The sequence below is a fragment of the Capsicum annuum genome, chromosome 11 (assembly GCF_002878395.1).
Source record: "Capsicum annuum cultivar UCD-10X-F1 chromosome 11, UCD10Xv1.1, whole genome shotgun sequence".
Taxonomy (NCBI): domain Eukaryota; kingdom Viridiplantae; phylum Streptophyta; class Magnoliopsida; order Solanales; family Solanaceae; genus Capsicum; species Capsicum annuum.
Window position 1 is genome coordinate 123,485,849 of NC_061121.1, and position 72,089 is coordinate 123,557,937.

Below are 72,089 nucleotides of genomic sequence, written 5' to 3' on the forward strand. Positions count from 1 at the left end.
TTTGAGATGTGTTTTCCCAAGTGTGAAATACTTTGAACCGTGTAGAATTTCCCTAATATCAACTTTATTTCATGTAGAGCATTGAATAAGCTTTTTTTTGATACCAAATTTTCCCAAATCTGATACTCGGGCAAAGAGTTACAGCTATTTTAGTGAGACAGTGTACTACTTGGCACTTTAGCGCGTCGCAGAGCCAGCCAAAATAAAAATCATCAAAATCTAGTGAGCCTTCACGATTATGGTGCATCGCACCAAGTCTTAATTTTAGAATTTTCAATTTTCAGTGCACCAACATGATTTCACCGCGTCGCGGTGCCTTTCAAGTTCGCAACCAAAGTGGCTACGCAATTGCCACCGCGTCGCGCCGTCATACAGTTTTCCAATTGTCCAATTTCTAATGAACTAGCGCATCAAGCCAGCATGTAAAATTGAGATTTTTCAATTTAATTCCAAGGGCTTTTTGGTCTTTTCTCATTTTTTTCAGCCCCTATATATACCCGATAAAAGGCTCTTAGCCTCATTTCCTATCTTCAACATCAAAACTAGGGTTTTACAAACTCAAAACCCTTATTTCATCTTCAATCAAAATCAATAAAGATCAATAGAAATCAAGAGGAATCAAGAATCTCTCCAAGAACTTTCAAGAAAAGAGTTTCCCCAAGGTATGTAGATGTTGATTCTTAGGTCCCTTCATCCAAGAAGCTTAAGTACCCTTTTCTAAATCTCAAAGATTTTATGTTTATGAGTTTTTCATGATTCATGTGAAATGAAATTGATGTTCCAGCTATTATTAAGTTGTGATTCATATTTGTTTACAAGGTTTTCAAGCTTTAACTCTAGTATGTGGAATTCATGTGATGTTCAAGATAAATCCTCTTCAAGTTCTTGTTAGATGATGTGTTCATGCCAATTAAGTATGGAAATGGTTGAATAAGAAAAGAATGTTTCCCATATGTTTGATAAAATGCTTATGTGAAGAATTAGGGCCATTATAGCATTTTGATTAGGAAACCCCAAATTGTGAGCAAGTCCATGCATGCCTAGTGTTTGATGAAATGCCTTAGTAAATGAAGTATGATATCATAGCATGAAATCCCCAATTAGGTGTAAACCCATGCATGCCTAGTGTTTGTTGAAAAGCCTTAGTGAACAAGTTGAGACACGATAGTATGAAATTCCCCAATTACGTGTTCTTTGATGCATGCTAAGCCTTTAATACATGCCAAGTGCTTGACGAGTTATTTGTGACAAGATAGTATAAGCTTTTCCCAAATTATGTGCTATCTAATACATGCCAAGACTAATATACATGCGAAGTATTTGATACAAGACTTTGTTGAATGGAGTATGATCCTATAGCATGTTCCCCCTACGCGTTTACATGTCTATAATTCCTAAATGCTTGAAATGATGCCTTAGTGATTGTGATAGTGAATACATGTTATGATTCCTAAATGCTTGAAGTGATGCGTTAGTGATTGCGATGATGAATACATATTATGATTCCTAAATGCTTGAAGAAATGCTTTAGTGATTATGATGATGAATAAATGATCGTGATTAAGACTAGTCAAGAATGGTTATGTTTTACTTTTACATTATCGAGTCCTGGGGATATTTGTACCGGACAATTTAGCTATTTTCTAGAGCCCGTGTTAGTTTTCATGATAATCTCAGTATAGCCATTATTCTCAAAACTCAGTGAGTTATAGAACTCTGTATTCTCAGACAGATATAGAACTTAAGAAAGCTCAGTAATCTTTGAAATCTCAGGATCGCTAGTAATCTAGCCTCAGTGTTGTACTCAGCTCAGATCTTGTAGTATCCAAGTGTTCAGTTCTAGCCTCGGTAGTGACAGACTAATCAATTCAAACTTTGTATCATCAGTCAGATATCATGATTTAGTAGTATTCCATCAGATAAGAAACCAAGTAAATTCAGCTTAACTCAGTCAGATCATTTGAGAAATATGATCAGTATTTGATTTAGTTCAGTTTGAGTTCAGTTGAGAATTCAGTTCAGAGTCTTTCAGTAGGGAGTAGGAGCTAGAACCGAGTGAGGAAAGGGATGGCGGCTCCCCATCAGAGAGAGGGTCCGAGTCGTTAGGAGCAATCCCTGAACTCCAGAACTGCGTAACAAGCACAGGATGCAGGAGTCACCGTCAGTAGAGGCTATCACCGCCAGAGAGAGATTTGACTATTATATTTTCTTAGGCTAACTTCCTGGGAGGGTCAACCACCAGAGAGGCTTAACTAGAGAGGTCTTTACCCGTGGCACAGTATTGACACCCTTCCAGCTGGGGTTACAGGTTAGACCCTACCGGCAGGAGGTCGGGGCATGTTGGTTAAGTAACTACTTTCCACAATTGCAGTTTCACTATCAATCTTTTGAAATCAGGACTGTGAGGTACAGTCATCTATCTCAGTGAGGAGTTCAGATAGTTTCATTGATTCATGACCATCCATCAGATAGGCTTAGTCTCATATACAGTTATTTGTTATCAGATCCAGAGATCTCCTAATAGATAGACTTGATCTCAGTCTCAGATCCTGTTGAGTATTCTTGTTATCAGAACCAGAGATCTCCCAATAGATAGGCTTGATCTCAATCTCAGATTTTGTTGAGTATTTTTGTTGTCAGATTCGTACATGATCATTTTTTAATTATTGATAATATATTCTAGAGTCATCTGTTAGAGAGAGGTTGATCTCCGATTTCGTCAGTCGAGAGTAGTGAGCACAAAATTTAGTCATTTATGTGAGTATATTTAATTAATCAATTATCAGTATCAGATAATTCATTGATTCAGTATCTCAGTATTAGTAGTGAGTTCAGATGACAGCAAAGTGGTATCCGAGTTCCAGTATCTAGGGTTGTGATGATTGTGATTATGTTTTGTGCATTCCTGTATGTGTTCTCATTCGGTACTCTCATGATTATTTAGTTATGTAATTGTTCATGTATGAGACCTTGTATTTAGCCTTACCTTATCTGCATACTCGGTACATTCTTGTACTGACGTATTTGCACTATGGTGTTTTATTTGACACCATAGGTCTAGAGGCATGTGATCTAGAGTTTCCTCAGCAGTTCAGTCCTAGTCAGCAGCAGTAGACATAGAAATGAGTCCTCTTTATTTGAGGGTGATCCTTGTATTATTATTGCATCAGACTTTGTTTATTTTCAATTAATAGAGTTAGTTGGTGACATGTCCCATCAACTCCACAGTTCAGATAGTTAGAGGATTTTCGGATGGATGTATTAGTATTCAGTTTTCAGTTTTGAGTATTTATAGATGTGTTGAACCTTATGGCTTATTTCTACCTGTTTTTTCACATTTATTTTTAGATATTATAAAGTATTCATGGTACAAATATCAGGAAAGGGTTAGCTTATGGTTCTTCGGGGTCATGATCATCGTGTAACAACTAGGGGGTAGTCTCGGGTCATTATAAATAGGGTATGGTGAAGGCCCCCTATATATGTCCCTTGTTGGGGCTACGTCTCTAGGCTATCCTTGATTTCTCGATCATCTATGGATAGTAATAGTATCCCTGGGCATGGGCTCGGGGTCCTCACCTCGTGTAGTAGTAGCACGCGTCCTAGCCATCTGTGGAAGAGTGAAACCAAAAGAATCTTTAGAAACAAACTCAGACCCTTAATACAAAATAAGTAAAAGAAGTTAAGAACTACTAAGAATGTCCTATAGCCTCCCAAAGATAAGAAATGTATGGCATCGTTCTAATCTGCAAGACTCTACTAGACACTTGCTCTTGTACCAACCATATTGGTAAATCTAGGCTCTGATACCAATTTATAATGACCCAATTTACGAGTCGTGATGGCACCTACTTGATCCCATCAGTAGGTAAGGCAGACTGTAGCCCAAAGGCAAAAATAATCAGCTAATTTGGTAAAGAAAGGCGTAAAAGTCAAAAATTTGCAAGTAAAGACTTCCAATAATAAGGTAATAATAATAGTCTAAATTATAGATAAAACATCAATAACCACCCCACGACCTAGTAATATCGGTAAAAGAGCCACTATAAAAAAAATAACATAGTACTGAAATAGTTAAATACCAATCCAACGAATAGTGAAAGACTAGACATAAATAATAAAAGGAAAAAGGGCAACTTCGAATTCAGGATCTCACCATATCTCAAGAGTCAATTCATCAGAATCTCAATGTCAACGGTGGTCACTAGTACTCGAATCTGCACCAAAAAGGTACAAAAGTGTAGTATGAGTACCAAAACCACAGGTACTCAGTAGGCATTATTGACCAATTACGCTAAACCATGATATAAGTACGATAATATGCAAGATAAATAAACTAAGTCAGGATGGAAGGACAAACCTTGAATAGCTCTCTAATATTGTAAATAAATAACCAAATAGATATAATATGGAAGAAAGCATAAACAATACTACAAGATTGGCCACCATAAGCCAGAAAATACGGAAAAGTAAAGCCATAAGCCCGGGGTGCAATCAAGAATGTAAATAACCAGAATTTCATTACCTAACCACATATCAAGTCATAACCAAGAATCCATCCATACTATAAACCTCAAATTAGAACTAACTCCATAGCCATCATAAACAATCCATTAATGTCGTGAAACACATACAATTAAAAAGTCAAACTTAAACCAAAACTCATATAGTCAGATGTCGAACTTGAACCAGAACTAGTGTCAACTCCCAAGTACCAAACTAGCATAAGAATCAAGGATCTCATTTCTACAAACTCTAAAATATGAAACTTTAAGTATATATAATATACCCATTAAGTCTACAAGGAACTAACAAGAGTCTTGGCCTAAGGTGGGCCGGAGGGGCACACTTCTAACTCTGAAATCCGTTCTAAGGTAAAATCTATCTCGGGCTATGTTAAGGTATCTAAATTCACTTATAGATTTTAAATAAGCCACAATTAGCCCTAAGGCCCACTTCTAACTCTGAAATCCGTTCTAAGGTAAAATCTATCTCGGGCTATGCTAAGGTATCTAAATTCACTTATAGATTTTAAATAAGCCACAATTAGCCCTAAGATATCAATTCCACCTAAACATAACTAATTAAATCAATTACAAGATAGCAATTCCACCTAAACATAACTAATTAAATCAATTACACCTAATTTATGGTTCAGTCCAAATAATACCCAGACCTAATTCCTATCCCATACCTAGCATAAAATCATTAATATACTATGAATTAGCTTAATTTATGAGGTAGTTAGACCTAGCCTACCTGAACACCGAAGAAAAAGAAATTTGCTAGATCATTGATTTTTTTTAGATGCTTCCGCAAGATGCCACGCTATCAAAATCACAATATACTCATCAAAATAATAATAATGATACCCATATTTCACTATTGTGCTTTAGGTCCAAAGTCAAGTAAAAAATCCCATGTAGGGACCATTTATAGAATCGTACTTTTAAAATCAACAACACGTCCCTATATGCTCAAGGAACGGTTACCCCAAAGAATGGGTGAATTTAGAGCTTAAATGGTAATACAATCAACCCACTAATTGAAACACCCTAACTTGGACCCTTAGAAAAATTTCCTAAGTTGAGGCTCTGGGCAAGGTACTATTCATGGCTACTAGTGGTACCCTAGGATACGGGTTGGGTACCTCTTCTCGTATGTTGGTTAGTAAGTTTTGGTTGGGTTTTTTCCAAGATACGAGTAGGAACCATATGATTAGTATAATAGGGTAAGAATGGTATCTTGCAAATCGTATGATGACCTAAGGTTAGTCTAGTAGAGTCGATTCTATCTAAGGTATGGTTTAGGGTACCATTTGTACCTTTGGATATGATTTTGGCATGGATGTCGTATGATGACCAGTGTAGAGTTCTATGGTGAGGTCTAGGGTATGATTTAGGGTACCACTCGTACCCTAGGGTACGGTTTAGATGGGTGAGTCATACCCTCCTGGAGTTGGTTTTTAGCTTTTAAGTTGAGGGATTTTTGGATATTTTCCACCCCAAAACCCTTATGTCCCTACGTTATATAGCTCACTGTATCCTCTCATATGACTCGTTTGGTAGATCAAAAATTCCAAATACCCTCTCAAACTCACTCTTAAAGATCAGAGGCTAGGGTTTCTACAAGTATTATTCAAAGGGCTCAAGAGTCAAGTTTCCTTCCATGAATCTTCTTGTATAAGGAATGTACTCCTCCCTCATTTTTAGTTCCAACTAAAGACATGTTTTAATGTGTTTTAAACATTGATTATGAATCATAAATGGTGGTTTTGAAATCCAATATTAAGGGTTTTGATGCATATTGTTAAGTATTATTTATTCTTGATTTAAACAATGATTTCACATGTTTTTGGTGATGGTTTGCATATGTGGATACTTTTTGATTGTATTTTAATACATGGGTCATGGGTAACCCTAGTCTTAGTGTTTTCACCTTGGTTTTGGTCTTGTAAAAGGTGTCCCCACAAGGCGTTTGTGAAAATGTCTAAAGGAAATTACTAGTCACATGTTAATGGTGTTTTGAACTAAGGTAATGGATTAATGAGCATGAATGGTTTGAAAATGGTTTTGTAAAGGCCTTGTTGGCCATGAAATGGTTTAAACAGAAACCTTGGTGGTTTAATTGACTAAAACTGGTTCGACTCCCAAAATCTTATGGTAAATGAGTGTCCTTGTTGGACGATGGGCTAGATCTCCAAAAACTATATAAATGGTTGATTGATAAAGGTAATAGGCATGTGTATACTTGCAATTAGTGTTGGTATGACGATACGAATGAAGTGCCTTTGGTAAGAAATTGACAAAATGGTTGGTTGTGTGTGAATAGTTTTAATCTGGGCTATAAAGAGGGATGTATAGCCAAGCCGTGGTGGTGGAGGTCTCGAAAGGACCAAAGTTGGAAACTCACGATTGCCGGTGTGAGGTTTGTTCATGGTGACCATGTACATAATGTCATACTTATATTCTTGGAGATGTACTAGTCCTCTTATATTCTCTCCAGCTCGTGCGGCAAACACGCGTCTGGGCCCTTTCAGCAAGAGGCGTTGGCCCCATATAGCCCATGAGTGAATTTTGAATGGCAAATCTACACATCCCAGGTTAATGATTTCAAATTTCATGTTAAACTCGACTCCCTTTCTTGACATGGATTATATATATATGTGTGTGTGTGTGTGTGTGTATGTGTGTGTATGGAAATATGAGCATCTGGTTATTTGATTGGTTTTAAAGATTGGCATTATTTTATCCTTATTCTGAGTACATGCTAGAGTTCACCCGCTAACCCATCTTCAGGTGGTTGTATCCCTACGTGATGCAGGAACCGCTATACTACTTCTCCTGCTCATTCAGGAACAGTCGGTGTTGGATTGAAATGGTGAGCTTCCATAGTTCAGAAGGCATCCATTTCATGTCATGAATTATTTTACATATTATTATTTTTTCTTAGACTTTGGTTTTGGCTATGGTCTGGGGCATGTCCCGACTAGGTATTCTTCATTTTGGTTTAGAGGCTTTTTATGGAAAGATGAGGACTTGGGTATGGAATGGTTACGATTTATATACTATATAGATTGGGTTATCATTTTTGGTTTGGTTGGTTGGTTATTGGATGGATTGACTTGGTTGGGTTGGGTTGGTCTCGGGTATAGACTTATCCCAAAGTCATTATATCTTCTAATTTGCCATCTTGTTATATATTTGAAATTTATCCAACTCAAGGTATATGTTGGTTGGTTGGATTGGGTATCAGGGGTGGTATCCTGTCCTTTTTGGACTTGAGATGCCCACTATGACAAGGCCCCAGTTTGAGTCGTGTTAAGTTAGTATCAGACCCGAGGTTGCAGTGTCATAGGGTGTCCACAAAGTCATGTCGAGTAGAGTCTTGTTTATGAGTGTGTTGTGCACCACACTTATAATCAGGAGGCTACGAGGCATTTAGGAATGTTTTACTTGTTGTTCTATGTTCGAGCTATGGAGTCTAAGGTCTTGAACTCTTCCCTAAATCTTGTTTGGTTCACTTTTCAGATCATGTCCTCTCAACGATCTAAAGTTCATGAAAACTCACCTGTCCCACTCGAGGACAACATGGATGGATCTCGTCCAACTCATGAGGCACAGACCCAGTCGACGGTCATAGTTTTGGATTTTCCTAGTGAAGTTCCACCGGTCTTCATTGACCCTACTCCAAAAGGTGGTACTCATGACCAGTTGCCTCAAGGAGAGCTTACCAATGCCGAGTTTTGACACTCTATTCATCTATTGACCCAAATAGTGACAACTCTATCACGCCAGTTCGGTCCTATTGGTATGGAGGAAAATAAGGCAAGGTCGAGAAATAGGCAAAGTAAGAGGTCTTAGTTTTCTGAATAACAGGGAGGCCAATAGCATCGTTATAAGTGGTCTAAGGGAAAGAGTTGGGTGGGTCCTAACTCATGTGCTATGGCTAGTGCTCCCTACCTAAATCCGTTGGGAGACGGACATTTTCATATTAGTAATGCCTTTAGGGCACAAGGTTCCCAATCTCGGGCCGATGGGGATCAATCCACATCATCCTATCCTCCTTGCTGGTTTTGTGGTCGGTCGTACCATGGTCGTTGCGAGAAAGCGAGGAAGCGAGGAATCATTGTTTAATTATGGTCAGTTAGGTCATATACAATGGGAGTGTCCTATAAGAATTGTCGCTTGGGCCAATAGGATACCGGTTGCCACTTCTCTAGCTCTTGCACCGAAGAGTGCTACTTCTAGCCTCGGCACTGGTCGGGATCGTCTCAATGCTCTTACTATCCCTAAGGAGTCCAAGACATCTTTTGATACTGACACTAGTATGTTGCAAACTCTTTTCCAATTATGTGTATTGGTTATTGTTCTGGGGTCCCCTCTCTTTTATGTGACTCTAGTTATGGTTGTGTATTTTGGTTTTGGTCCAGAGTGTGTTTCGAACTCTCTATCTATTTCTACCCTGGTAGGTAACTCTTTGATTGCCAAAAGGGTCTATAGGGGGTGTGTGGTAGCTGATGGTGGTAAGAAAACTCTGGTAGATTTGTTTAATTCGGATATAGTGGGTTTCTATGGTGTCCTGGGGATGGATTGGTCGTACTCGTGCTACGCATCATTAGATTGTCAGACTTGTAAGGTTGTCTTATCTTTAGGCTCCTTGGTGATTCAGTTATGGGATGGGAGGATGGTTCCCTAGCCCTTGAGGGAAAGAATATATCATATCTTAGAGCTCGTGATGAGCTTTATGATCGTGTTCTGACATCCTACGATTCTGTCGTAGTGTTCTTTCAAGCTCTAGATCAAGTGGGATCATGGGATTGCCTTGACTCCTAGTATTGGGCATACACCAACGTACGCCTCAAGAAAAACAGAAAAATAAAAGCCAACAACCTCAACAAACTCTATCAATTAATCTGTAAATGTATTCCCTGGCAACGGCGCCAAACTTTGATGTCACCCAAAACTATACCTCCTTTTAGTACAATGCAGTTGATGTCAAATACAGTAACCCAAAAGAGGTTAGGGTCGAACCTACAGGAAATAGGACAAATGTATCTCATGAATCTGTTAAAGTAGACGACAAAATATAAGAAAGTAAATGGGTGTTTTGCTGTGAAAACAGTAAAGTAGTAACAAGTCTTGATCGCTTTAGTCAAAATCAATTTGAGATGAATACTAGGACTGTGTTCTCCCTGGCTTCCTAACTCTGTATACTTAACGTGCTTAATCCAAATAACTCACCGCTCTACATGAAGAATCTGGCAGGATATGTATCATCAACCGTCTTGTGAACGCCTCTGGTGATTTCACTCTTCACCTTGTGAGTGTCACCTTACTAACCCTTGTTTTTAATCCCAGTTCAATTATCTCCTTTTGGGTGTCAAGTTGATTAGACAAGGGTTGGCAATCTCGAATCACTGTCGTAATCTTCTTTTTCTAATCTTGACCTCTCTTGTGAGGATGATCTTAAATACATGCAAGTTCTTAACTTTTGCAGTAGTTAAGAAAGCATACAAATCGAAGATCACAATCTATGCATAAACACTAATTTAGAAAAATCTCACACTTTCTCTACTTTGTTATTCTGCCAATATTCCCACAACCCTAATTAGGTGGTTTAGCCTCTCATGTTTACAAGAATATCCATAAAATCCAATAAAGAAATCATAAGATGAATCTCATAATAATTTAAGAACAAAACCTAAATTTTCAAATTAATAATAAATCAAATAATCAAAAACAAAGGACTCCAAGATCAAAAGTTGAATTTTGAAATAAATATATGTTTGTGAATGTAAAGAGTGCGTAAAGTAATACAATAACATCAAAAGGGTATTTATAGTTTACATCAGAACCATAAAAATCCTAATCAAAATGAATACGAAAACTAGGTCGGTGGCCCTTATGGATCCACTTACGGGACGTAAGTAGCAGAAAATTCTCAAAGTTGAAGCTTGCCACCTACGATGCTACTTACGATGACGTAAGTGGCACTTACGCCATGTAAGTATCCCCTTTGTGCTTCTCAGACAATTCTTCAAACTTCAGAGCCTCAAAACCTTCAAACTTAACCCTTCGTCAATATTAGAACAATCTTTACTTCTTAGGTTCTCTGAACTTACATATTATGATACTTACGAGGCTACTTATGGTGGCCATAAGTAGCACTTAAGCACATAAGTAGTCTCGTAAATGGGGACTTTTTACAAACTTCAACTTTTTTTCTTCATTTAAGCTCCAAAACCTAGTTTCCTGCAAAATAGACACACAGAACGCATCATATCTAACGAAATGGACCTAAGTACTTGCATATTTTCCAGTTTTAAACATCGAAAGTGACATTAAACTATGACACATCAGACAACATTATATATCAATAAGAACACCATCAACAGAACACCACCACCAAACTGTATTACACCAAGAACACAAACAACAACACCAAGCTATGTCACCCACTTGAAAAACACTAATGTTTTGCCTACACTAATACCACCACCACCAGCAAAACTAAGAAAATTAAGAACACTAACAACACCAATAACAACACTAACAAAACCAAGAAATCAAGAACACCAACACCAATAACAACACTAACAAAACCAAGAAATCAAGAACACCAACACCAATAATACCAAAAACATACCTAGAACACAAACAACACCGACAAAACAAACAAACAACACCAACAACACCAACTACACCAACAGAACTAAAATAAGAATGTCAAGAACACAAACAACACCTAGAACACAAATAACACCAACAAAACAAGCAACACCAAGAACATTAACAAAACCAACAACACCCACCAATGACACCAGCAAACACAAATAGCACCAACAAATACCAAGTGAAGTGATTCAATACAAGAAGACAAATAACACGATAAATTGTCACGACAGATATCTTCAGAAAAAGAGTCAATGTTCAAATTTTACTATTTTTACAACAATTCGAGAATAAGACAAGAACAACAACAAAAATAATTATACTTCACTTGAAAAGATATCACATTTTCATCAACCACCATATTAAGAGAACAAATACCATAAATTAAGATTTTCTCGGGTTCTTTCTTTTTTGAGCATCAAATCTCAAAAATATGAGCCCATACTTGAAAAAAATACAACTAAAGTTCTTTTTTTCTTCATTAACTAAAAAACCCTAATTTTTTGAAAACCAACAAATATAAAAGTCTTTATCTGCAAAGTAAGAGAAATTGACGGCTATAAGGATGAAGAAGTTGAATGTAGATTCTCAAACTATTGATAGTCGTCGGAGATGGCAACAGTGTCGATTTATTGTCTTGTTTGAGGCAATCTGTTGGGGGAGAGTGATATTTGAGAGGATAAAAAATTTGAGCTTTTGGAGAAGAGTATTATTTTTTGAAAACGGAATGACTGAAGAATGAAGGAAAATGATTGATTGGGTCCTTTGTTTTCATTACATATACTAGTAAATTTAGCTGCACTTCGTGCAGTAATAAAAATTTAATAATTGGGATAGAAAATTTTAAATAATTTCTTACATAACACATGGAAAAAGGTTATAAGTTAATGAAATCACCAATAATATTTTTAGTTATATTACTATGTGTTGGAATAATAAATAGAATTTGAGGATAAACTTTTATTTTCTATTATTTAATAGCTATGCTATTTTTCATATTTTAAGACATCACTAATCCAAGTATAGGACTGACAGTCGGATCAAATTAGGACTATATCAAAAGCACTACGGTGACATTTTGCAATCTGCAATAGCTACTCCAATTCCAGCTTTCTTCAAATTGTTTGTTATTCTTGGCCAAGACATGTTGATAAACCAGTACTACTTCTGTAGTTTTGTTAACCTTATATGTGGCTTACGTTGCATGCCACTTTTATCAGGTGCGGAGAAGCAACCCCAAATCAGCTATGGACATCCGAACCAGTGGAATTCCTTGGTGGTGGCACTGGTTAGACTACCAGATACTTATAGGAAATCATTCCATGAGCCAATCTGCTACAAAAGACATATCTAACACCATCAAGTGCAATATCAGAACACAAGTCAAGCCCATGGCGTCCAAGTCATAACTTTGGACACCACCATTGGGATTATGACAGTCATGAATCCGTTACAGATTAAGATTATAGACTCCTTGAAAGAGGGCATCCATCCAAACTACAGTAGAGATTAGAATTTTGTCACAAAAAGATCCTTCCAATCAAACTAAGATCATATGATTCCTTATGTAGCAATAGTAGAAATAGTCCTTACTAAGTTTGCGCTATTAAGGCTGCTCTGTATGCCCATCGGTATTAGATTCATTAGGATCCATACCTTTTTTTAAGAATTGGCGCAACAAAACATCGTCTCTTCCAACTATACCAACCACCTTACTTTCTCTTAATTATTCGCATTGATACCACTCTCACGTGAATTCATGTAAAATACTTTCTCCGCTCATAAATACTTCCCATGTTTCTTATTTGCACGCCCCTTAAGAAAAGCATTGAGATTCTACAGATTTTTTCGGTGTTTGCTCCTCAAGTGTCTTCACACTCTGTTGGAGTTGTTTCAAATATTTTATTGCATCTCCAAGAACTGAAGCCTTGTCCATCTACTCATCAAATAAAAAGTTTAATACTACTACTTCTATATATGAAGAAACATATTTGTAAAAAATGACTTTCATTGTACCAAACACATATAGGCATATTCATAAGCATGATAGAGAGTGTTGGTACTTCTTTTGAGTCCAGGAATTAGGGCAGATAAAGCAATGAATCTTTGACTGAGTTTTTTTTTCGCGTCTTTTCCTCTCACAGTGATGTCATCTTGAGCTTGTGTTAATTTCCCATTATTAGTGCTAACACTCTTATTAGCACCTTGGCATGAATTATTAGCCTTAAACATATAATTCTGATAGAAGGGGAGCCTTGGAGTAACTGGTAAAGTTGTTGCTATGTGACCAGGAGGTCACGGGGGTTCAAGCCTTGGAAACAACCTCTGGTAGAAATACAAGGTAAGGCTGCGTACAATACACCCTTGTGGTGGGGCCCTTCCCCGGACACCACGCATAACGGTAGCTTTAGTGCACCGAGCTGCACTTTTTTAAACATATAATTTTGATTGGCAAAAGAATCTTGATGACAAACCAAATTATTGTGATGATCAGCAGCAAAAGTTATACTGCTGCATGACAAAGTTGTTTCCTCTTTGGGCTTCATTGTCACAACTTGTTGGTTAGTGAAATTATTTGAGTTGATTAAATGGGAGTAATTGGGATAAGCCACAGATTGTGAGCTCGACATTTGGTCATTTTCATGATAAGAACTATTGTTGTTCCAGCTGTGACTTGTTTTAGGATTCTTTAGAGGCCTTTCTTCAACAGTTTGGGACAATTCCATAGGCCTTTTATGGCCCACTATTGGATGATCACGATAGATGAATGAATCATGCAAAGTATTCTCACTAAATGAAGAAGCTATAGATATTGCACTTAGCTCATCAAATGAGAACCAATAGGCCATTGTTGATTAAAACCATAATATTCTAGTTCCTGCAACCAAAACATATATATTAATCCTGGAAAGAAAAAACTTGCAAAAAATGGTCCATACCGGCAATGACTACTTTCCACTATATTTCAGGTCGCTAGAAGTTTTAGCGACAATTCTATAGAGTAAAAAGGTATTCATTCCTAGCAAATGTCCAATTGCATGTAATAATAGGCTTTATAGACTAACAATTACTGGCAATTAACCCATTGTCACTTAAACCCTTTTTTGTTCCAGTGAGAATATAATTGTACCTTACAAGTTCCAAATATCTTGAAAATTCCCAAAAACAAACTGGAAAAATCCTGAAAAAAGAACCAAATTAAATTGTGGAAATGGCTATACATAAAAGTAGAATATAATGTAATTATCGAGCAAGCCAATAGAAGCTTCAGCCCACCTTAACTCCTCGTTTGTTGTCGTTGTAACCAGGTCTGCTTCTTGGTCCCTACACTTGATTACGACTGCTTTTAAGCTTGGGAAACGATTGCCTATGATCTCTCTCAGTGTTAAGATGCTGCAGTTAAGAGGAACTTGGGCCTATCTTATGTCTTTCGCAAATACTAATTCAGAGATCTCCGCATAAATAATTTATGTTTAAATAGAGATATAACCAAACACTATAGTTTATTGATTTCGACAAACACCAATATATTATATATTGAGTATGAAAACAACTGGAAGAAGCTAATTACCTCTATTTGCCGCGACGATAGCTACCAGCTAACCTGACGACTTTAGCAGCCGCTTGAGCAGCTGCAACAGCTGTCTCAGCGGCTGCAGTAGTGGTCGCTGCAACAACAATGGTATGGTTATGATCCTTAGCCATAGTAGACGATAAACCAATGTTGCTCTCTCCATTACTAATAAGATCCGGAGAACTAACTCCCTGCTAGAAAATATTCAAAGTGACAACTTCCGGAGGCTTAGGTTGTCATTTACTCTCTAATGTTTCCTTCTAAAAAGCATTTAGAACAATTCAACCAACTCATCACGCCATTAATCATCGCTTAAGATGAATATTTTTAGACAATCCCCAACTCAAGAAATTCACTAATTTGGAAATAACTATTAAATCACTACAAAATAATTACTATGAAAAAAAAGTGTTTGTCCAGTTACAAATATTCTCACCAACATCAAACTAAGTTAAGTTGATGGGTGATCCAAACACTACTACACCTTTCAGTTAATAGCACTCATAAATCTTCCTATCCTACTGGGATCAGCTCGTACCTTTTTCATTATGATTCAATTCATCTTTTAATCATACTAATTCAAATGCCAACGACACTCAAAAGAACCTCTAGAAAAAAGTTATATTCTTATAATAAAACCAGATTTGAGAAAAACAGAAATGCCACATACCTTTGGAATTTCTGCAACATACTGCCGCGATTCACCTGCTTAACTGATAGCTGACAATAATGTAATTAACCAATAAAAAGATAAACAAGTTAAAATTCCACATTTAATAGTAGTTTAAAAGGCAAATCGGCGTAGGAATTCGTATGCCTTGAGAAAATCGAGAGAGTCAGCAGCCATTGGCCTTTGCTAGGCAAGCCGAGTCGAACTTTGGTTCTATCGGAAGGTTTCTTATCCACATTACTGCTCACAACAGTCAAAGGAGACGCCTCCGAGCAACATGAGATGGTGAATTTAACGGAAACTCTGCGGCAGCTAGTGATGACTGATGAATCAGAAGAAAAGAGAATCGATAAAGAGCCTTGAAGGAAAAACGTCTAAATAGACAACATGTTTTCACTTTTTCTGGCGAGAATTAGGGCGGAGACGGAGGTCGATAGTGGAGAAGAGATAAAAGCAGCGCCGCCGTAAAGGAGTGATTGGGTAGGTGGAGAGTGGAGACGGAAGTAATAGGCGCGTGTGGTGTAGGAAATCAATTTGGTCGATTTTTGGTCTTTTTATTACTTAATCTTTTTCTTCAATTCTAAGAAAGAAATATCCCGAAAAATCCGTCAATAAATGACGGACTCTTAGTAAGGATGATAATTATTTAGGAACAGATGGAGTAGTTCATAAGCAACCAAATTAGATCAGCTACTCTATTGCATATTGAATTAACTTCATAGACATGTCAAGTGCATAAAAGATCCATTCATAATGCCTAAGCTCAAAAGAGTACTCACTGTTCCATTATAAAATACCATTCAATCAGGTATATACTGAAAAACCTCAAGTTGCTGCTTACCAATGATCCGCAATTCCTGAATATGCACAAGCCAGGTATTTAAGAATTGCAGGACTGCAAACACATAAAGTTGGTTAGCTAACATTTACATGTTACTAAGTCATAAATTACTCTATTTGAAACTCATAAAGGGATCAAAAGGAAAAAGTCCAACCTTATATTACCTCAAAAGCAATTATGGGAAAAGGGTCCACTTTGGCCCTGAACTATGCGAAATGGAATAAATTTTCCCTCTCGTTAATAGTTATGGTCAAATATGCTCTCGTCATCATTACAATAGGCCAAATTTTCCCTCATGAGCAGACATAGTGCTCGATGACATCACAAAATGGTAGATGCATATTGCTCATAGTATTGAAAGCTATTGCTTTCGCTTCACCTGGACCACTTGAATCCACATAACAAGAAACATTCCAAATATTTATATAAACTGTCTCCGTGATATGCTAAGATTGAAATTTATGGAGAAAAAAAACAAAGTTTTGACAGAACTTATAGAATCTTGAGTCAGAGGAATCAGCATACCAGTTGAAGGGACTGCTTATGAACACGTTGTAGGGCATACGTCCAACACCTCAAAACTTTTGCTATATCAACAGTAGGATGGCCTCTTGCAATTCTCTCAGCAACTCAAGAAAATGCATTATCGTCTACTTGGATATGAGAAATAATCTGAAATCTTTACATATTTTTCTCTATTCACATATGCTTGTGATCTTCTATCTTGGTCATTATTATCTTGACGTGAAGAAGCCAAATTAGGTGGTGGAGCTACAGAGCTTTGATCCATAGTTGTGATCAAAGCTGAGCCAGAGAAATGATACCTAAATGGAAAAAGTTAACAAAATAGTATGAAGGCAATGCAAGGTTTAAGACCCACGAGAATATGGAAAGAGATCTTACCTGAGATCACATTTTAGAGCTAGAATAGCATCCGCTGTTCTAGAAAGAAAATGTTGCACTTGGGATTCCCCCTAAAAAAAGAGAAAAATATCAAGCACAGACTGAACTTGACATAATGAAGAATGATAAAAATCATCGAATTGTAATTAATCCAAATTATGAAATACTGTTCAATTTTGCATCTAAATGTCCTGAAAGGAAAATACATAGTAATTTCAAATAAACTAAATCAAGATTAAAGAGAGAATCTACTCACAAATTTTCTAGCCTTACTGATCCCATTGACAGCCAAGTTGGTCATGTCAATTTAGTGAACCACAAGTTCACCTATCCTTTAGTTTGAGACGGCAACATTCAAAAATCTTTTTTCTATTTTCCTTGAACGTCATATGTCAAGTCGACTATCCTTTGGTTTGAGACCAAAACATTCAAAAATCTTTCTTTTCTTTTACTTAAACATCAAATTTCAATGTCACATTTCAAATACTCAAAACTAGACAAACAAATTAAGATGACAAAGTATATGATTCGTTGTGTGATACCTTGTAGTAGCTCCAGGCCTCCTGACCAGATGAAGCTTTGAAAGATAAAGGACGATCACTGCGATGACTTATAGCATCGGATGAATGAATCAAAGTATGTATTATTAATAGTCGTTAGAAGCAAAGTATATACGTAGTAGACCTCCCAGGCTAAAGTTAACAATTGGTATACCTACTTACATAACCCATTCTTGTAACGACAATTCTAACATTATAATATGGATAATTTCATTATCTAGAAAGAGTGCAAAAGAATCACAATTGAGTCAACAATATCACGATCTATTAGAACTATCTTATTCATAGCAACAAAACTCAAACTCGAAAATTCATATTCATAGCCAAATTCAGCCACTGAAAGATCGAAGAAGTAATAGAAGTGCTGAAGACAGTTGAGAAACTCACTAAACAGAGGATACCACTCTGAAGCACAAAAGAGTATTGAAGAAAAGATCTATTTGAGCAATTCTTCATTACCAACAAATGGGTGCAACTTAACAAATTCACATTATCGACAAATGGGTGAAAACATCAAAATAAAAATGAAAAAAAAAATTCACCTGCCACATATCTAATGTCACTGGATCTCAGTCAAAAGTACATGCAATAATGAAAAATTTATAGAGACTATATTATAGACTTAATCTGGCCTCTGGGCAAAGAGGTTTCTGATTTAAATCGAATTTTTTGTACATGATACTGATTTTTCTCTTCAAAGTTCTTCCATTATTTTTCCATTCTTCTGAATAATAAGCCTAAAGCTCTAACTTAACCTTCAAAAATTCATAAGACTAAAGAACGAAAATCGAAACACACTATGATCAAAAACAAAATCTGAGTAGAAACTCCCATTTTGATTTCCCCCTTTGCTCAGAAACAAAATTCGAGTGAAGAATTGAAGATAAAAACTCCCATTTTGATCTTCTCGCCATTTGAAGATAAAGAGAAAAGAACAATAGAGGGGAAAAAATACCTTAAATTGCAGCAACACTTCGACGAAAATCAAGATGAGGAGAGCTTATGAAAAAAGTGAAAAGCTGTTATGTGTAAAGAAATTCGAAAATAGATGCATGCAATACACGTGTTAGTAAAAGGGTAAAAAATCAAGTATAAGGACAAATATGATGTACCATTTATATTGCTAATAGTACAATTCTTGATGCAGTGTTCGTCCCTCTTGTAGCTCACTTATATATAAGGAGAAAATAGTACAATTCTTGATGCAGTGTTCGTCCCTCTTGTTGCTCACTTATATATAAGGAGAATAAATAAAAATTGTGGATTAATTTATATTTTAAAAAATTAATTTAACCCACAATTAACTTAATTAATTTTTTAAGGGAATTTTTGACCTTGGTCAATTATCACCAAAAATTAGAAGGATAAAGACTCCTTTTTTTCCATCAATTTTCTCTGGTGGATTCCCATTTACCTTCCGCTGAGCCTCATCGTTTTTAATTCTATCTTCCTGCACTGCACAAATAATGGAGAAATACAAATCACTGAAAATCCTTCAAAAATCCCCAAATTCTGGGGTCTGTTTCTTGTATCTGAACCGACCTAGCCACCTCAACGCTGTGTCACGTGACTTCTTGACTGAATTCCCCAAAGCCATCTCCTCACTCGGTCAAAACCCTGATGTCGCCGTCATCATCTTCGCTGGCTCCGGCATCGACTTCCAAACCCTAGACAACGCCTTAAAAGGATCTTACGCTGCTGATTGCGGCCGCAACGTCGAGAGGCTCCGGCTACATATGAAGTTCCTGCAGGAGGCTATTACTGCCCTAGAGTGTTGTCGTAAACCGGTGATTGCCGCTGTCCATGGCGCATGTATTGGTGGTGCGATTGATATAATTACTGCCTGTGATATTAGGTTTTGTTCTTCTGATGCCTTTTTCTCGGTGAAAGAGGTGGATTTAGCTATTACGGCTGATCTTGGGACACTTCAGAGGCTTCCAGTATTGTTGGGTTTGAAAATGCCATGGAGTTGGCTTTTACTGGTCGGAGGTTTACAGGTTCCGAAGCTAAAGACTTGGGCTTGGTCTCTAAGGTTTTTACTTCTAAACAAGCTTTGGAGGAAGGCGTCAAACTTGTTGCTGAGGGTAAGGGTGTCGTTGTTCCTTTTTTTCTTTTCTCTGCTAAAGGTTCATTCTTTTTATTTACCTCTTCTTTTCTATATTCCTTTTGATTGTTGTTATGTTAAACAAAGATATGTAGAAGCTATAGAAATATTTTTTAATCTTGAAGCATGCTTTGTTGAAAGTTGATATTAAAGAGATGGTGAAAAAGGAGAGATATTTTTTTTTTTGAAATGGACTAAAAGATAAGCATGACAAATATATTGAAACAGAGGTAATATTAATTTAGAAGACAGTACACTAAGGGGTTGTTTAGTAGAGTGTATAAGAATAATATTAAATAAAGTGTATAAGAATAATGTTGAATAAAGTGTATTAATAATGCTTGTATTATAAATGCAAATATTAGTAATACAAGTATTAGTAATGTAAATATTATTTTATTCACAGTATTTGGTTTGATATATTAAAAAAATATATATTTATATAATTTTTACATAAAATTATTTATTTATCAAAATATCCTTCTTTTTATCCTTTCTTTCAAGCATAAAAGTAGCAGTAGCTACTTGTCAAAAAATCCAAGGAAGCACCCGGCTGCATAAGGTTTGAAGAGTTTCCGCATTCCTAACAGATCATCATAACAACTTCAAGAATCAAATTCATATTACCATCCAACTTTTACATATTTCGATAGTGAGTGATATATTTCTCGTTAAACTGACATTGTGGCCATTAGTAGTTTTTTTTCATATGATAGTTTGTCTTTTGTTTTTTCAAATCTCAAGCTTGTATTAATAGTGACATTTTTGTTCTTAAGGATGAGAATGAGGTCCATAAAATTGGACTAATTCTAATCACAATGATACTACTATTTCAGTATCTCAGCTGAGATACTACCATGCTCATGGCTAGCAGCAGGTGAGATATTGAAATGGAGGTAGCAGCACCTCAAATCATAGCAGCAAAAAAGCTGAAAAGGAGGGGTAACTTTGATATTTAATAAGTTAATACATGTGTTTAGTATTTTTGTATTACTAATACATGAGAAATAGAATATATAATAGAGTGTATAACTAATGCTTGTATTAGTTATATATAAACAAAAAAATGTACCAAACAATATACTAGTAATACACATTCATTAATGCATGTATTATTTTTTTCAATACATTGTAACAAACGATCACTAAGCAAATTCAGGTGAAATAGCGGGCCAAGAATCAACTTAGAATTTGAAATTTAAGCACATCATGATATCATGTGAAAACCTAAGTTTTGAAAGGATAATAAGATATCTATATAATGAAAACCACATAATACTTTTTTTGGAGACGACAAACATACTAGTATATATAAGAGCACCTAAGCTGTGCAAAGCCATATCTATAGGGAAACCAAGAACCTTGCAAAAATAAAATTAGGAAAATGGTAAAATTTAATCCTCTATTTTTGAAAATTGACTAAATATACCCTTTATCATATTTTGGAGTTAAATTTACTTTCACTGTCATATTTTAGAGTCAAATTTACCCTTGATATCATACTTTGGGGTCAAATTTATCCTCGTTATGAAGTAATTTTTCGTATGTACCCTTTCTTTAATAGAAAAGCTCAAATCAACGTTAAATGTCCTTTTTTAAAAATAAAATATACTCTAATCTAAGTCGTTCGATCCAATTCGAATCATTAAAAAGACAATACCTTCCTTAGTTCTGTTGGTCAAATTTTTCACTGAGATTAAGTCACAATATATTTATCAGTGCATAGCTAATGAAAAATGAATCTGCATAAATGTTGCATAAACAAATATACCCTTCCCTCGGTTTATGGATCTATATCATTGTAGAACTCATGAAAAATTACACTTAGCGGTCAAATGCAACAAATTAGATCCACTGAATATATCTCTGTATGATTGAGTTAAAAGGTCTCCCTACGTGTCAATCATTCCATCTTTTCACTCTTATATTTTTTTTTTTGTATACAATTTAGATCTACACAAATTTTTCATCATGTTTTTATATAGAATCTAGATGCACATAAAATTGCATATCAACAACCTACTAGTGTTGTACGTTGAAAGAGAGAGATATTTTTTCGTTGGGAAAATTCGACCAACAAAATCGAGGAAAGGCATATTTGTTTTTGTTTTCTTTGTGAGTTGAATCGGGTGGTTAGATTAGGGTGTATTTTATTTTTAAAATAATCATTTAACATTGATTTGAACTTTTGTTAAATGAAGAGTACAAATGAAAAGTCTCTTGACAATAGGGTAAATATGATCCCAAAGTAACATTAAGGGTAAATTTGGCCCCAAAATATGAGGAATGATATATTTAGTTTATTTTTCAAAATAGAGGGGATAATTTTGACTTCAAAATATGATAGCAAAGATAAATTTGATCCCAAAATATGATAAAAGATATATTTAGCCAATTTTTAACGCGTTAAATTTGACTCATTCCTAATAAAATTTATTGAGCACCTACCAAATTTACGTGGGAATTTGTCTCCTCTATTCTACTTTCTTTACACAAAAAGTAAAACGTCAAAATACAGTTCATCTTCATATGGGGTAACATCTGCTAGAGACGTGTCGCACTATGAAGAGAGACAACGTAAATATCCGTCACGTCAACAAGTGCTAAAACCACGAGAAGCCTCTCTCGAGTTAAAAACAATGGAAACGCCTACCTGTAAAAGATACGGACTCAGTGGATCACTAACCCCGGTTACATGGCGCATGGCGCATGGCGCATGGCGCAAGCCGCAAGGGACAAACTGGAGCTCCAAATTTGTCAGGCTACTCAGTATGCAAACGAACTCTTATGAAGCTGAGCAGTGCAAGAATATTAGTTGACTCACTAATGGATTAAACACGTGGCTCGTCGGCATTAGTTTTAGTTCTTTAGGATCTAGTGTCGAATTATAATTGGCCAAGATCTAATGTTGTAATCGCCCCTCCCCACTTGTAAATACACCGACACATCCACTATCTTGCTCAATACAATAGCTTACTTGATATTCAACCATTTCTTATTATGTACTGTTTATCTAGTTAGTGATAATCTTGCTTTGTCCACATCTCAGATTGTCAGGAATAGATATCGAACGCCGCATACTCGCATCAGGCTTGCTTAGATTTGTAGGCTTGCTTAGATTTGTTTGTTTTACTTTATACTTTGTTGATTTCTGTCTGTTGATTTCTGTTATCATCTAGTAATTGAATTCCTTGTAAATAGGACCTAACAATGAAGAACAAACTGAGGATGTGGTCGTGACAAAGCAGGCGTCAATGACTGTTTCCAGTCATGACCGACTCCAGCGAGTAGACAACTCACCAAGATGATGAGATTTCGTGCCTTAACGTAGATTTGATGAATGTACATTCTCAAAAAAGGGGGCAGTAGGACCCTTAATGAGGAGGAACATAAGAGTGGCTGGTTTTGAAAGCCTCTAGAAGATCCTCTAAAGCTTTCTGGCACTTCGAGCCCGTTTGGATAAGATTAAAATCTAATCAAATCAGCTTTTAATTTTTTTTAAACTTTTTTTTTTAGGTATTTGGTAAAATAAAAAAGTACTTAAAAAACTAAAAATTGATTAAAAAAAGCAAAAAATGAGAAATTAGATACCCTATCATTTACTTTTGGATAGAATTCTTTAAGTTTGGCCAAGACATTTACTTTTTTATCATTTATATTTTTCTCCAATTCCAACAATATCCTAAATTTATAACCCTTAAATTATTTTTCTTTCTTTTTCTCTTTGTCGCTTCTCTCTGTCTCTTCCCTTTAGTTTTTCTTCATCTTTCCCTTTGTTTTTAAATTATTAGAATTAAAAATTATATGTAATTCAACTTATTTATGGTTTTAATAGCTTCAAGGACATTTAAGTTATTTTGATAACAAAAAAGTGATTAACAACACTTATTTACCAAACACATCAATAACTTTTTATCAGTTTAACACTTTTATCCAAACACTTATCTTCTCAATTTATAAGCCCTTAGTTTTAGCTTTTAAACACATAAGATAAAAAATTATTTTTTTAATCCCATCCAAACAGGCTCTTAGAAGGAGTTGATGGCGAGAATGGAGGTTCGGGATAGAATTGGATGAACTCTGGGGTGGTCTGGCTTAAAGGACTCCAAACTCCTCAAGAGAAAATAAGTGGGACGACGTCGAGGAGCTTGATGACAGATTTGAAGAGTGCAAAGCTGGGAGACAGAGGTTGGGTGTGGAGCCTCGGTCTGCTTAATAACAACCGTGACAGAGTTGTTGAAAGGGAAGATGAAGGCATAATGCGTGGAAATTCAGTGTTGAATGAGCCGCATCCTGGGAGTTTCTCCCATGATGGGAGCCCCTTTATTAGAGGAACGAACTCAAAGAGTTATGCCAAGGCACTTTACATGGCTAATGCAGTGACCAAACCTATCTTGAAGAGGTTCAAGATGTCGAACATTCCCAAATATGATGGGACTTTGGACTCTCATGAGCATTTGCTATTCTGAATGACGATCGTGAATAGTAACGACCTGATTATGGAGGAGGTTGAATCCGTAATGTTGAAATAATTTGGGGTGACCTTGTAAAAAGGAGCTCTGGTCTAGTATTTTGTTTATTCAAAAATTTATTTACTCGGTTAATATGGTAGTAGACTATTTTCTTATGGCTCATGCCGGAGCCATGAAACTCCAGCCCAAAGTTAAGATTCAAAACTACTTCGGGAGTATGTCATGAGAATCCAGAAGGAAAAGATGCAACTACCGGTGGTGACGTGTGAATGGGCTGCTAAAGCTTTTACTAAGGGACTAAATTCTGGAAGTCCAGTCATCGGATTCAAGCTAAAAGAAAACCTATCAGAGTTTGAGGCCATAACGTGGGCTAACGTTCACAGTCAGTGCGATTCCAAGAATCGGATTGAGGACGACTGTTGGAGGGTTATCGGCAAAACCCCTCAGGAGTGGAATGAGGTGAAGGTTGAGAAAAGTCTGTGGCATGCTAGGATAGGATTGTCAGGAGCACCTCGCGGTGGGCCGGTCCGAAGGCCCCATCCACGTTAGGTATGTGCCTTATGTAGAAGATTTGAGACCAGCACGAGCTGACATGGTAACCTTCACTCCTTGAACCTATCTCATCTCGAGAAAGGAGACTCCTAGCAGAGCGGGTTGCAAGCTGAGGGAGCTATTAAGCCTGCAGTGTATGCCATCGACGAGATTCTCCCACTTTTCAAAATACCTTTTTACCATGAGTTCGTGCAACTGGTCTTGACTATTCGATATAACGAAAGGGTTAAATTCCTGAAGCCCGTGCGCTCAAACCTCGATTCAAGAAATAAAGGTGTGTGTGAATTTCCCATTTTCCATGAGACGCATGGCCTTGACACCGAGGGTTGCCGACACTTAAGTTGCGTGGACTCGGGTGCTGGTGTTCGATACGGGTACAGATCTAAAGGTCGGATCCTTCACGGTCTCAATTTAAAGATTTGGGGATATGAATCTAGAGATGGATATGGGTGCGGAAAATTTGACGAAAAATAATTTAAATATCTAAAAATAGAGTTATGAAACTTAAATTATGAGATATTATGTGAAAAGCTTAGTGAGAAAATATTGTTCAAGAAGAAAATTCGGAAATGAGATATACAAAAAGAAAAGCAATAATATAGAAGTTTCGATATACAAGGTATTCAATTTTTCTCAATTTCACCTTAGCTTTTGTTTTGATTACAAATTTGAACTCTGTTCGAACTTTTCCAGTCAATTTTGGTCGAAGTACCCAAAATCGGTTGATCAGATTAGGTATGGATTCCACACCTACACCCATATCCATGTCGTGTCAACATGGGTGCGACACTAAAAGTGAAGAGTTCGAGTAACTTACGCTGGGCTGAATTACTAGAGGATGATCACTTGAGGCAGTTATTGAGTGATTGAACCAAAGACAATTATGGAAAAGGTGTCGAGGGAAGCAGACTATCAGCCAACCCGGGTACACACTGCAAAATAATATGCAGAGCGTATTCTGTCGAAGTAACAGGTACACCTTCTTATCTTTCTAATTTTTGCTAACTGTTTGTCATTTTGGGATCTTGCAGGTTTTTGGGGGCGGCTTTCTCGCTATCAAAAGGGAGACCAACCCTTCAGCGAAGCTAGAGCCTAACGCTCGAGATCGACAATGCGGAGCCTCTCCATGCAAGGAGCCTAGTTGCGGGAAGACGAACACGAAGACCCGAAAGGACGCGCTATACTCTTTTTTTTCGTTCGTCCAGCTTTTTGTGCTCCAGAGGATTTTTGTTTGCTAGTTTTTTAATGAGGTATCAATAGGGACTTCTGGGAGAAATTTAGGATTTTCATTTCATATTGTGTAATGCCAAATAGTGACGAAAAATTAATGACATGAATAAAAAAGATTTCTGGAAAATATGATTTTTTCTTTTTGCAAATATGGAACTCTCCCTTGTACGAAGTGCAACGTGCCATGAGTATATTTGGAAATAAAAATCCCAAGATGTTAGGAATGGGAAAATGGACTCGGATTAGGGATTCAGGATCTTGACTTCGACCCCCAGAACCCTGAAAATAAAGGGTAAAGCCAGTACCTCGAAGTCTCCATAATAGTGGAAAGACACTTGGACTGCAGAAAAGGTCAAAATGGCTTAACGGACTTGGGGCACTTCAAGTCGATACAACGGAACATCGCAACCTCATTGGAAGGTTGAAATTCAAGCCAAACGCACAGACTGATCATTCGATAGCACAAAAGTCAAAACACGCCGTTACGCACTCTAGGCAAAACTCAAACTTGAGGAACCTTTAAAGCGCTGTAACAATCTAAGTTCCATCTAAGAAGTCCAAAGTCGAAAATCAGCTAAAATGAGAATTCTCTCTAGTAAGCTACGCTCTAATACTTTGGATACGTCTAGACTTAGAAGCTCATCATTTAAAAGTAAAAGAATCCCTTCTCGAGTTGTAAGGTGTGTTAATATAAATAGACTTAAAAGGTGTTTAGTCGGACGAAAAGCAAAGAATGCACCTACCTCACTAGATGATTGTGAAAGAAGCATTGAAATTAAAAAAAAAAATTGGTTAGTGACTATCTTCGATCATCAATTAAAACGACCCGACACTAACCTGACTGGAATCATCGAAACTAAATTTCGGAAATAAGGCACGCTAAGGGTGCAATGCTGCGAGAAAACCTCTGAATGACAACAATGGTTTATTTGTCGCCACTCGAAGAGAAACATTTGACAAAGCCGAAGAGTTAACGAGTATGGTCTTAATATTTGAAAAGGAAAAATCAGGTAATGTTTTCAACGATAAGATACATGTTGAAAAGAAAATAAGCAGAAAAGCTAAAAACACATTTGATTAAAAAAAAGCATAAAACACATGAAAATGTAAAAGTAAAAATTCCTCATTTATTGTATTTGGTTATGATTACATGACCCAAGAAGGGTTGCAACTTACAAAATACATAAGCTTGGGATGACAAGGAAGTTAAAAGACAACTTTTCTTTGTAGCTTCGGAGAACATTCAACACGCAAGATCTATCGACATGTCCTTATGATGTTCACGGCGTGGGGATCCGAAGAAGGGCACTTTACTCGGAGTGTGCAAAGATTTATGTGGAAGGCATTGGGGAAGTTTCACAAAAACAGAAGCCTTGAGAAAGGAAACGAGAGCCTTGCATAGGAACAAACAACCCCCACGCGAAAGATTCTTGGAGGGCACACCGCTATATGGACTTCCCTTGGCTTGGGCAACTGATTGAGTGAGCTCAAAGAGATTGCCTTTGGCGAGTGGGCACCCTCTACGGAGTCTTGGGGAACTTCGATTCAACTCGCAACTCGTTGGAGAAATCCTTTGGGTTGAAGGAGCTCGAAACCAAGAACTGTTGAGCAAGAAAGTGGCAGAGTGAGCTGTCTCTCACCACTCTCGCCCTTGGCCTCGCCTGCAATTTTTACCTTGCCCTCGTAGAAATTCTCAGCAATGAATCTCAGGCATAATACCATGGTCAGAGGCAAGTATAAGGCAAAAACTGTGGTAAGAGCAATACCCAAAGTTTAATGCCAATAAAAGCAAGGAAAAACCCCGTAAGGAGAGATTTTTTTTGATATAGATGAAGGCTGTAAAGAAGAAAAAGTTGTGTGGAATGAAAAGACACATGCCAAAAAGGCTGGTCTTTATAGTACAATCCTCATTTAATGCGTGGAAAAGAAAGGTCGCAAATGATAGCTACGTGGACAGTGTAGTGAAAGTTGTTAGAGAACAGTGTGATAGTTCCTCGGAAACGAGGCGTAAGGTCGATTTGCCTCTCCTTAGGGATGACAGTTCAGATCTTCTCTCATCCAAAATAAAAAAGAGAGTGAAGTAAAGAATTAGAATTTTTTGGAATTATCACCCTCGAGTCTTGAAGGTAGAACCCTGAAGGTATAAGCGAGTGAACAAATTCTACATGGGAAACAACCCTGATTGTCGAAGCTATGATGTCCTAATCCCTGAGATCATGGGCGAAGCTATCTTCGTCCATCTCGATCACCGAAACCTTCTTTTTAGAAAGAAGAGTAGGCACTTCTTTGTAATCCAAGGCTAGCTGATCTGCATGATCGACCATGGTGTGGGACTTGGCAATCTCTTTGTCAAGATTGAAGCCTTTCATACGAGCTTTTTTAAGAATCTCGAGCCGTGTGGTCATTAGCTGGTCTGCATGATCGACCATGGTGTGGGACTTGGCAGTCTCTTTGTCAAGATTGAAGCCTTTCATACGAGCTTTTTTAAGAATCTCAAGTCGTGTGGTCATGGCATCACGAGCCTTTCTCGAGTCAAGGCGTTTCTTCCTAAGTTTGGCCTTCTTAGTCAAAGTGTCGATTTTCCTTCAAAGGATGGACCTCAGTCTGGGATGATTCCGGAGGAGTATTTGCAATCCAGAGGCGTGATGCTGCACTCGCCAAGTGCTGGGATTGTTTTCTCCTAAGCTTCTTAATCTTAGTTGCCTGCATTGCGTTCTCACGCCTCAAGATTTCTGTTTGTTCAAACTAGCGATGAGCGTCCCAGTGGAACCCTTCTCTCTCACTAGAACCACGTCTTTCTCAATGCTCAATGCCTAAAGTTTGGAAGCTCACTGTGCAAGGGCTTGAAAGGAGACAGGCTGGTCTCGCGTAACGGCCCAAGTCTTCTCAAGTCTGGTATGCTAGGGAAGAGGTTTTCTCTTTCCTTTAGAACTCGCTAAAGGCCCTTTGCCCGCCAGAACGTTGGCCTGCAATAAAGCAACGCTAGCCCATCATTAGAACAAAAAGTTTATAACCAAAGAAGGTCACACTGGTACAAGTGTCATGACCTACCTTGGCCATGATCGATGCTTAGTAGGCCTAGACCTACTAAGCAAGCCTGACCATGTTCATGCTAAAAAATATGGCAGTGTTTCATTTGTTTCGAGAGCAATGCATAAATTTAAACCTGTCAATATTCAGTAAACCAACACCACATACTACAATGCCAACATATTAAGTCTAAAATACCACTGTAACAAAAGTCGGTGACTTCCATACAACTTTTGAAGTTCCAAATTACGCCTTTTACTAATACAAGTGAAAACCAAATTTTACAATACCAATTCGAGGAGAAAAACTCTTGATTTAACTAAACTAATATACTACATTTGTCTGAACAAAATGACGAGCCACGCGAAGCAAGTGCGGGGCTTACTGGATTTGACGTCAGTTCTATCTGTCACTCTGTTGGAGCCAAATGGTCACCCTTAGCTAAGTTATCTAAAAAGGAAAAAGAATAGGGAGTGGGGTTGTGAGACTGAGTGAGTAATGATATCAACCATAGTGTTTTACCTGGGACGAACACATATAAGAAATTATGCAGTTTGTTAGTCATCAACTAGCTTGTTTCAATTAGATTGACAATTCATGTACGTAGACCATATTCAAGTTGTTAAAGTAGTCACAACATTATTTATTTGGAGGATCCTAAGCCAATCTAGAGTGTACTGACACTTTGGATTTACCATAGCCATCTGGCTACGCCGTCAGCTAGGTTCCCTTCTAGAGGGTCTTTGTACAGCATCATTGTTTTCTACAAGGTGCACCGATCTAACGATCCCGACGTAGGGCGAAACTGGCAAAGTTACTTCCTAACATAATTTCTTATAAATCAACATATATTTCATGTCCTAATTCGAATCCAACATTATAGGATAACTCGTAAATAACATGCATTCGAAGTAACTAGTACATAAAGTCATGGCATGGTGATTCAATACATTCTCAAATGTTTATCATACCATCGCTTGGCAGTGTGCAAGATCAATTCCTATATAAATTACTTTAGCGCAGGGAAATAAATTTAAAACATGCTTTAGTTGAAAATCAACTATGGAAGAATTATCAATCACGGTACTCCCCAGAAATAGGCTCAGTTTGCCTCCAACGACTTCGTCCTCGAAGTATCTGAGGAAATAAAATATAATACTTGAATATTACTTATCCTTAAAATTTGAGGAAATTAAAACTTCTAGTAATAAGGTTTACAAATGTCGAACGCATGCACTTACTAACAAGTTGCCCCTTCCATTCTATAATTTCACCCACTAATCCTCTATCTTAAGTACATGATTTCAGCAATCTTCAATAAAAGATTATGAGGCAGGACTTCGAAATTACCAGAAAGCCGTTATCCCCTTGTTTTTGGTACCAACAATCAGTTTTTTCTTTAGTTTCAGCTTTTCTGTTAGTTTCCCCAAAGTTGAAACTCTTTATTGATTTTACTTAATCCTAAATCTCAGTTGCTATGACTACTTATTCTGACGAGAAGATGAATTTAGAGCTGAGTATGGATATTAGCAACGACTTGCAAGTCAAGAATCGCGGAAAATTGTTGGGCCTTCTTCCATGTTGCTTGTTTCAGGTTTTAAAGATAAAAAACCTTTACTTGGGTTTCTTTTCTCCTTCCTTTCTTCTTCTCTCTTTTCTTCTCGGCTTCCTGTACCTTCCTTTCTTCTTCTTCTCTTTTTTTTTCCTCAAAAGGGTAATGCTGGACAGGTTCTGCTGAAACCATCGCAACAAAATATGCCCCTTTGACCGTCCCTTTCTCCCTTTGAATTTTACCGCCTCTTCTCTCTCTCTCTTTTTTTTTTTTTTTTTTTTAATTATTATTGCTAAGGAAGTGGGTTATCTTAGGGCTTATGTAGCTTAGTGGTTTGGGTCAAGAAATTTAATTACCAAATTTAAATGAGTCAGGTCCAAGTCTTTAAATCATTACATGCTCTCCCGAATTTTTAACATATGCACACCTGTGTACTTAAACAAGTGAGGATGCTTGGCTCACATGACTTTATCTTCCCGTGTTGCTGCCTCATTAGAATAATTTTTCCATGTCGCAATCTTTTTCAAATGCAACTTCCTTATAAACATTGGCATCTCTTCATAAGTAAGGTTCTCGTCCAACTGAATATTTGATGCTTCAAGCACATGTGAGGGTTCTGGTGTGTATCTTTGCAAATCAGATGCATGAAATACTAAATGCACAGACAACAACTCTGGTGGAAGTGCTAAACGATATGCAACGACCCTAATACTATCTAATTCATATGGCCCAACATATCTCTGACTTAATTCTCTTCTTCCCGAATCTTAAAACACCTTTCATTGGTTATACTTGCAAGAACACATGATCTCCTACTGAAAACTCTCAACTCTCGATGTTTTATCCGCATAAACCTTTTGCCTACTCAGGGCTGCCAACAATCTCTGTCTGATTATTGGACCTTATCAAGTGTTGAATTTACTAAATCTGGACCCAATACCTTTGCCTCACTAGCTTTAAACCACCTAATGGGAGACCTAATGGGAGATCGACATTGTCTTCCGAATAATGGCTTGTAAGGTGCCATTTGTGTATTTGTTTGGAAGCTGTTATTGTAAGCAAACTCCATCAAAGTTAGATATTTGTCCCAACTACCACCAAAATCGAGAACACAAGATCTCCAACATATCTTCCAATGTTTGTATGGTTAGCTCTAACCGTTCGTCGGTTTATGGGTGAAATGCAGTACTCAGGTTTATCCATCTTCCCAAGCTCCTTGGAATGCTTTCCAAAAGTGTGAGGTGAATTGAAATTCCCTATTCGATATAATAGAAATTGAAACTCCATGAAGCCTGGAAATTTCATCTATAAAGTTGGGCATAACGCGCACCATTATAGGTTTGTTTTGACTTGCAGGAAGTGTGCCGACTTCATCAACCTATCTACGATTACTTTTATAAAATCATACCAAGTCGTGGTAATCCAGTATGGTGATCGACTCCCATTTCTATTCTGGTATCCGAAGTTGTCGCGTTTACCCTGTGGGTCTTTGATGTTCAGCCTTTACTTGTTGGCAAGTCAAACATTGAGGGACTTGATTCATGACATCTTTTTTCATACCCTCCTACCAATATAGTTGACGAAGGTCTTGGTACATCTTTGTGGATTCAGGATGAACTAAGTACTCGAAGCTATTTGCTTCTTTGAGCGAGGTTTGTCTCAACCCATCAACATCTGATACACCAATGTGATCACCATGTCGTAATACCTCGTGAGAATTTAGGATAAAATCTTTGTTCTTGTTGTCAATACTTTCATCTCTAATTGCACGTCCCAAACTGAAAACGACTACATTTTTTTCAATTTCGTTAATTTCTCTTGCTAGAGGTCTCCTTGATAGGGTAGGGTGGACCAAACATTCCAGACTTTTGGCTTAATGCATTAGCCACAACATATACTTTGCTTGGATGGTACAAAATCACAGTCGTAGTCTTTTAATAGCTCCATCCATTCTTTGTTGTTGAAGGTTCAAATCTTTTTGTTGGAATATAAATTGGAGGTGTTTGTGATCAATATGTATCTCACATTTCCCTCCATAAAGATAATGCTGCCAAATATTGAGAGCTAACACCACTGCAGCCATCTCTAAGTCATGCTTGGTATAATTTTGCTCCAGTTGCCTTGAAGCATAAGCTATGACTTAACCATTTTGTAAAAGTGCACACCTGAGTCCCACTCGAGATGCATCACTTGTCAAACTTTCCTTGAGCTTCAGAAAACTCTCTTCATATGCCTCTGGCCTTTGGAATTCCACATTCTTCTGTGTTAGCTTTGTCAAAGGTGCAACTATCTTGGAGAAATCCTGCACAAGACCCCTATAATAGCCCGTGAAGCCCAAGAAGCTTCATATCTCGGTCATTGTGGTTTGCCTTGGCCACTTCTTCAGATACAATATGAACTAGGAAGGCAATTTGGTTCAACCAAAATTCACACTCGGAGAACTTATCATATAACTAATGTTCGTGGAGTGCCCGTAACACCATCCTCAAGTGTTGTTCATTATCTTCATATGTCTTTGAATACACTGGGATATCATCAATAAAAACGATTGCAGATTTATCCCAACATGGCTTGAACACCCATCACCGTATCCATAAATGATGTGGGTGTATTCATTAGGTTTAAAGGCATCAGTAGGAATTCAAAGTGTCCATACCTGGTCTGGTCTGAAAGGCAGTCTTAAGAGTTGTCCTCGCCCTTAATACGCAATAGATGGTATCCGGATCTCAAGTCAGTCTTGGAGAATCTCATTGCACCCTAATGCTGGTCAAATAAATCATCATCAATGCGTGACAGTGTGTACTTATTGTTCACTGTGACTTAAAAGTGTCGAAAATCTATGCATAATCTCATGGATCCATCTTTCTTCTTTATGAACAAGATTGGTGTGTCCCATGGCGAAATACTTGGTTTAATGAACCCCTTGTTTAATAGGTCTTGCAGCTGTTCTTTCAGTTCTGTCAACTCTTTTGGTGCCATTTGATACGGAGGTATTGATATTGGCTGTGTTCCAGGTATTAAATCAATGTCAAAATAATTCCTCTAACCGGAGGTAACCAACACATCAGGAAATTCCCTAACAACATGGACAAACTCTAATACTGGTGCTGCAACCTTTGTATATTTGACAAATGCCAAAAAGTCTTGGCAACCTTTGCTTAGCATATGTCAAAAAGTCTTGCCAACCTTTGCTTAGCATCCGTTTTGCATCAATGAATGATATAAGATTGTTTGGAGGTGATCATTGATTGCCTTGTAAAGCAAAACTTGGCTTACCTGGTATGTCAAAGTGAATCATTTTAGAGTATCAATCAACGATGTTAGATTCTTAGTTGGCTTTAGACCGCTCATAACATTATAAGATTTAACAATGAATGAGAAAGACCATTCTTATTCGATTCCGATCCCGATTGAGCATAAGGTGCACAATTAAGTTCTTGTTAAAACAGGTGCTCCTGAGGTCATAATCTAAATCTGCACCTGGGGTCATAATCTAAATCTAAGGCTCTGATAACAACTTTGTCACAGCCCACCTATGCCATGACTGGCTCAGTAGGCGTAGGCCTACCAAGCAAGCCTGACCAAGTTCACGCTGTAAATTTGGCAGAGTTTAGCAATCTATAAATTTAAACATGTCAATATTCAGCAAACCAACACTCATACTACAATGCCAACATATTAAGTCTAAAATACCAAAAATGAAAGTGACTTCCACAAAACTTTTGAAGTTTCAAGTTATGCCTTTTACGATTACAAAGCCAAAACCAAATTTACCAGACCGACTCAAGGAGCAAGCCTCTAGATTTAACTAAACTAATATACTACATTTGTCTACACAAAATGATGAGCCACACGAAGCAAGTGCGGCGCTTACTGGATCTGGAATCAGTTTTGTATCTCACTCTGTTGGAGCCAAATGGTCACCCTTAGCTAAGTTATCTCAAAAGGAAAAAGAATAGAGAGTGGGTCAGTCTGTGAGACTGAGTGAGTAATAATATCAACCATAGCATTTTACCTGGGACAGACACATATAAGAAATCATGCAGTTTATAATTCATCAACTAGCTTGTTTCAATTAGACTGACAATTCATGTACGAAAACTATATTAAAGCTGTTAAAATAGTCACAACATTATTTATTTGGAGGATCCTAAGCCAGTCTAGAGTATACTTTCTGACACTTCAGATTTACCATAGCCAGTCTGGCTACCCTGTCAGCTAGGTTCCCTTCTAGAGGGTCTTTGTACAACATCATTGTTTCCTACAAGTTGCACCAGGTTCAACATCCCGCCGTTAGATAATGGCGAAACTGGCAAAGTTACTTCCTGAAATAGTTTCTTCATAAAACAACATATATTTCATATTCTTCTTGTATCAAATTTGAATCCAACATTATATGATATCTCGTAAATAACATACATTCAAAGTAACTAGTACATAAAGTTATGGCAAGGTGATTCAGTATATTGTCAAATGTTTATCATACTATCGCTTGTCCGTGTGCAAATTAAAATCATTTTAATGCAAGAAAACAAATTTAAAACATGTTGTAGTTGAAAATCAAGTATGGGAAAATTATCCCTCACAGTACTCCGGCGAAATAGGCTTAGTTTGCATCCAACGACTTCGTCCTCGAATTACCTAAAGAAATACAATATAATACTTGAATATTACTTATCCTTGAAACTTCAGGAATGGAATACTTCTAGTAATAATGTTTATAAATGTCGAATGCACCTAATTACTAACGAGCTGCTCTTCCCTTCTATATTTTCACCACAAGCTACTAATCCTCTATCTTAAGAACATGATTTCATCAATCTTCTATAAATTATGAGGCAGAACTTCAGAATTACCAAAAAGCCACCATTATCCCCTTGTTTTTGGTACCAAAAATCAGCTTTTCCATTAGTTTCAGCTTTACTGTTAGTTTCCCCAAAGTTGAAACTCTTGAGGAAAAAATCAGATTTTACTTGATTCTAAATCCCAGTTGCTATTACTATTTATCCCGACGAGAGGATGAATTTAGAGCTGAATATGGATATTAGCATCTCACTTGTAAGTCAATAATGGAGGAAAATAGTTGGGCCTTCTTGGTCCGTCTTCCATTTTGCTTGTTTCAGGTTTTAGAGAAGAAAACCTTTAGTCGGTATTGATTTTTGCTGTTAGGTTCCTTTCTTGCTTCCTTTCTTCTTCTCTCTTTTCTTCTCTGCTGGGTTCTCCTTCTCTGCTTCCTGTACCTCTGTTTCTTCTTCTTCTTCTTCCCTTTTTTTTCCCTAAAAGAGCGATGCTGGACAGGTTGCTGCTAAAACCATCAAACTAGACATGCCCCTTCCACTGCCTCCCTCTCTGAATTTCACCGCCTTTTCTCTCCTTCTAATTTCTTTTTTATTATTATTACTATTGCTAAGGAGGTGGGTATCTTAGGGCGTAAGTAGCTTAGTGGTTTGGGTTAAGTAATTTAATTACCTATTTTAAATCGGTCAGGCCCAAGTCTTTAAGGCTGCATTTGATTTTTTAAAGATTTGGATTTGTGAATCTAAATGCACTCAATCATTAAAATATTGTCTTTAAATTTAAATGATTAAAATTGTTTGTTTTTTAATATTTGAATATGTAAAAAAAAAAATATTTGTATATATAATAAAAAAATATAATTCAAATAAAAAATTAATTATATATTAAAAAAGTATGTAATTTAATATAATAAAATTATTATTTAATTAAAAAAATTATTTATATTTGTTAGTGATAATGGAGATGATTTATGATGATGATTGCGATGACAATGATTGATGTTAGTGAATAGTAATGTTGATGGTGATAGTTGTGATGGTTGGTATTGTGGTGATTGTTATGATAGTGGTGGTGATGGTTGTAATGTGACGTTGCTTGATGTTAATAGTTGTAGGTATTGATTGTGATGGCTGAAAAATGAATACATGATGGTTGACGATGTGTTGGTATTAGTTGGAGATGTTAGTTGTGATGGTGGATATGGTTGTTAGTAGAGATAAATTATAGCGATGGTAATGGTTGAAGTGATGGTAGAGATGGTGGTGATCGAAGAATGTGTGGAGGTTGTGATGTATTAATGGTAGTTAGCGGTGATGCTAGTTATGATAGATGAGTTGATTAATAGTATGAATTAGCCGGTAGTGATTGATAATAGTAATGCTGTTGATGATGGTGATGACGATGAATATAATTAGAATAATAGAAGTAGTAGGTGTGGTAGTAATTGATAATAGTGGTTGGTAGCGATATTTGTTATGATGATAATTGTGATGGTGAAAATGGTTACTGGTGGTTGATAATAATGGCGATGACAGAGATGGTTAGTGGTGATGATTATGATTATAAATAAAGTAATGATGAATATTATCCAACACCAAAATATCTCTCATTCTAAATCTAAATAATTAAGATTTATTAAAAACTAAAATTTTAATAAAAAGTAAATACACTTAATTATCTGAAGTGTTATTCAAATTCAGACCTGAAAAGCTGTAAGTCATTTACAACAGGAGCCATTAACCCTAGCGGCGACATGAGCACACTCGTTGATGAAACACTCAGTGAATGCCTCGTCCATACTCCGGTGATCTTTGGATGTGGCGACGACATTCAAGTAATTAACTACTCCCACCAACCTCGACGTGAAGCCGACTTCGCCGAGAATTTGCAGTATTGTTGTCTAATATTGGGCCAGACCCTGCTTTGGGAGACAAGAAGTATCGGATGTGGCGTGAGGACCTACAAACCCCATAAGGGGATGATGTCGAGAAGGCGCCAAGCTAGGAGGGTTCAGGCGGTTGACTGGGACTCGTAAGGAGGATGGGGGGCAATGGTCTACATTCTGCGAGGCTCTCACCTGTATGAGCACCGCGGGGATCCGAGACTCATTCTCTGCTTTCTCAGCATTTTCCAGTTCTTGGAACAAATTTACAACATTGGAACAAGGTGAGCGAGAGCTGGACCAGTGGCTCACCCCTAGACTCCTTGGGGCCTTTGTGTAAGGGAATGGCCTTGGGAGCAGATCATCTTGCTAGCGAATCTGATCGTTTGCTCTTTTTCACTCCAGAAGATTAAGGCTCGACCCCAGGAGCATGGTCTCGACGCAACATCAACAAGTGCACGAAGTCTCCCACAAGGTTTTCGACCCATTAGATGGCTAGCGACGATCTAGGATGCTAGAATTACCGAATCAGATATCAGGCCTACAAAATATAATTCTAAGAAAAACGGGTCCCAAAAACAGCAGTTAACGTAAAGTAGTAGTAAAGGTACCGTGGCTCTTCACCTTCCCATCAAACTAAGTGGATATATGTGACCAGGATTGGCTGGTGGTCGGGGAGGCTTCAAAATCTTCTTGACCCACAAGCAAAATTCTCCGGCCTGATGGAGAAAGGGCATTCCCATAGGATCACATCATGGAGATGCTGCACAAAGTTCTTAAACATTAAGTTATCTGCGATTAATGATAAGGAGGATGAAGGATAAAAGAAAGGCTCTAGCTCGATTTTCTTATGACATTAATTCCAAGACGCGAGGGAAGTAACTTTGAAAGGATCCTTCGCGGCCATGACAACGAAACAATTGACCCAACTATAGTCTTTGGGGTCATCCAAGTTGCCCAAGAGGGACCTTCTTCCGCGACCAGATAACTGTACTACCCCTCCTTGAGCTAAACGAGGGCAATAAAGGAGTAAATGAGTCAGGGAGAACTCCTCGCATACTGAAGTGGCTAGCTCTCGGGGGCAAGCAACAGTTCTGCATATCCCTAGCCGAGCTGGCCTAGGCACACCTGAGAGGTGTTGCAGAACGATATGATTACTTCGTCTATAGGATCCCCATGTACCACGCTAAACGGGTAGATTGTAGACGGAAGTGCTGTCGGACCTCGACAGAATGATGTGCGCCTCCACTGGAAATTTCTCAGGAGGCCATCCGCAGACTCTCCGGACAACGGCTAGATTGATTTCTTTCATAAGGGAGCCAAATTCGCAGACTGATCTGTTTTTCCTTTTGGTTCTTTACAAGCTAGGTCTCTAAAATCTTTGTTAAAGGAATAGAGATCGGGGATGATTTCGTTGGCGGATGGCTCGGAAAGGCCAGATTCTTTGTTCCTCTTCTCCATGGCGCCGTCGGTAGACAAGGGAGGAAGGGTTCAAAGAAGAACCAGACATGCTGAATCGAGATGCAGGGCAATAAAGAGCAACTTAAGGAAGATTGGCAGAACTGGAAGAAGGGCAAGGTAAGCAAAAAGTGGTGAATCGAACTGCATGCTTTGTACTTTGTTGATTTCCATTATTACCTAGTAATCAAACTGCTGGTAAATCGGACCTAGAAATAGGTTAATCGTAACGCGTGATCTTGACTCACCTACAAATTCAATCTACCAAATCTAAGGTAAGCAATCTTAAGTTTCTGTGTCGAGGTCTGCTTGACTTACAAAATTCTTGCTGTCCTCTCTTTCCAGACTGACCACTATATATGGCATGCTGACATCATTTTCCACCACCCCTTCTGCTTCACTATTGCCCCCCTGTAGTTCCATGGATGTAGCAACTCAGTAGTAGTTGCTGGCATCACCCAATTAAAGCCCACAATACTTATGAGCAGCTGCCACAGTTGAGCAGTAATTGGACAGTGAAGGAATAAATGGTTATTAGATTATGCAGCTGAACCACACAAAGAGCATAGTTGAAACCACCTTCTTTTAAGATTTTCTTGTGTTAGCGTGCTTGTCTTGCCACTAACCATGTGAAATAAACCATTTTGAAAAGGGCCTTGGCTTTCCAAATTTACTGACCTTCATGGTCAGTTTCCTACTTCCTAGTCAGTATTGGAGAGGGAGAAGTAAGCTGTGATTTAACAGTACACTCTCCATTACCATTTCTGTATAGTGCGAGTGTGTCTTCAGCCTCCTTGAACCCCTGGAAGGACTCCTGGCATTTGAAGAAATCAGTAACTCTTTGAAGTTCCCAGTAATGCAGTAATCTTCTGAACAAAATATTTCACACTTGAACACCCCACAATTCTTCTATATTTGCTTCAGTAGATGAAGTTTTATGTCAACTTCAAGTGGGTCGAGCTCTTTAGAGAAGATTGACCGAGAGGGGGAATAGAACTTTGGAATTCATAGAAGATCGAATAGGTGTATATGACGATCCTAGATCACTGATTGTTTAGGTCATATGAAACTATGTACTTCCTCCTTCCAATATATACAGACCATATTTCCTTTTTTAGTCCATTTAATAAATGATCCTTCCTAAACTTGGAAAGCCGTAATGGCATACTTGTACGGTCACACAAATGTTATAACATGTTTTAAGATCACAAGTTTCAATAGCCTTATCGCCACACAAATCTTATGACATGTTTAAGACCAGTAGTTTTGAAAGTCTTCTGTTTGTTGAAGACCGTATCCAATCAAATATGTTCACATGAATTGGAACAGACTAAATAATTGTCATCCATGGCTAGGCTCACTTTAGAGCAATTTTAGCTACTTTGGCTTAGCGTCATCTTCCCTTCCTTCAACGAGAACCTTTTACAAGTTTATGAGTACAACTTGACAACTCTTATATAATATTGGACTGGGATAAGCTTAAATGAAAGGAGCAACATGGTCTGTAATGATTCATATAGCTAACTCTGGCAACTCTTATATAATATTGGACTGGGATAAACTTAAATGAAAGGAGCAACATGGTCTGTAATGATTCATATAGCTAACTCTGGCATAGTCGGTATTGATGCATAGTTAGTGTTGTACGAGTAAAACTTGGCCCTGTATCTGTCACTTGGGAATTGAGTAAAACCTGTGATTCACTTTCTTCATTTTATGTCATGCTTGAGAGATGAAAGTTAATACATGTTGAGCGGAGTGTCCTTGAGTCGAACATAGAAAAAGGAAAGGATGTGGGTATTTGTTACCTTATTAAAAAAAGGATGTTGGGATGGCTCAATCCAACACGTGTCTGAGATTATTTAGCCAGTGTAACACAAAAACATTGATTTCCCAATGATCTTTCTTTTATTATGCTATTATCTTTGCCCAAGAAAGAAGTTTGAAACAGTCTTTGAATCCACAAGGGTCTTTGTGAGATGAAAACAGTAAAACACGGAGGCAAATATGTGATTCATGATGTCCTCTTTATGCAAGAAATTTTGTTATGGGACTTGAAGATTAAATATGTTGGAAGACGAACAAACTAGAGGTGGCTGTTCCGGTCTTCTATCCTACCCATCTTCCTACTGTACGTGCAGTACCAACATTGATCCATTATGGTAGTCTTGTGTCTGTTATTTCATGCCTTTCTCAAATGTAATGTAGGTGGTCTTGATTAAAAATCACTGAAGGCTGGAAAGCCACTTCCTTCTTTCCCTGGAATGGAAAGTTTAGGACCATTATCTTCCATGGTTATTGACTGAAATTTGAGCTGGTGTCATTAATGTATATATTTTCAAACCTGATTTTGTTCCTTGCTGAGTAAAATGTATGTACCGTCTAGATCTCACTCATAGATTCTTCCTCCACTTACTGTTTCTAGCACGAGGTTTTCGGTAATTCACCCGGTCTTATACTAGCTTGTTTCTTGTTCTTCCTCAGTTCTCTCTGGAATTAGTGAATAAGTTCATCTTTTTAGCAAGCTTAGTTCTTGCATTTTTGAATATTGCTATTTTTTTTTTTTCACTTTGACCTGGCTAATAAGTTGTGTATATTTTTCCATTAAAATGCAGAAATAGCTACAAAGTCTCCGCTTGCTGTTATTGGAACAAAGCCGTGTTGCTGAAAAGTAGGGATTTGACAGTGGAACAAGGCCTGGATTATGTTGCCACATGGAATTCTGGTGCCCTGTTATCAGATGATTTGAAAGAAGCAATTTCAGCACATAGTCAGAAGAGAAAACCTGAATTTGCCAAACTCTAGTTTGGTAAATGATGGAATTTGAAAGGGTTAATAAATCTGCGTGTGAGCAAATGAGACTGTTGGTCGAGTGACAGGATTGAGAAGACGAGGAATGAGCATAAGTGGCTGTTTGACTTTATGAAGAGCTTTTCGTAGAAGAATGCTAAAGGTCGACTTGGATATTTCTGCCTAGTGAAATTGTTCCTGAGAACTGATATCATATGGAAAAATGACACTTTTTTCTTTTTTACGTGCCTGCTACATCGCACAAATGTTGCAGCATATGTATTTTCATGGCTTAAGTATCAAAAATCACTTTAAGTTGTTTTGAAAATTCACTTAGACCCTCAACTAAGGTTTGTACTTGTCAAGCCTCTAACCCATTCAATTCTATACCTATCAGGCACAAAGTGCTGATATGGGGAGGAAAGTGTTATTCACTCTCCTTTGGAGCGTGAATAGTCCCAAATGGTATTTTTTTTTTGTTAAAAAAAATCACACTTCAATTTATTTCATTAATAATTTCTAATAATATCAAATTTTAATTAAAAAATAAAAGGAAAAGCAACCCCCCTCCTTCCCTCCCCTATACCCTAGCCATCTTCTTCATCAATCCTTCATCTATACCCTAGCCATCTTCTTCATCAATCCTTCATCTATATTATTTTTTCTTTTTAAATTCCTAACAATCTTGTAAGTTTTTTAAATTCGTCAATTCTTTTCTTTAATCGATAAAGATTGACTATAGATCAAATAATCTCTTAGCCATATATGTAATCACGATTTTATGTAACAGAAAAAGAAAAAAAAAAAACAGCGACAACAAATTTGATTCTTGAATTGGAAAATTCCATTTTTTCCGGCTAACTTGATATGAATTTGAGATTACTTTATTGATATTGTTAAAAAATTCAAATTCTAAGAACCCACAACACAAGAAGAAAAAAAAATAGCAATAAATATGAATTGGATTGCTAAAACAATTTTGGAATTTTTTTTTACAGAATTGGAGAAGAAGATGATAAGGGGGGATATGGTAGTTGCTTTTCTTTTTCCTTTTCAATCAAAAATTGTAAATTGTCACCATTATTATTTTTTTAAATATTTTTTTGGATTCACATGCCAAATGGCATCATTTAATTTGTTGTATTGCCACATCATTTAATTCACACACACTTTACATTTATAGTTGATTGTTAAAAATGTGTTTAAATTCAAGTAGTAAAAGTATTCAATGGGTACAAGACCAACAGTAAAGGTATTCAATAGGTACAAGTCTTGAGTTGAGGGGTTTAAGTGAATTTTCGGAACAACTTAAAGTGGTTGTTGATGACTTAAGTCTATTTTCATTAGATGACTTAGTTCACATGAAACTTTTCGACGCCAGTGTCCAGCTTTATATCACATGCATACTCCGACTTGCAATCAATAGTCAAATGCACTTTGCCTGGTGTGGCAAGAAAGTCTCATCTGGTTTACAACCGAATGTCCTGTTCTTTTGTCAATCCTCAACGAAGGGGTAGTAGAGCCATCTTTGGGTCGTCTGTGGATTATGCTTGTTTTCTATTAATCAGTTATGTGATTATTTTTTTCCAGATGTGTGCCTCCTTCAGGTGAAAATTTCAGTGTAATTGTGGTCTCTCTAGCCATCAAGATCAGAGAAATTATTCACTTTTTTAATTTTTTTTTTTTACTTTTTTGAAAATCAGTGTTTGACCATGAACATTTCAAATTTAATTTGAAGTCAGTATCTCAAATTTGGAAAACAACTTATATCTTGTTTTACATCTCTCTTTTAAATGTTAGAATTATTTTAAATTTCAATTTTTACCCTAGAATTTTGGTTTTCTAAATGTTCCGTCTTTTTACTCGTGTAAGTGTACGTGGTCGTACATGATCATATTAACAGGGATTTGACGAATTGAAGTGTAGTTTGAATTCTTATATGAGCTATTAAGTAGACGATCAATAATAGAGAGTGATTTGTGTGTTTTGAATGGAAATAAAAATAATTGTAAATAAGTCATTGATTAGTTGTGTTGTAATTTAGATTGGCAGAATCTATCTTTGTGGTATTTTGACAATCTAGTTGAGCCATTCAATCATATTCTTAATTTGATTTCGTGAGTTACTATTCGCAGGTTTTAGCTAAATTGAGTGTTTTTCTAATAACTCTAAGCCTACTCAACTATCCTAACACTTATATTTTTATGGTCATCGGCTAATAGTGAAGTGCATAAAAATATCGGGCGTATCAACTAAGCTAGGTCAGAAGGTATACTTCTATCTTCAGTGGTACATTGATTCCCTTTCCCTATAAGGTTCACAAACTAACTTTATTTCCTCTTTTTACACTTGCTATTTTCTTTTTCAAGTCCAACAAACAAGCCCTAGATAATGTCCGCAAGGTGATCAATCAAACGGATAATTGAAAGTAAGAAGATATAAATTACTCAAAATACGAGAATCAAAATAAATCATATGATATTCAAGCCACAACTTTCATGTTCAACCACAACCCTAGAAATTAAGAGGTTTGACTGCACATGAATCTCTTTGGAAGAAGAGATTTCATGAGTTGACGAAAGGCAGAAATCGAAAATAAAACTAGACCTTATTCTTGAGCTTTGCTTAACTTTTGGCTTCCCAAAATCAGATGTATTTGATAAAAAAACATGAGAGAGGGTTTTATATAGAGTTTGGGAACGCTTAAATTGTCAAAATCATTCTCAATCTGAGTTAGAAGTACCGACTCTCACTATTGCCCAAAAATGGAGCTGTGGCTCAAGGAACAAGTAAAATTCCAAGATGGTGCTCAAACTTGCGCCACTCCTTGCTTTGGAGGAGTGGCGCAAGGGTCCTAACAACACTCCAAATCCTCACTAATTCTCACCACTGCTTTCTTTGCAACAGTGGCACAAGACACATCCCCTGATCCTTTTTTGCTCCTTTTTCTATGCATTGTAATGTTGATCGTTCCGTGGTTTCTTTTGATTTTTTGGTGCTATTTTTCTTCTTATGCCAAAGAGTGCACTCACAACTCACAACTCATTAAATTGGATATTTTCCTTTTTGAGAAGCCTTCAACTACTGCTACGCTAGCAAAAAAATAATCTACATGTCAAAATAAGAATAATGATGCTCATATTGCGAATTAACACTCCGAACCAAAAATTGGGTTAAAAATTACCCATGGGTCTGCTTACGAAATCTAGAAATCAAACCGACAGTTGTGTCCCTCTCGGGACAAGGATCATATGCTAAAAAATTGGGCATGATCAGGCCTTAAATAGAGCTCCAAAACAGTCCCACAAGTTAAAGGAAACTCAAGAAAATAACTAAGAAATTAATGGAATTTAGGTCACAAACTTACACAATTTCGATGGGAATGATCAAGGAACAAGCTACTAATGCCCCTAATCTTCAATTGATGATTCCAAAACAATTTCCCAAGCTCAAGGTTCAATAATGGAGGAAAACATTTAGAAAAATAGTTCAAAATTGTAAGGATGAGGCTTTTATAATACCAGGGTCCCTTCTATGTGCATGCGAGACCCGTATCATGCACACAGAGGCCTTTCAACCCAAACCTTCACACGCTCAGAGAAGGATTTTTGGATCGGATCAGCTAGCCTTCTACATGCACGCAAGGGATGGCTGCACACGCATAGGACAATTTTGCCCTACACCATTTGCTGCAATATCAGCAAAAACATAAGGTCAAAATAACTCTGAATGAATCCTCGAGAATAGTTTAAAATCCCGTGAATGCAAATAAAATCTGCCACCCTATCAAATATTATATTTCAGACTCAAAAAAATTTATGAAATTCTCAACAAAGATCATTTTGATGAAAAGTAGGCCCCACAACTAATCTTCCATTTTTAACTAAAAGCAAACCAATAACCCAAAATGAGTTTGAAAGCCTTGAAACCGAAACTAAAGGTCCCTCTAGTTATGAATCCATGCTTTGGAGCTAACAAAATTTCAAAGATTTTCATCTGAGGCTATTTGCTGAAGTTTGATCAAAGTCAAAGTTATCAATTTCTAAAGCTCCAAAACATATAAATTGGCTTAAAAATCAAACAAACCCCTTGAGAACCAAACCACCAGTCCCAATAGTTCATAAATAACCTAGGAAAACTGTAGAAAACTCAAAATGGTGAAAATGCATAAAAATCAAGAAAATGACCTAGACGGTCATTACAACATCCACTGCTAAAAAGACTTCCATCCTTAGAAATTGTGAGTCAAGAAGTACCTGAAGGCACGAATAAGCAAAAATACTAGGCCTGCATGTCCTTTTTGGTCTCCTAGATAGCCTTCTCAATGAGACGATGTCATTATTGAACCTTCACTGCCAAAATCTCTCTATATCTTAGCCGAATAATATCCCTAGATAGAATAAAAATCATGAAACACTCTGGGTTTTGACCCTTAGAGATAGTTCTTTATTTTTGGATTCTGGACATCATATGATTTAGAGTACCAGTTGTATGATAGTGTACGGTTAAGGTGACCTAGTCGTATCTTGTCCAGTATTGGGTGGTTGAGTTTCTGGAATAGGTATGACTAGGTGGGTACGAGTCGTATGGTTGGACCATTGGTTTTATATTTTCCTTCACTTAATCAGAAACTTAGTAACTTAAATTGGATCTGAGTACGAGTGGCTCACCATGAGACATAAGATAGGGTACGAGTGGTATAGTCCAACTTGTATGTTGGACAGTGTCAGCCCCTATTGGTTCTGCCTAGTGTACGATTTCATGGTACTAATCGTATGGTTGGGTACGACTGGGGCTTGGTGGTCATATGTTGGACAGTTTTGGGGGTCCAAGGGATGCCTAGGATGCGAGTAGTAGGTACCACTTGTATGATAGGGTACAAATGGTATGGTGGTGTAACAACCCAATTTTTTAAAACCGAAATGTCACGCGGTGCTCATGATCCCGAAGGACCATAAGCTAACCCTCTACTGATATCTGTACCTGTGCACTGCATAATATCTGTAATAAATACGGAAAACTGGCAAAAACTGGCGGTTCAAAAAATCTAAAATACTCAAAACTAAAAATTGAATATTGATATATCTATCCGAAAAGCCTCTAAACTATCTGAACTGTGGAGTTGATGGGACATGTCCCCAACTAAATTCGTCTACTGAAAATAAACTAAATCTGATGTGATAATAAAATAAGGATCATCCTCGACTGAAGAGGACTCACAGCTACATCTACTGCAGCTGACTGGGACTGAGCTTCTAAGGGTACTCTAGATCTCGTTCCTTTGAACCTATGGTGTCAAATAAAACTCCATAGCACAAATGCGTCAGTACGGGAATGTACCGAGTATGAAGAGAAGGTAAGGCTAAATGTAAGGGCTTATGCATGAACAATTACTTAACTGAATAATCATGAGAGTACTAAATGAGAACACATGCATGAATGCACAAATCATAACTGAAATTTCATGACTCGAAATACCGAAACTCGAATACCGTGTCGTCTGAACTCACTACTAATACTGAACAACTGAATCTCCTGATATTGATATTGATAACTGAGTACTGGAGTTAAGATCAGTCTTCTCTAGTGAGTGATCTCGGAAACTGATATTACTGGAGCTGATTAACTGAATCTACTCACATCAATGACTACACTCTGAACTTGCTACTCTCAGCTGACTGAATCGGAGATCAAACTTCTCTAACAGATGATCCCTGAATCTACTATCAATGACAAGAAGAGATTTTATCTGATATCGAACCTATCTCACAGAGGATCTCTAAATCTGATAATGAGAATACTCAACTAAATCTAAGACTGAGTTCAAGCCTATCTAATGGGTGATTTCTGGATTTGATAATGAGATTACTAAACTAAATCTGAGGCTGAGATCAAGCCTATCTAACGGGTGATCTCTCGATCTGATAATACTGCTACTGAATATCTTTATGTGAGACCATGCCTATCTAGTGGGTGATCTATAAATCAATGGAACTATCTGAGTTTCTTACTGAGATAGATGACTGTATCTGACAGTCCTGATTTCTGAGTTCTACTCTGAAGACTGATACTGAAACTATAACTGTGGGAGTGCTCACTTAACCGACATGCCCCAAATCTGAACTGGTGGGGTCCAACCTATAACCCCAGCTGGAAGGGTGTCAATACCGTTCCACGGGTAAAGACCTCAACTCTGGTCAAGCCTCTCTAATGGGTAACCCTCTAAAAAAGTCAAGCCTAAGACAGTATAATAGTTAAGCCTTTTCCTAACGGGTGACTCCTGCATCCTGCGCTGGCTACGCAATTCTAGAGTTCAGGGATTGCTCCTAACGACTCTGCTTCTCAAACGGGGGGCCGTCATCCCTGCACTCGCTCGGTGCTAGCTCCTACTCCCAACTGAAAGACTCTAAACTAATTCATAACTGAACTTAAACTTAGCTGAATCTAACACTGATCATGTTTCTCGAATAATCTGACTGGGTTAAGCTGAATTCACTTGGTTCTGTATCTGATGGAATACTACTGAATCTTGTTATCTGACTGAATGATATTGAGCTCTGAATAGATTATTTGAATGCTACTGAGGTATGAACCGAACACTTGAATACTACAAGGTCTGAGCTGAGTACTGAACTGAGGCTAGAATACTAGCGATACTGAGATTACTAAGGTTACTTGAGTTCTGTATCTATCTGAGAGTATAGAGTTCTATAACTCACTGAGTTCTGAGAATCGTGGCTTGACTAAGATTATCATGAAAACTGACACTAGCTCTAGACTGCAGCTAAATTGTCGGGTATAAATACCCCCAGGACTTGATAACATAAAAGTAAAACATAACCATTCTTGAATAATCAAGACCATGGACATTCATTCACCATCACAATCACTAAAGCATCTTTTCAAGCATTTAGGAATTATAAACATGTGATAATATAGGGAGACATGTTACTGACTCGTACTCCATTCAACAAGGTCTAGCATCAAACACTTAGCATGGATTAAATAATACATAATTGTGGAATTTCATGCTATCATGCCACAATTCATTCACTAAGGCTTTTCAACAAACACTTGGCATGTATGGGCTTGCACATAATTGGGGATTTCTAGTCATCATGCTATAATGGTTCTAATTTCTTCACATACGCATTTCATCGAATATATGGGGAGCATGCTTTGCTTATTCAACAATTTCTACACTTAATTGACATGAACACATCACTTAACAAGCAACTTAAAGAGGGTTTATCATGAACATCACATGAATATCACATACTAGGGTCAAAGCTTGAAAACCTTGTAAACAAACATGAATTAAAACTAAATAATAGCAAGAACTCCAATTTCAATTCACATGAATCATGAAAACTCATAAACATAAGATCTTTAAAATTTAGAAAAGGGTTATTGAGCTTCTTGGATGAAAGGGACCCAAGAATCAACATCTGCATACCTTAGTTTCTTGATTCTTTGAAAAGTTAACGTAGGAATCTTGATGATTTGGGTCTTGAATTAGAAACCCTAGGTCTTGTTCTTGATTTCTTGAGAGAGAAAATATTTTAATTTGGGGAAAAAATTGATAAATAAAGAAGTATTTTCGTTATTTAGGGTATGGATCCCTTATATAGACTGGTTTGGGGCTTTAGAAAATTACCAATTGGTCCTTGAAATTTAAAAACGGAATCTGAAAATCTCGATTTCACATGCTGGCACGAGCGGTGGAATCGCGCAAGCTCACTATAAAATGGACAATTAGGAAACTGATTGGTGGCGCGACGCGGTGAAAATTGCGTTGCCACCTTAGTTGCGAACTGGAAAGGCACCGCGACGCGGTGGAATTGCGTTGGTGCACTGGAAATTGACAACTCTGAAATTGAGCCTTGGCGCGATGCGCCATAATCACGGAGGCTCACTGGATTTTGACGATTGCCATTTTGGCTGGCTTCGCGACGCGCTAAAGTACCAGGTGGTACATCGTCTCACTACAATGGCTCTAACTCTTCGCCCGAGCATCGAATTTGGGCGAATTTGGTATCGACGGAAAGCTTATTCAATTCTTTACATGAAAAAAAGTCGATATTAGGGAAATTCTATACGGTTCAAAATACTTATCACTTGGGAATACACTTTTCAACCTTTTAGGGCCGGATTAACACTTCACTGAACACGCTCTAAGGCTCAGACTACGAGAGAATTTTGCGGGTTCTTACATTCACTGCCGGGCTGTTATCTATTGCCTCCTCCACAACCTCTTGACCTCTAAAAAACCTGGTCAGTAATCCACTGAATCTATATCTGCGCCCCTGATGGTAGCACACCTTTTCTATTATAGCTAATATAACAACACCTACATTAATCTCAATATCATCCCACATCAAAGCATAATTAGGCAGACCCTTTCACGAGTAACATCTGTCATATGTTTGCCCAGAATCAGGCAATGGCAGATAATCATCATCCACATGCATGCCTCCCTGTTTATTTGAGCATATGAGAATGTCAGGTAAAGGCCACTATCTCTATGTCTAGTCCATCCAGCTGTAGACATATTTTCATACAATTGTCTGATGTCTACGTATGTCAAGGTAATGTTCAGCTAACTCAAAGGGCCTACATCTACCTCGGGGATGCCTAGGATTCCATTCACAACATAGGTCGAGAAAGTTACTACCTGTCCATGGATCTTTATCTCAGAATCAAGATACCTGGGGTCCCAATTAGCGTAGAATTCTCTAATGAGGTGCAAGTTGCTCTCCGTGGGATGCTCAAACAAAAGTTCATGTGTAGCTGCTCCAACCTCTGTACCATACTAGGGTAATCCCTCCATAAGATCGCTCGATTGATGGACTCTTTCGGGTTGTACTTGGTCTCATTGCGCTTTTGAGTACCATATTTTTCCAGGTTCCTTGACCTATCTAGTTCCATATCTCTGTGACTGACCACAGGGAACTCTATGAGCTCTCGGTACCCGGCCAGTTAGCCTGTTTCTTTCTTGGAAGGCTTAGATAGCCCAACAATGTCCTTTCCCTTTTGTTGTTTGTTGTCCATAGTACCTATTAGTCAAAACAATGCAGCAAATATGTTAGTCAGACTATCTCTTTTATCTAACAAACACTGAGTGTGGAAGGGTATGGAGGCCACCCCACTTTTAGTTGCTAGCATGGGTACATGAATTTTAAATTAGGGTACTCAGACTTTCCCTGTTTAACCCGTATAATTTAATTTTGAAAGCACCAGAGTGCACAAATTCAACCATTTGGGATGTTACTATATTCAAACTTCGAGCACACATTTCAGTTTTCATAAGATTCAATAAACCAAGGCATCACTAAATCAGTCTTTTAATTTAGCTCATAACAACCTTATGAGCCCAATTTGAGCACAGGTTCAATGAACATACTAAGAAATGCTTTGAGAGCAATGACATCATGTATAAACCATAGACATAACTCACTCAGTAGATGCATGCACATCTTTAATAACAACGGAAAGTGTTCTAACATTATCCAATCAGAACTGTTAAAAATAAAGAGGAATTTACAGTGCAATGCTCAAGGGTTCATCAAGTGTACAAGGTCTGCTACTTCACATGTAAATTTATGCACAAAAACATGAATTAAAGCACCAATAATTCTTAAAGTACATTCCGAAAGAAAACTCACATTAGTGACAAACATTCCATTAGGGTAAACAGTACATAACCAGACTCCACATCTAATTCCAAATTTTAACATGATAAATCAAAATCCTTTACGAATCACAACTCCACACACTCACCAAACACGAATAAGAATAAATTTATGCATCACAGTTCATGTGTTGGTTCTCACACCATTGTTACAGTTCAAGATTATCAAACGGATTTAAGGCACACAAAGAATTACATTTTGGTGTTTTACTTGTGCACCTGTCATTCAACTCGATATGTCCTTTAACAAATAAACTGAACTAATTCCAAGTGTGAGTTCTTCAACTACTCTATGCAATCACAAACAAATTTAAAAAAGCTTGAGTACATACCTAAATCAAAATTACGGAGAGAAGAGAAAAGTGATGCTCGGCTCGACACGCATTAAAGTTGAGAGAATTTGGAGAGGTGTACCTCTAATGTTAAAAGAAATGGAGAGAATTGGGGATTTGAGGGGTGTTTAAAGAGAAATTTTGGGTTAAAAGGCATTGGGTCGGGTCAAAGGTCGACTATTTAAAATAAAAACCCAAGAGAAATACCCCTCCGCATCGCGGAGGTTAACTGGAATTGGCCTCCACGATTTTTCCTTTAGCGCGACGTAGAGCCTAAGGCGGAGTCTAGGATCCACGGCGCGGGGTTATCATTGAGTGCCACTGTTTTGTGCACTTGGGGGAATTTTTTCTCCATTTTTCTTTCCTTCCCCTTTTCATCAACTGAATACATCTTTTACACACCTTATAGCCTCCCTTAACACAAAATTTACTCACTTGTTCTTCCCCATGGCAATAAATTTCTCATTCCTGCACTCTCAACAAAAACAACAAAAATACGTAAGAAAAAATGGGTTTCCTCCCACCTAGCGCCTTAGTTTTGGTTGTGGCTCGACACATGTTCTTGTATTTTTGATTTTTTTTCTCTCTTTTTTAAGTAACAAAGAAATAAACTAAGCTAATTTATTACATTCGTGGGTTGCCTCCCATACAGTGCCTTATTTAGTGTCGTGGCACAACCAACTCAGCTTCATTCATCTTCAAATATGATAGACGTCTTATGATTGTCCACATGATCCATCTAATAATGCTTAACTCTCTGCCAATTTACCACGAACGTGACACTTTTGTCCTTACGCTAAAGTTCAATAGCCCCGTAGGGAGTCATTTTCACAACTTCAAAGGGTCCAGACCACTTGGACCTCAATTTACCTGGAAATAAATTAATCCTGGAATTAAATAACAATACTTGCTGTCCAGGCTCAAAGACTCGAGTCATAATTTTCTTATCATGCCATCTTTTGGTCTTTTCTTTATATAATTTTGCATTTTCATACGCATATAAGTGAAACTCGTCTAGTTCACTTAATTCTAAAAACCTCTTTTCTCCTGACATCTTCAAATCAATATTCAATTTCTTCACTGCCCAATAAGCCTAATACTCAAGCTTTGCGGGCAAGTGACACACTTTTCCATATACCAAATGATAAGGCGAGGTCCCAATAGGTATTTTATAGGCTGTCCTATATGCCCATAGTGCATCATCCAAATTAACCGACCAATCCTTACACTGACCATTAACAGTCTTCTATAAAATCTGCTTGATCTCTCTTTTAGATACTTTCACTTGACCATTTGTCTGTGGATGAGACGCAATTTTCACCTTGTGTATGACTCCATATTTTGCCAATAAGTTCTTGAACCAATGATTCATAAAATGTGCTTTTCTATCACTAATGATTGCTCTGGGAGTACCAAAATGGGAAAATATATTCTTCTTGAATTATTTCATCACCACCCTAGCATCATTAGTGGGGAGTGCTATAGCCTCTACCCACTTGGACACATAATCTACAGCCACCAAAATATATAGATTACCATTCGATGGTGGAAGTGGGCCTATGAAATCAATCCCCACACATCAAAAATCTCAACTTTAAGAATATTATTCAGGGGTATTTTATGGCAAGTCGAGATAGTGCCCATTCTCTGGCATTGATCACATTTTCTCACATAAGCTATAACATCTCTAAACAATGTAGACCAAAATAAACAAGACTGTAATGCCTTTCTTATTGTTCGTTCACCTCTATGATGACCTCCATAAGGTGATGAATGATAACTTTCCAGTACCTATTTGGATTCAGCTTCTGAAATACATCTTCTCACTAATCTATCAGCACCTTATTTGAATAGATAAGGCTCATCCCATAAGTATGAGAGGAATCACGAAACAAACTTCTTCTTCTATTAATTTATGGCATCTGGAGAATATATACCACTAACTAGTAAATTCGCTATATCAGCATACCAAAGAACCTCTACTACATTCAGTGCCATCAACTACTCATCTGGAAACTCCTCCTGAATAGACACTGTATCATTAACAATATGAGCATGACTCTCAAGCCTCGATCAATGGTCAGCCACTTGATTTTTGGCTTTCTTTCTCTCATGAACTTCCAAATCAAATTCTTAGAGCAGAAAAATCTACCTAATTAACCTTGGATTTGCACCTTTCTTATTGATCAAATATCGGGTGGCAACATGATTTGTATGAAAAAATACCTTCATGCCCACCAAGTATGCTAGGAATTTATCAAATGTATAGACGAGTATCAACATCTCTTTCTCTATGACTGTATAATTGACTTAGGCTATATCTGAGATTTTACTTGCATATTAGATAGACTAAAATAACTTATCTTTTGATTTTCTAAATACTGCTCCAACAGCCATGTCACTTATATCACATATCAACTCAAATGACAATGCCCAATTAGGAGTAATTAGAATGGGTGCTTCTATCAATTTTATTTTCAAGTTTTCAAATGCCTTCTGACACTCAACACCAAAGTTGAATTTTACCTCTTTCTTCAGCAGTTTGCACATTAGACTTTTTATCTTTGAGAAATCTTTGATAAAGCATATGTAAAACCTCACATGCCCGAGAATGATTCTCCCACCTTTCACTGACATAGGATATGGTAGCTTTTTAATGACCTCCACTTTAGCTCTGTCTACCTCAAGTCCTCTATGTGACACCTTATGACCAAGGATGATACCTTCCTTGACCTAAAAATGACAGTTCTCTCAGTTTAATACGAGGTTAGTCTCTTCACAGCGAGCCAAAACCTTGTCTAAGTTCTGCACTCACACATCAAATGAATTACAAAAAATGGAAAAATAATCCATAAATACCTTGACACAATAATCCACCATATCGTAGAAGATATCCATCATGCATCTTTGGAAATATTTGGTGCATTGTAAAGACCAACGGGCATACCTCTGAATGTATAAGTGCCATAAGGACTGGTGAAAGTGGTCTTCTCTTGATCTTCTGGTGCTATGGCTGCCTGATTATAGACTAAATACCCATCTAGAAAGTAGTAATATTCTTGTATCGCCAACCTGTCCAATATTTGATCAATAAAAGAAATAGGATAGTGATCCTTCCGATTGGCATCATTCAACTTTGTGTAATCTATGCAGATCGTCCACCTAGTCACTGTACGAGTTGGAATAAACTCATTATTCTCATTGGTAACAATAATCATCCATCTTTTCCTTGGAACACATTGAACAGGGCTAACCCATTTACTATTAAATATGGAATAAACTATCCCTTATCAAGCCACCTAATGACTTCTTTTCTGACTACTTCTTTCATCACAAAATTTAGTCTTTGTTGATGTTGCACACTTGCTTTATATAGCTCTTCCATCAATATTTTATGCATATAAAAAGTAAGATTGATTACTGTGATATCCAACATTTTCCATCCGATTGCCTTCTTTTTTCTTTTTTGTACTGTCAATGCCTCTTTCACTTGCACATCAAATAAACTTGCAGAAAAAATCATAGGCAAAGTATCATCCTCACAAAGGAAAACATATTTCAAGTGAGAGAGTATATCTTTGAGCTCTAGATTTAGTGCTTCATCAACAGATGCCTTATGAGAGGGACCACTTGATCTATTCAACGACTCAAATTAAGTCTTTCTTGCACTAATGCTTTCCACATCTAAAAGCTGTATCATTTCAATTGCTTCAACATAACCAAAGAGATCATTTCCCACTAATGCTCACTCCAAGGGATCCTTGGCCATAATAAGGTAAAAGTAAGACTCATGATCTAAGACTGTGATAGTGGAAAATTCTTCTTATACTTTAGGCAACTTTATTACCTTGTACACGTCAAACACCTCAACCTTGTCATGAGCATGCGTGGTCAATTGTCCTACAGCTATATCAATAAATGAATTCCCAATTTATAAAACGGGACTTCCTAAAATAAATGGGACTTCAGGATTAACATCAACATCAAGAATAATAAAATCCACTGGGATGATGAGTGACCCCACTTGCACCAGTACATCTTCAACAATCTTATTTGGTTTGGCAAGTGATTGGTCAGCTAACTGCAAAACAAAATTTGGTGGGTCTTGGGTTGCCTAGCCCCATCTTGGTAAAAAATAATACGGGCATAATATTAATGCTCGCCCCAAGATCATATAGACCTCGAGCACTTATTGATTGCCCGATTGTAATCTGAATGATAAAGCTTCCTGGATCTTTCTACTTTATGGGCAACCTATTCTGGATTCATAATGTGCACTCCTTAGTAAGTGCCATAGTAGTATTTTTAGTCAGGCGATTCTTGTTGTCCATGATATCCTTTATGTATTGAGCATACTTCAGAACACTTTGCAAATCATCAATGAGAGAAAAGTAAATGTGAACCTATTTTAATACATCAATAAACTTCTTATAACAAGTCTCCTCTTAGTGTTTTCAAAGCCTTTGTGGGAAAGGTGGAGGTGGCATCACACTTTCTACCTTGGTTACCTTCTTTCCAATTTTATCTTCTACAACTTTCTTTTTATTCTTTGCTGTTTCACCATCAGTAGCCTTATGATTTACCTGCTTAGGTTCTAACTCCTTCAATTGCAACCCACTTTGAGTAGTGACTGAATTTATCTATTTTTTATTTGGCTCAGTGTCACTAGGTAAACCTCATTGAGGCCTAGTATCTTGTGATCCTATAATCTGACCCATTTGAGCCTCCGAGTTCGTTGTAATCATCTATTGGTTCTTCACAACTACTACCAATTATGCTTGAGTAGCCATAATCTTCTTTAGCATCTCTTCAGTATTGGTTGTTTGAGCTGTAGGTTGATTTACTGGAATATGCTGATGCTGATCTAACCAACTAGCCCACATTATTGATTTGTATTATGTGCCTAATTTCCACCCCTATGAAAAATTATGGTATTTTACTATTTAGGATTGTAAGTATTACAAAAGTTCTATTGTCTTTGCTAATTAGCATTTCACACATAGTTAATAGACTCTTAATTACCTGCACAAGCATCTGCTCTATGATCACTATTTCCACAAACCTCACACCAAGTTTGAGCCTGCAGACCTATATTTGCTATTGCTGGTATGGACTGTGTGACCCCCAGATTCATGTTACTAAGCTGTGTAGTTAGTTGAATGCTCTAATGCAACAATCTGTGGTGATATAGCCATAAATTGATCAATCTCTAGCACACCTTCAACTTTCTTTGGAGATGTTCTTTCATCGACCTGCCACTCAAGATTCACTTATGAAATTCAATTTAATAGAGTGTATAATTTATCATACATATTCTTTAGAGACTACTTACCTGTTGCTGAATCCAGGAGAATATTGGTGTTTGGCTCAAGATCCTCAATGAAAGTGTGTACCAAAACATCATTAGTCTGATGATGATGAGGGAAATTCTTGAGCATAACCTTGAATTTTCCCAAGCTTGGTAAAGATTCTCTCCATCTTTCTTCCTGAAACTCAAAGTATCACTTCTTAAATGTTCTATCTTCCCAGATAGAAATAATTAAATAAGGAATTTCTAAGCCAGATCATCACCGAAAGTGATTGAGTTTGGTGGTTTAGCATGTAACCACCTCTTTGCTCCCCCACAAAGAAAAGGGAAAGAGAGTCAATATGACTTAATCGGTAGATACCCCAACCAGAACATAGATATCACTTATCTCAAGAAAGTTCTGTATATGCTGCTGTGGGTCCTCGTGAGATAAACCTGTAAACTACCCACTCGAATTCAAGAATTGCACCATATTCTACTTCAATTCAAACTGAACACTCACATCTGGCTTACGGATGTTATTAGTAGCATTGTTCATAAGTGGGATTGCCACTTCACGAATTGGTCTTGCTTTTGCTCTAGCCGGCGCAGCTGGAGCCACCAGATTATGGCAACTAGAGCTGGAGAAATTGGAGAATTAAGATTAGGATTTCTCTAATCACCCATTTGAATTGATGAATTAGGTATTGAAATGTTGTTGCTCTTCGCCCAGTTCAATACTTCACTTTTCCTACAAAAGTCAGTCTTTAAGATCAAGTCGTTAACACTTAAATTTACTATCAAAAGCATAAATTTAGAAATTACTAATTATTTGAGTCCCCAGCAACGACGCCAAAAACTTGTTGTGGTCTATCACACACGCAAGTACACGTGATCTTGCACGTAATATAGTGACTCAAACAATCGGATATCGTACCCACGAGGACTACTTGATTAGTAATTTAATTTATTTTAGTTTTGACAAAAATGTATTCAAGTGTTTCAGAATATAAAAATTGGTTAAATAATTTAATGAATAATTTAACAACTTAGTTAATAACAAAGTAATGACAATCACAACGTAAGCTAGGTTGTAAACAATACGAGAGAAAATTCTAGAGTCCCTTGAAAAAGACAATAGTGAGGGTATGGCTCTTATAAATCTCATAGTAAGGCAGATCTTGAAACAAAGGGGACAGAGACCACAATGGTTCAAAAGCAATGAATTCACAAGGAATGATGATTTCTTTTATTACTGTGAAAAGCGCGCTCATATTAAACAAAATTTTCCAGAGTTGAGAATAAGATCATTTAGAAGAAATAAAAACTTTGGGGCATGGAGTGATGAAGATGAAACAAAAGAAGAAACAAAAATAACAAACATATGCTTTATGGCAAAAGGTGAATCAAGTGAGGTAAGACTCTATAGTTGTCATAATTGCAACATTCTTCAAACAAATCTTGATCTAATTACTGATGAGCTTTAAAAGGTTATTGATGAATAAATTAAACTTGCTCAAGAAAAGAATACCTGGGAAGCTTAATTAAAATGAAAGCTTGAAGAGGAACGAAGAAATTGGGAAATCGAACTTGAAGCATGTCAAATCAAAACTGACTAACTTCAAGAAGAACTTGATAATATGAATTTGTAGTTAAACAACATTAGAAAATCGCCACGTCACAGTTCCATATGATCTAACTCTTTCAGAATAAAATCAAGTTCCTCATCAAGTCCGTTTGAGTCAGTTAACATATCTTTTTCTTTTCAAAGACCTATTTGCTACACCTATGGTAAGAAAGGGCTCAAATCACATAACTGTAGACAAAAATCTAAAGGTTTGTGGGGAGACACAAAGAAAATACATCTAACATCAAGGACCTAAGACTACTTAGGTACCTAAACAAAATTGATCTTCTTATTTTACAGAGATATATCTGCAAAAAATACTTGAAAGGTGTAGGTTATCGGTAGTGGATATTCTAGGCATATGACCAAAAAAAAGAAATTTTTATTCTCTAAAGAAGATAGAAGGAGGATAAGTCAGATTTGGTGATAATACTAAAAGTGACGTCATTGGAGTAGGCTCAGTGAAGCTCATCTTCTTCTGTGAACTCATTGAAGTATATCTCATGGATGGACTCAAACACAAGCTATGTGTTAGAGGACTTTCCTTCGATACTCTCCCTCCAGTTGTGCTTGCAAAGCCTATAATAAATGGGCTTTATCTGTTGAAGAATCTATGCATATTATATTTAATAAAGCTAACCACTCTCTTATTAGTTTGACTATTGATGAAAAGTAGGTAAGTCATTTAGTATCTGTAACCAAAGCAAACACAAATCCTGAGCTTCCAAATGATAAGTCGACTAAAGCCCCTCAAAAGTCAGCTGTCGCAGATGAAACAACTAAAACAAATGTTCCAAGAGAATAGAGACACAATTCTAGCTTTCCAAATAAATTTATCATCAATAATCTAAATGATAAGATGTAGACAAGAACCTCATAGAGAAAGCAAGCATCCATTTCTTTTATGTCTCAAATTGAGCCCAAGAAATTTGATGAATCCCTCAGCGATGAGTCTTGGGTTGAGGCCATAAGGGAAGAATTATATAAATTTGAACGAAATCATGTCTAGAATCTAGTTGAAAGACCCAAGAACTGCTCAGTAGTTAGAACCAGATGGATCTACAAGAATTAATTGAATGAAGTAGGTAAGGTTATCAAAAACAAGGCCAAACTTGTATCTCAAGGATATTCTCAACAAGAAGGTATTGATTATGATGAAATTATTGCTCCTGTAGCAAGGTTAGAGTCAATTCAAATTCTATTAGCTTTTTCTACCTTCAAATGCTTTAAATTATATCAAATGGACATCATAAGTGCCTTTTTAAATAGGTTTATTCATGAAAAAGTTTTGATAAAACAACCCCCCAATTTTGAAAATCCATCTTATCCAAACCATATTTTTAAACTATCAAAAGTACTCTACGGTTTTAAACAATCTCCAAAAGCTTGGTATTAGAGGAAGAGTACTTTATTTTTAAACAATAATTTTCAAAGAGGTAAGATTGATAAAAATCTTTTCTCCCAAAATCTTGACTCTAATGTACTCATTGTGCAAATTCATGTTGACTTATCTTTTGTAGTCCTAACATTTCCTTGGGGTGAGAATTTTGCAAATTTGATAAAAAAAGAGTTTGAAATGAGTCTCATGTAAGAGATCACATTTTTCTTAGGATTACAAATCAAGAAAACTCCTAGTGGTACTTTCATTAGTCAAGCCAAATATACTAAGGAACTTATCAAAAAGTTTGGTATGGAAAATTGAAAGGCCTATGGAACTCCAATGAGCCATCCACGAATCTTGATTTCGATTCATCTGGAAAAGATGTTGATGAAAAAACATACAGAGGAATTATTGAATCACTCCACTACCTGACTGCCAGTCAACCATATATTATGTTTAGTTTGTATAAGTGTGCAAGGTTCCAGTTGTCTCCCGAAGAGTCTCATCTAGTTACCAAAAAAGAATTATTTGATATCTTATTGAAACACAAGATATTGGTCTACTGTACCCTCATTTCTCTTATTTTGACTTAATTAGATATTCAGATGTTGACTTTGCAGGTTATAAAATGATAGAAAAAGCACTAGTGAAACATGCCAAATTCTTAGTGATGCCCTGATTTCATGGCATAGAAAGAAGCAAACTTTAGTTACACTATCAACTACTGAAGATAAATACATAGCCGTTGGAAGTTATGGTACTCAAATTTTATGAATTATGCATCAATTACTTGATTTTAATTTGTCATTTGAATCTGTGCGTGTAATGTGTGACAATACCAGTGCTATTAGTTTGACTAAATATACTGTGCATCATTCTAGAGCTAAACATATTGGCATTAAATATTATTTTATTCGAGATCATGTAGAAAATGATATTTTCCCCTCATTTGTTGATTCCAAAAATCAACTAGCAGATATTTTTACTAACACTTGTTAGAAGAAATATTTTGGTCCTTACAGAAAAGGCTTGGTATTACCTGCATTAATGACTATTAATTTTTAATAAATTTTGTTTTAGCAGTTTCATTATTTTTGTATCTTACTGACTCAAAATTTTTAATTTTGGTAAACCTTTTTTGAATAAGCATCATCATTACTTTTACTTCTTTTCGCACCACCTTTCTTTCTCTTTCCCTCCTCAATTACCGCCTCTTTACCCTTTTATCTTCCCAACACACTTCTTTCGTCCTTTCACTTCAGTAGGTCTCCTCTATTCACTTTACATATTTTCACTTTCCCCTTAATTCACTTTATTCTGCTTCATCTTTCTAACTTGTTATCTTCTTCTCAACCCTTTAAAACCCCTGTCAAAACTCTCTTTCTCTCTCAAATGACCAAAAATCGTTCCATGTCTAATCTCACCAAAATACTTTCATACCACCTCTCTAATAATCAGCTTCCATACTCATCTTTGACTCTTCTGATGAGTCAGCAACATAATTCTATTTGGGTTATTATGGATTGAATGACGAAGCCAACTAATTTCTTACCAATTAGTACTTCAGACCCAGCCAAAGATTAGGCTAGACTCTATCTTAGGGAGTTGGTGAAGTTGTATGGAGTTTTTTTGACCATTATTTTAGACAGAGGTACCTATTTTACCTCTCATTTTTGGAAGACTTTTTAGAAGGGTCATGGTACCATGTTCACCTCAGCACAACTTTTCACCCACAGATAGATGGTTAGGCCGAAAGGACCATTCAGACTTTAAAAGACATGTTGAGAGTGTATGTATTTGATTTTAATAGTAGTTGGCATGATAACTTGCCCTACAGTAATATTTATCACTCTAATATTTGTATGGCCCTATTTAAGGCTCTCTATTGTAAGAGGTGTGGATATCTTATTCATTAGTCTGAGGTTTATAAAGATGATTTAATAAGGCTAGATTAAGTACATAAGGCATTGAAGAAGGTTCAGTAGATTAGAGAAAGGATGAAAACAACCCAACATCATAAAAAATCTAATGAAGATATGAGAAGAAGGGAACTTGATCTTGATCTTGAGAAGATGTCCTTCAGCGATAAGAGGTTGGCTTATATCTATGTTAATGAGATAGTTCATTTTCATAGTATGCCTATATCTATCATTTTATATCAGGGTTCAAGATTTACTTCTAGCTTTTGGAGAGTGTTTCAGGAGAAGTTGGGTACTCAAGTAGATCTTAGTACGACCTTCTATCCTTAGATCGACATACAGTCGGAGTAGACAATTTAGGTTCTAGAGAATATGCTTTGAGCCTCTGTTATGGATTTTGTAGCTCAGTGGGAGCAACCCATAGTCTTAGCAGAGATTTTTATGTAATAGTAGTAACCATTCGAGTATTGAGATAGCGTCTTTTGAAATATCATATGGTACGATATGTCGTTCCCCAATTGGATGGTTTTGGACTTCCATTATTAGACCCTTGGGTATTGACTTTCTTTAGAAGTTATTGGATAGAGTTAGGGTGATTCAGGTATATTAAGCGTAGTTCAGAGTAGGTAGAAGACTTATGCAAATCGTAGAATTCATGCCTTAAGAGTTGGAGTTGGTGATTAGGTATTCCTTTATGTATCACCCTTGAAGGGTGTGATAAGGTTCAAGAGTAAAGAAAAGCTCATCACCAGATATATTGGACCCTTTGAGATATTCGCACAGTTGGTGAGGTGTCTTACGAGTTAGACTTACCCTTAGATTTGACTGCTATCTATCTAGTTTTCCATGTTTCTATGTTACGGCGATACATTCTTGGCCCTTCTCATGTGCTTAGATAGGTCTTAGTTTAGTTGGATGAGAGGTTGGCCATTCTGGAGTATCTTGTGCTTATTTTGGCTAATGATGTTAGGCATTGTACACTAAAGAGATTCTAGTAGTTTGGGTTCATTGGAGGTATTTCCTAGTAGAGGAGGCTACTTGGGAGATCGAAAGTGAGATGTGGACCTATTATCCTTACCTATTCAAGAAATAGAAAGTGGGTATAGGACCTGTTTTTCATCAAAAAGACCTTGGGTGGAAATTTTGACTGCACTATTGAGTCCAGAATGTTGAATTTGATGGGGTAGAATAGTTTGTTTGCACATATAAGATTTTGGATGAACCTCGGGGGGTTGGTGGAGACTAAAAAATATGCCAAGTCTCTAGCTGGGGCTTGATATCTGATGTCACTACTAAAATAACCCTTTGGATGCTATAGAGAAAGGTTCTGTAATGGCCCTAACTCAGCCAATAGGTACCACTTTAGCGGTACTTAGGCAATTTAGCGGCCCAAGATCTATTTTAGCAGCTTTCCATGTCAACGAGGGACCACTTTAGCGGTTAGCTAGGCGCTTTAGTGCCGAATACTAAAGCAGCCCATTGTCTGTTTTAGCGGTATCCACATACTTGGGAAGGGTATAAATACCCCACTTAGCCATATTTACACCATTCTTCTCCCATTCTCTAGAGAGTATAAATCCTAAATAGTGTAGAAGCTTATGAAAAATATTTATGGGTGATTTTGGAGCTCTGGTATAGTTTATTTATGCATTACTCCTTCAAATTTGTTGTAAGCGTCCATCTATTTTAGGATTAAACTCTTTATCATTTTCTAAAACCCCTAGAATCTTGGTGTCTTGACTATAACACCATTAAAGATTGAATTTCACCAATTTTGAGGGTAAATTTTCCTTCAGCATAAAGGGACATTGTGTTTATTTTGAAAGTGCAATTCCATAAATGGCCCCACATGGAATTTTTATATAATTTTAGACCCAAAGCATAACAGTGCAACATAGATATCATTGTTCTCATATTGATAAATAGATTGTGATTATGATAGTGTGAAACTGTACAAAAGATTCTCGAAAAGGAAAATTGGTGATTTAGCAGATTCGTTGGGCTTTTCTTCGGCATCCATGTAGGCTAGGTTTTCTTTCTTCATAGATTAAGTTATCTCGTAGTATGACTACCATACTATGCTAGATAGGGGGTGCAACTTAGATATTGGATGTATAAATGTAAATATTTTGATTAGTTGAACCATTTAGGCTATCTTAAAATCATAAATTAGGAGTAATTTGCTTTGTTAATCATCTCTTATGTGAATTTGGCTCATGGACCATATTTAGAATGAAATTGCTTTAGTTACTTAAGGTAGGTGAAATTAGCCTTACTTGCTTACGTTAAGGAAAATTACCTTAGTTACAATTATTTTAGGTGAGATTTACTTTGTTGTTCTTGTTTGGGATGAATTACTAACTTATGTCTATTTATGGCTTATTCAACATCTAGAAATGAACTTAGATGCCTTAGCCTTGTCTGGGGTAGAAATTTCCAAGAATGGTTTTTGGGGATTAGAAGTAGGCCCCTCTTACCTACCTTAGGCCAAGACTTGTGATAACTTTATAGACTAATTTACGTATGGAATAACCTTATTAATGATTGGTTTTGGTCTTGAAGAGGTTTAATATATTTGATGAGTATGTTAGTTGGATGTTGAAAGATTGATGCTAATTTTGGGTATTGTTATTGATATTACTTATATACACAATAAATGATATGACTAATAGATATGACTAATGATATTTCCTATATATACAATTATTGATAAGAATTCGGATATTATTAACGATATGGCCTATCGACATACTTAAGGATGTAGATATCGTTATGATTAATGATATGGCTTTTAGATATGATTAATGGCTTATGAATATGATTAATGGCTATAAATATGATGAATGGCTTATAGATATGATGAATGGCTTATAGATATGATGAATGGCTTATAAATATGATTAATGGCTTATAGAGACTAATTGCTTATAGATAAGATTGATAGCTTATATATATTATAATTTAAATAACTTATGAATATGGCTATTGACATGGCCTATGCGCATGGTTATTAGCATGACTTAATAGATGCGATATTGTTATGATTTATGGGTATGGGTACATATATGAATTATGGTTGTGATTCTTGGTTCGGTGCATAGGTATGACCAAATGGGATGGTCAATAGTTATAGTTATTTGTATAGTCTATTGAGTTAGTTATCGATATTGCTTGTTGATATGGTTTGTTGTTATAGTTTATAAATATGAGTTTCGGTTCGAGTCAGGCAGTTGATGATGATATTGATAATATGAGTTTCAGTTCAGGTCCAATAAACAATGATAATGCTAATGATACTATTAAGTTTCAATTGAAGTTCGGCATTGGGAATTAGGTGTTAGATATATGGTTTGGATGGATTCTTAGTCATGGCATGACAGTTTGGTAATTTATAGTTCTTCGGTTGCTTAGTTTCCTTGATTGTACCCTCCTGACTTATGGGGGCCTATGTTGGGTTATTTACTTTTCTACACTTATTAGCTTATGGTTGCCAATCTTGTAGTTATAATTGTGTGATATTTATGTCACTATTCATATTCATTTATTTATTTATGTACATCAGAATCAGAGCTCATTTTCAGGTTTGCCCCTTTTGCCTTGACTTAGCTTATTTTATCTCGAACCTTATCATATTTATATCATGATTTAGCTTAGTCGCCTGATAATTTCTACTGATTACCCATGGTTTTGGAACTCATACTATAATTTTATACCTTTTTGGTATAGATACGAGTACTATTTGTAGCCGTTGATTCGAAAACATGCTGAATAATTTTGGAGATTGGGTGAGCTGTTAGTATTGACTTACTTTAAGATTCATTGGATAGAGTTAGGGCGATTAAGAATTGGTTGAGGGAAGCTCATAGTAGGTAGATGGATTAAACAAATCATAGACTTAGTGCATTGAGATTTGGAGTTGGTGATCGGGTATTCCTTCGTGTATCGCCCATGGAGGGTATGATGAGGTTTAAGAGGAAAGGAAAGCTCAATGCCATATATATTGGACCCTTTGAGATCCTTCGCAGAGTTTGTCATGTCTTATAAGTTAGCCTTACCCCAGATTTTTCTGCTGTCCATCCAGTTTTCCATGATCTTATGTTGCACTGATATATTTTTAACTCATCCTATGTTCTTAGATAGGTTTCAGTTTAGTTAGATGAGCGATTGCATTGTGAATTATCTTTTTCTCATTTGGCTAGTGATGTCAGACATTGCACATAAGAGATATTCCAGTAATTCAGGTTCATTGGAGACATCGCCTAGTAGAGGAGGCTACTTGGGAGATCGAGAGTAATGTATAGACCCTAAGTGGGTGTGCGACTCGCCTTTCATCAAAACAATCTTGGATGGAAATTTTGACTGCACCATTGAGTCCAGAACATCAAATTTGATAAGGTAGCATAGTTCATTTGTGCATACGAGATTCTGAATGAAACCTTAGAGGTTGGCGGAGACTCAATTCTAGATTGTTCTTGATATCTGGTGTGAATTCTAAAGTGGCCCTTTGGATGTTTTTGCGAAAGGATCTTTAACGGCCCTATCTTTGTCAATAGGTACCACTTTAGCAGCACTTGGGCACTATAGCAGCCTAAGGTCCATTTTAGCGGCCTACCATGTCAGCGGGGGACCACTTTAGCAGTTAGTTGGGCATTTTAGCACCGAGTGCTAAAGAGGCCCATTGTTTTCTTTTGCGGTATTTGCATACCTGGGAAGGGTATAAATACACCACTTATCCCGATTTTCACTATTCTTCTCCCATTCTCAAGAGAGTAAAATCCTAAATAGTGTGGAAGCTTGTGAGAAACATTTATGGATAATTTTGGAGATCTGGTTTAGTTTATTTATGCATTACTCCTTCAAATTTTTGGTACGATTCCATTTATTTTAGGATTAAACCCTCTATTATTTCCTAAAACCCTAGAATCCTGGTGGCTTGAATATAACACCATTAAAAATTAAAGTACTCCCATTTTTAGGGTAAATGTTCCTTGAGCATAGAGGGATGTTATGTTGGTTTTGAAATGTGATTCCATAAATGGGCCCCATATGGAATTGTTTAGTAAATTTAGACCCGAAGCACAATAGCACAACATGGGTATCATTGTTCTTGTATTGATGAGTAGATTGTGATTATGATAGTGTGGAACCTTGCAAAAGCTTCTCAAAAAGAAAAATTAGTGATTTAGCAAATTCGTTGGGCTTTTCTTTGGTATCAAGGTAGGCTAGGTTTACTTTCTTCATAGACTGAATTATCTCGTAGTATGATTATGATACTATGCTAGATAGGGGGTACAATTTTGCTATTAGATGTATGAATGATAATATTTAGATTAGTTGAACCATTTACTCTATCTTAAAATTATAAATTAGGAGTAACGAGCTTATTTACTCATGTCTTAGGTGGATTTGGCTCGTGTCCTATGTTTAAAATGAAATTGCCTAAGTTACTCAAGTTAGGTAACATTTTCCTTAGTTTCTTAAGTTAAGAGAAATTGCCTTAGTTACAATTCTTTTTGGTGGGATTAACTTTGTTGTTCTTGTTTGGGAAGAATTACTAACTTAGGGCTATTTATGGCTTATTCAATATCTAGAAACAAACTTAGATGCCTTAGCCTAGTCTAGGGTAAAAATTGCGAAAAATGAATTTTAGGGACTAGAAGTGGGACCCTCCTACCCATATTAGGTCAGGTCTTGGTCTTGAGGAGGTTGAATATATTGGATGAGTATGGTAGTTGGGTATTGAAAGATTGATGCTAATTTTGGGCATTATTATTGATATTGCTTGTATACACGATTATTGATATGACTAATGATATGTTCTATATATACAATTATTGATATGACTTCGGATATGATTAAGGATATGGCCTATCCGCATTCTTAAAGACATAGATATCAATGTCATTAATCATATTCTTATAGATATGATTAATGACGTATGGATATGATTAGTGTCTATTGATATGATGAATGGCTTATAGATATGATTAATGTCTTATAGATATGATTAATTACTTATAGATAGGATAAATAGCTTATATATACAATTATTTAAATTACTTATGAATATGACTGTTGACATGGCCTATGCTTATGGTTTATGGCATGACTCAATAGATGCAGTATTGGTATAATTTATGGGTGCAGGTACATATATGAATTTAGGTTTTGATCTTGGTCTGATGTATACTTATAATCAAATGGGATGTCTATAGTTATAGTTATTTGTATAGTCTAGTGAGTTAGTTATTGATATGTCTTATTGATATGGTTTGTTGTTATATTTTATAAATATGAGTTCTAGTTTGAGTCAGACAGTTGATGATGATATTGATGATATTAGTTTTGGTTCAGGTCCAATAAATGATGATAATGATGATGGAGCTATTAAGTTTCAGTTCAAGTTCGTCTTTGGGAATTAGGTATGAGATGATATGGTTTGGATGGATTCTTGGTCATGGCATGACAGTTTGGTAATTTATGGTTCTTTGATTGGTTAGTTTCCTTGATTGTACCCTCCAAGCTTATGAGGGCCTGTGTTAGGTTATTTATCTTTCTACACTTATTGGGTTATGAGGCCTGTGTTGGGTTATTTATTTTTCTGCACTTATTAACTTACGGGGGCTAATTTTGTAGTTACAATTATGTGACATTTATTTCACTCTTTCATATGCATTGATTTATTTATATACATCAGGGTCGGATCTTATTTTTAGGTTAGCTCCTTTTGCCTTGACTTATCTTATTTTATCTTGTACCTTATCATATTTATATCATAATTTAGCTCAATCGCCTGATAATGCGTACTGATTATCCATGGTTTTGGTACTCATACTACACTTCTGTACCTTTTTTGATTTAGATTCGAGGACTATTTGTAGCCACTTATTCGACGACGTGCTGAGTGATTTCGGAGATTGGGTGAGCTCTTAGAGTTGGAGTTACCCCTTTTTCTTCTATGTTTCTATGTCTAGCCTTTCGCTTTTAAGATAGATTCTATTTAACTATTCAGTACCTTTAGTTGTGTTGTAGTAGCTCTTCTGACGACGTTACTGAGTCTTGGGATGGTTGTTGATTTTTATCTCTCTGTTAGACTGATTTGATTGCCTCATTGTTTTTAACCCTTTAAATGTTGATTTCTGGCTTTTAGGCCATTTTCTACCAAGTTAGCCCTTTGCTTATGGCTTCGGGCTATGGTTTGGCTCACCTTCTTGCGGGATAAGAGTAGGTGCTATCATGACTCATTAATTGGATCTTCACAAAGAACTATATGGTTGAGAAGGTTATATAAGAATAAAGTTTGATAAGTGAAGTAGATTTCCCCATCTTTTTGATAGTTTAGGTACCTTTCTTACTCTTAGAGGATTAACATATGTTTTTGTGGTGGATGATGTAAAAACTCTTATTTTGATTTTTGACTTTGTTATATTTTGACCATTTTACCCCTCCATGTAGTTGTATTGTGGTATTTATGGTTTGGGGGAGTTAGCGATATGATTCTCAAAGTGGTTGGTTAAGTATTTCAAGATTTTTTTATTTTGAAAGATTTTGAGGTTGGTATAATTGAGTGTGGACAACATTTGGAGATTTTGAGGTTGTTTAGTAATTTAGTCGATTGTGCTAGCTCTAGAATGTCATTTTTAGGTAAGTTGGACCTTTTGTTTGGGTCCCTAAGAATTTAGACAATATTTTAGTAGTTGTACATTAAGTTGAAAGCTTATGACATATAATTGACGACTTCAATCAACATCCGTTGCTAATGACCACCATTTGAAAATTTGATGATTCTATTGAGTCTGGATTAACATTTTTAGTCTTGTACAATAATTCTTAGATTTAGTTCATGAGGTTTTAAAATAACTCAGAGGAGACATTTAGGAATTTTTGATGTGTTTAGAATTGCAGTATTTTGGTGTAGTTCCTTCTTTACGTTCGCAAATAAAGGAAGGGTTGTTCATTGCGATCACGTAGGTGAACTCATGATCGTGAAAAAGCATCTTTTTTAGATTGGGGTTTCTTCATCACATGAACGATGGGTAATGGGTTGGGTCAGTTCTGATCATGTCAAACCTTTGAAAAATGCATAGAAGAAAACCCCAGGTAGAAATTTAACCCTATTTTTTAATTAAAACCCTATAACTCAATTTTTGAACTCGAGTACTCAACTTTGGGAGTTTCAAAAGGATATTTTCATTCTTTATTCATTGGGTATGATTCTTACGACATTTTCCATATTACCAATGATTGTTCATTATTTAATCTTTAAATCTCCAATTTTCAACTTAAAAATTTGGGGTTTTGGATAAAATATAGAAATGATACATTTAATGATTTCAAGGTTGATTTTAACTTCAGTTTTGTGAGATTTCAGATTTAAATTTTCTTGAGTTATGGATAACTTAATTTTTAAATACAATTCCAATTTTATCCTCGAGGGTTGGAGTTGACTTTTGGATTGAGTTTCTAGACTCCAAAATAATAATATAACAATATGGGTATAGATGGACTTGTATTCATATGTAAAGCTTGTTCTTGATAGGTTGAGAGTGCTCATAAATATTCAAAAGAGTAAGACTAGTATGTGCCCATTTGTCATGACCCAAAAACCAAGGTCATAATGGCACTTGTCGCAGCAAGCCTTAACAAGTAAGCCTATTACCCAAACTGATATGAAAAGGTTAAACAACACTGAATCCTAAGGTAAGTCTTCCAGAACAAAGCCGAACCAAACATACAAAATAATATTGGAAAAATACATAACAAAGATACCATAAATCCCCAAAAATTCGGTGTCACAGTGTAAGAACCAACTAAATACATCTCAAAGTAAAAAATAAACAACTGATAGTCCATAAGGATAATAATCTGTCTCAAAATACAAAAAACAAGACATAAAATAAATAAGAGGAGGTAGTAGATAAACTCTGGAAGCCTAGAATGATCACCACCTCAAAAGTACTCCAAACACCACTCGAATCAACTACCGTGCGGCACACTCGTACCTAGATCTACACTGAAAGGGCATAGTAGGGATTAATATGATCCACTTGTACTTAGTAGGTATCATAGGAAGACTGAGCAAAGTAGAAAATAAAGCCTAAGAAATACACTCCATAGGCACATCACCAATAATAGAAATGTACCATACGATAGATCAAACTACCTCCACTAACAGTTTAACAATATACACATATACCAAAAATACAAGTACAAGAAAGAAACACAAATAGATAGATATCACATCAAGAATGAAAATTCAACATAGAATGTACACAGTGTATGAGATGAAATGAAGATGATGTGATGGATGAGGTTGTCGTACAACCTCTGTATAGACTTACTGAGTTCTTATTTTGGAGCTTTGGTATAGTTTATTTACGCATTTCTTCTTCAAATTTGTGGTAACCTTCAATCCATTTTAGGATTAAAACCTCTATCTTTTTGTAAAATCCCTAGAATCTTGGTGGCTTGAATATAACACTATTAAAGCTCGAAATTCACCCATTTTAAGGGTAAATATTCCTCGAGCATAAGGGGTATTGTGTTGGTTTTGAAAGTGCGATTCTATAAATGAGCCCCACATGGGATTTTTACGTAATTTTGGACTTAGTTTACAATAATTCAACATGAATATCATTGTTCTCATATTGATGAGTATATTGTGATTTTTATAGCATGACACCTTACAAATGCTTCTTTTAAAAGAAAATTTGTGATTTAGCAAATTCATCGGGTATTTCTTTGGTGTCAAAGTGGCTAGGTTTACCTTCTCCATTGATTGAACTACCTCATAGTATGATTATGATATTATGCTATATATGGGGTGGGATTTAGGTGTTGGAAGTATGAATGAAGATATTGATTAGTTGAACCATTTAGTCCATCTTAAAATCATAAATTAGGAGTAATTATCTTAGTAGTTACTCATGTCTTATGTTGATTTGGCTCATGGCCCATGTTTAGAATGGAATTTTCTTAGTTACTTAAGCTAGGTAAAATTGGCCTCAGTTGCTTAAGAGAATGGAAATTGCCTTAGTTGCTATTAGTTTTGGTGGGATTGATTTAAGTGTTCTTGTTTTGGAAGAATTACTAACTTAGGGCTATTTATGGCTTATTTAACATCTAGAAATGAGCTTAGATGCCTGTAGAAGTTGCCTATAATGGATTTCAGGGATGTAATACCCCAAGTTTTTGAGCTCTAAGACCATCAAAAGATAGGCCATAAAGTTAGTTTTCCAAGGCCACAAGTCTCTCCTTAATCTG

General features: G+C 36.6%; 2 long non-coding RNA genes, 1 other non-coding gene and 1 pseudogene across 5 annotated transcripts; 2 read left to right on the forward strand and 2 right to left on the reverse strand.

Moving 5' to 3' along the window:
• Positions 1–18,820: 18,820 nt before the first annotated feature.
• On the forward strand, positions 18,821–19,947 carry LOC107847370 (annotated as a pseudogene).
• A 14,336-nt stretch (positions 19,948–34,283) lies between these two features.
• Positions 34,284–36,264, reverse strand: LOC107847372. Its single transcript, XR_001667452.2, has 2 exons — positions 35,719–36,264; positions 34,284–35,303 (listed from the first exon to the last, which is right to left on the reverse strand). It is a non-coding gene; the product is annotated as an uncharacterized LOC107847372 (long non-coding RNA).
• Positions 36,265–37,043: 779 nt separating this feature from the next.
• Positions 37,044–52,133, reverse strand: LOC107848112. 3 transcript variants are annotated; one of them, XR_007046804.1, is made up of 3 exons: positions 51,613–52,133; positions 37,966–50,645; positions 37,044–37,882 (listed from the first exon to the last, which is right to left on the reverse strand). It is a non-coding gene; the product is annotated as an uncharacterized LOC107848112 (long non-coding RNA). The 3 variants fall into 3 exon arrangements; XR_007046806.1 differs by having other exon boundaries at positions 37,044–44,676; positions 44,957–50,645; positions 51,613–52,065; XR_007046805.1 differs by having other exon boundaries at positions 37,044–44,697; positions 44,957–50,645; positions 51,613–52,065.
• Positions 52,134–57,021: 4,888 nt separating this feature from the next.
• LOC124889116 lies at positions 57,022–57,127 on the forward strand. The gene has a single exon (XR_007047732.1). It is a non-coding gene; the product is annotated as a small nucleolar RNA R71 (small nucleolar RNA).
• The last annotated feature ends 14,962 nt before the right edge of the window (positions 57,128–72,089 follow it).